This window comes from Pundamilia nyererei, unplaced genomic scaffold, assembly GCF_000239375.1.
Source record: "Pundamilia nyererei isolate P.nyererei 1_Seehausen unplaced genomic scaffold, PunNye1.0 scaffold00010, whole genome shotgun sequence".
Classification (NCBI taxonomy): domain Eukaryota; kingdom Metazoa; phylum Chordata; class Actinopteri; order Cichliformes; family Cichlidae; genus Pundamilia; species Pundamilia nyererei.
In genome coordinates this window covers 575,947-630,664 of record NW_005187411.1, presented here as the reverse complement: position 1 = coordinate 630,664, position 54,718 = coordinate 575,947, and the positions used below count along the sequence as shown (strand labels likewise).

The 54,718-nt window shown below is 40.9% G+C and overlaps 4 protein-coding genes across 5 annotated transcripts; 1 reads left to right on the top strand and 3 right to left on the bottom strand.

The window, feature by feature from the left end:
• Positions 1-11,008: 11,008 nt before the first annotated feature.
• On the bottom strand, positions 11,009-17,107 carry otomp (otolith matrix protein). The gene is made up of 9 exons (XM_005724083.1): positions 17,017-17,107; positions 16,390-16,526; positions 16,056-16,158; positions 15,695-15,880; positions 14,784-14,958; positions 14,119-14,186; positions 11,939-12,123; positions 11,438-11,609; positions 11,009-11,263 (listed from the first exon to the last, which is right to left on the bottom strand). The coding sequence occupies exons 1-9, from the start codon at positions 17,105-17,107 to the stop codon at positions 11,253-11,255; spliced, it is 1,128 nt and encodes a 375-aa protein (XP_005724140.1). The 3' UTR covers positions 11,009-11,252.
• A 3,841-nt stretch (positions 17,108-20,948) lies between these two features.
• acvr1l (activin A receptor, type 1 like) lies at positions 20,949-28,539 on the top strand. Of its 2 annotated transcripts, none has more exons than XM_005723713.1 (10): positions 20,949-21,108; positions 21,776-21,859; positions 22,539-22,793; positions 22,904-23,115; positions 24,110-24,209; positions 25,005-25,151; positions 25,693-25,968; positions 26,190-26,387; positions 26,618-26,748; positions 27,858-28,539. In XM_005723713.1, exons 2-10 carry the CDS (start codon positions 21,787-21,789, stop codon positions 27,987-27,989), a joined length of 1,524 nt encoding a protein of 507 aa, XP_005723770.1. In that variant the 5' UTR covers positions 20,949-21,108; positions 21,776-21,786; the 3' UTR covers positions 27,990-28,539. The 2 variants fall into 2 exon arrangements, with proteins under 2 accessions (XP_005723770.1, XP_005723771.1); XM_005723714.1 differs by having other exon boundaries at positions 20,949-21,112.
• Positions 28,540-29,144: 605 nt separating this feature from the next.
• On the bottom strand, positions 29,145-33,028 carry d2hgdh (D-2-hydroxyglutarate dehydrogenase). The gene is made up of 10 exons (XM_013908409.1): positions 32,886-33,028; positions 32,017-32,383; positions 31,872-31,929; positions 31,654-31,793; positions 31,329-31,522; positions 31,085-31,253; positions 30,812-30,955; positions 30,569-30,711; positions 30,253-30,418; positions 29,145-30,164 (listed from the first exon to the last, which is right to left on the bottom strand). The coding sequence occupies exons 2-10, from the start codon at positions 32,354-32,356 to the stop codon at positions 29,899-29,901; spliced, it is 1,620 nt and encodes a 539-aa protein (XP_013763863.1). The 5' UTR covers positions 32,357-32,383; positions 32,886-33,028; the 3' UTR covers positions 29,145-29,898.
• Positions 33,029-33,557: 529 nt separating this feature from the next.
• On the bottom strand, positions 33,558-43,438 carry LOC102198845 (RNA polymerase II elongation factor ELL-like). Its single transcript, XM_005723712.1, has 12 exons — positions 43,132-43,438; positions 40,765-40,809; positions 40,527-40,648; positions 39,894-40,054; positions 38,742-39,034; positions 38,376-38,500; positions 36,543-37,017; positions 36,368-36,455; positions 36,214-36,280; positions 35,925-36,096; positions 34,762-34,806; positions 33,558-34,654 (listed from the first exon to the last, which is right to left on the bottom strand). Exons 1-12 carry the CDS (start codon positions 43,264-43,266, stop codon positions 34,526-34,528), a joined length of 1,857 nt encoding a protein of 618 aa, XP_005723769.1. The 5' UTR covers positions 43,267-43,438; the 3' UTR covers positions 33,558-34,525.
• Positions 43,439-54,718: the final 11,280 nt, after the last annotated feature.

The window sequence follows — 54,718 nt, the reverse complement described above, 5'->3', positions numbered from 1 at the left end:
AAACAGTTCCTCACAGCTGTGTGATGTTGACAAAATGCATCCAGAAACCAGCCACTCCATCATGTTGTACAAACACACACACACACATACACACAGGCCTTACGCACTCATTCACGCTTACACTCTGTTCCTCCACACCTTCTCTCTCACTCCCCAACACCGGTTTGACAGCTGTGGAGCAGCTTGCCAGCGATGTCACGCAGACAGAAAGCTTTTAACACAGAGAGGTGTGTAATATTCATAAGGAGTGCTCCACTTACTCTGCGATAGATGTTGGCGAGCTTGAGCGTGAGCAACACTGATCTGGTCTTTTGGTGATGTGGTCTAATATAATATTAATGGCAGTTGTGTGAGATAGGATCTACCCTGTTGTTCATTCTGCTCCATTTCTCGCATACAACCAGTTCCCACGTTGCAACACATAAGTTCGATAGGAGCTCGTTTAGCGTAGAAACCCACCACGGGGTGCTGTAATGCTATAGGGGAGAGCAAAGGCTTTTTGGGGGTGTGCTTCTTTTGGGCTCTGTTCCTGCGGAGCTACTTTCTTGTTCTCGCAAACACAATTTTCTGCTGATAGATCGGCCTGGCACCAAAAATAAAGCCCACTTTAGCAGCGGTTATCTGAGGGCAAAAGTTCACTTTTTTAAGGCATAGTCTAAAAAAGTTTGCTTTGTTGCATTCTTTTAATTGGTCCCTTTATGTTCACACTGCCCAATTACAAGTGTAACTGGGCTTGTAAACAGGAGTGACAAAGAGCAGAGCTTTATTGACCTGCTTTGCTAATCTGCCATCCTGCAGGTTTGGACATTTAGGCGATGCAGAAGGTTCAAAATAAAGTTTTAGTGAAATAAAGTTGTTATAATTGACATTTTCAGGTGTTCATACCAGTCAAGTTCACATGAAGAAACAATATGTCACTGATTTTTGTAGTTATGCTACACAAATCAAAGACTGCGCAAGTGCATTTAAATGGTGACTATCTAATGTAGTTGTAATAAATCATAACTTACTTAACTTAACTTACTTAAATCACTTAAGATATGATACATGTTGATAGATTCATACAGGTATGAATTCTTCAGGTTAATTTAATTTTATTTATTTATTTAGGACAGTGCATGTTAATGAACATACATGTAAAAATTACATGAATGTAAACATACCAGATTATAGCCAAGGACTAATTTCCATCTGTTGTCCATCTGTTGTTCTTTTATATTTCAAAGTTTTGACATAATATTTAGATGTATTTGATATTTATGTGTAAAGGTGAGTTTAACTGGGATGTTTGGCCTATTACATTTTTTATTGACAGTGTGGGTTTTATGTATTTCTATTTGTGGCTTGTCTTGCCCAGATCTGCACTGCAGATGGAAATTAGCTAGAGCCAAATCAGGAGCAATGCATCTTTTTTTTCTTAGAGCCTAATGTTTGTTGTACATGGTCTCCAACAAATAAGGAAGAAAAAGAAAAGAAAAGAGTTTAGTTTAACGATTTTGCAAATTAGATTTTGCAAATTACAATCACACGCAGTAGCCTTCACAGCCACAAATCCACCTGAATGCCTGTGGGTGATTTCGAAAAACTCTAGAGGTATAGTGTAGCTGTAAGAGCACAGGAGATGTATTGCTTAGGCGTATTCTTAATTGTAAATTCAGTTGGAAACCTCACGTTAAACAACACAAGAAAAAAATTCTTAGACAATTGCATTACTACACAAAGCCAAAGAACTTGTAAATCCAGATTCTCTCTACATGCTGTACTGCTCCCTCATAGCTTCATATTTGACTGATGGAGGTGGAAGGATGGGAAAATACATACAAATACATATCACCAACTCATATATATTTCTATCACAAACGGAAGTAATATGAATAGTGTGCAGTGCAAATTATTACAGTTCCACTACCCCACCGATCATTCTGTTGAATACATTAAAAATTCATGAATTAAGAGGTTTCAACATTATGCAGATTATGTACAAAATAAAAAACCACCAGTTATCTCCAGGTGTCCAGGATTTGTTCCAGCTGAGAACAACCAATTATGAATTAAGAGGAAACCTGAGATACAAACTAATGTTAAAGAAAAAAAAAACAGTTTTTCTTTGACTGGAGTAAATGAATGCCAGTGATGTATTGACATTACATGGCACTTCTATCAAAGAAACATAAATGAATAAATATATAGATGTTTGATTTCTTTGAAATTATTGTAATTATGAAATACTGTCTTCTGTTGCAGCCTCAGTTTGTGTTTAGCTAAACGTTGTATTACTTATGAGAGATGGGCGCGTATAAGCTGTTACTTCTGCCTACACACTCGTTTCCTTGTTTTTGAAAAATACTGTTTGTTTTGCTTGGAAATTGAATGAATGAATTAAATTAACAGGAACATGACAGGATTACACTACAGGAGAGTTTGAGGTTTTCTTTGGAAGGAAAACTGTCAAAGAGTATGGAGAGTCCAAGAGCAATGGAGAGTGGGCAGGCAGGTGAGTACAGGTGAGAGGAATTGCTTTTAATAACAGGTGAGGACCAGTGGGTGTTTCAGAAGAGTGCTTGCTACCAGTGAGAGGTCGGTTCTTAAATGGGCCGAATCTGAGCAACAACGACGTATGGAGGTCAGATCTATACCCCTGAACCACTGAAGACAATCATTTTCACAACAATTGTTTTTAGTCAGTTGCTATAATGACCTGTGGACTAAAATGGGAGCAGAAATGTCTATATTACTATATAATGTATAACGTACATGTTCATATAGGAGTGCTGGGATTAGTTAGTTCAGTTATGCTGTGTGTGTGGTTTCCAACATTCAAGTGGAGATATGTTTTAAGATTTATAAATATACAATGTACAATCAATTACACAATGTAAAGTAATAGTTTAATGGTGGGAAGTTTAGCTGCCAGTAGTTTTCTGCTATACAAAAGGGAAATTTCTCACAGTGTGGCGCCACTGTAGCACAAGGTCGAGGATTTCTAATGGGTTGTATTAACAAATGTGATGATTTTGTTCTGCTCAAAGTCTAAACTTTAACTTTTAAAGTGCGCACTCAGTCCTGGGCTTTGGGAATCTACTTTATAAAGGTTCCGAGATGAAGAGGAAAAATGACAAAGTAGTAGACCAGCAGAAGACACTGGAGTTCTCATATCAGTCAGAAGTGGAGCTGCACACAACCACACGGGCACGGTTCAACAGTCAAATTTGATTATTTTTCTCACCCGAAACAAAGAGGTGCTCTTCCTCGTGGACAGCCTACACCTGCATCTCATCTCATTGCAGTTGTTTGGTACCGCCTAAGTTTGGTGCTCAATTTTGGCACCTGAATGAATCACTTTAAAGCAACAAACACTTTACGTGCTGAATCCAAACATGTTTGTGAATGCAGGGAAAATCTGTTTTCTGCCTGCTGTTGTCTTTGTTTCACATTCACCCTCATTTTTTCCCTTCCTTCCTTCCTTGCTCCTTGCATCTTCTGTCACATCCTTTTCCACCCCTTTTTCCTTCCTTTCTATTTCCTTCACTCACCCCATCTCTCTGTAATTAATGGTGCTTAAACGCAGCTCCAGCTGTCGTGGCATTGGGACTAAATCACAACAATCATGAGTTATTATCAGCAGCGTGCTGACTGATTGTGCTAATGTCTGCGCTGATCGTATTAATGCTGGGGCTGATTGGAAAACATCCATCATAATATTCCTGGCAATGAAGAGGTAATAACTGGCATTATCCTGATAATGAAAACGACTGTTAGGCTGAAGATTAAAACTTAACAGTGATAACAAGGGACTTCATATTTGGGAGAGCAGGAGGAGAAATTGCTGCTCTGCTGCTCCCTCTCTGCTCCCTCTCTCTCATGATGTCCTTGCCTCTTCTCCTTTACCTTTCATCCCGTTTACTAATCACCAAGTAAATGCTTCATTTTGTTTGCTTCACATCATTTCTTTATCTCTTCTTCTCCATATTCACCATCTTGAGCTTTCTTTGTGAATGCTCCTCCTTTTTCCTCCACATTCTTCTTATCCCAGCCTTTTAGCAGAGATGCCACACAGTTTTTCTCCCTATTTTGTCCTTAATTTATTTATTTATTTATTTTCTTTCCTCGTTAACCCTCCTAATTCCTCCTCTTCAGTCCTTCTATTTCTGTGTCCTTCTTATTTAACATCCCAACAGCTTATCCTCCCTTTTCCGGACTGTTTGTCCTTTCCCCCGTCTGCTCATTCTTCATCCTATTTGTAGAAATCCTCCCTCCTCCTTCCTCATTTTGCCTGCTTATTCTCTGACAATCCACCTGTTTTTCCCCCTTCTTCTCTTTCCTCATTTTCTCTTGTCTGACAGCCCACCTGCTTTTCCTCCTCATCCTCCCAGACTCTCATTGTATGTATGTGTGTGTGTCTGTGTATTTCTCTTTCTCGCTCTATATCCCCACCTCCATAGCAGTAAAGGAGCCCTGTCCATTTATGAGGGAGAGACTGATGGGGAGGTGTGGGAGGGAGTTTCAAGAGTTTTAATGAGTCGGTGCTCACACTTATGACAGGAGGGGTAAGTGATGGAAAATTAATCTGTTTTAGAGAGACAGGAAGTAAGTGTGTGTGTGCGGATGTGCATATGTGAGTTTTGGGGGGGATTTTGCGTGTGTGTCTCTGTGTCTGAGTGCTGTTTTCCTATGAGAATTCACTGGCTCACCAAGCAGAGACATTTTTAACTTGTACAATCAATATGAGTGGGTGCGTGTATATGTAGTGTTTTGTGTGTGTTATTCTGATGAATGGCCAAGCTCTTAATGTTCTCAACCACTCTGTGGACTAACTAGACTATTTAATCACCCTCTCTCTCATCCCCCGCCTGCTCCTCTCTCTTTTTGCCTCTCTGCCAAAGCTCAGTGTACTGCTGAGGTAAGACAACACCTATTGTACAGTATGTTATTCGTGTGCGTGTGTGTGTGTGTGTGGTGGGAGAGGTGGTGAGGGGCGGGAGAGAGGAGTTTGTGAGCATTAGTGCTGCATCAGTCAGTGTCCAGCCTGCTGGCTCGTACACCTGTCGGCTCGTTATGGAGAGCAGGAACAGGAACAGGCATGCGGAACATAAATCTAACACACACTCGCACGTACGGCACGCAAACACACCTTCACACATCCTTGTTATACTTGTGTTTCACTCAAACTCACTCTCTAACTTGCTTTAACTTCTCCTGTCACTGCTAATTGCCTGAGTTCCGCCATTACCTTAACTTTCACGCTTAATGGTGACACTTAAAAAACACTTTTCGTAATGCGGTTTGAGAAAGGGCTGGTCACAAATTAGTCTTTCACCTAGAATTTATAATGTAGTGAATATACTGTAGTGTGCATGCACACACACACACCTTGAAGAACAGACCTGTAAATTTACCTGTAATTGGAGGTGGGTGTTGGCTCCCGAGTCGATCAATTGGCATGTGATTGAGCTTGAAAAGGTGTACGTGCATGCGTGCGACTATGGCAGTAATGAGCACTGAGCCATGGGATGCCCAAAGGCAAGGTTCCTTAGCAGGGTCAGACTCAAGGACGTCTGGCACGGTTCCACACGCCCACCTACAGTACGCACACACATAAAACATACTGGACCAGCAGACTGCAAGCTGATCGAGCACCATTAAACAATGTGAGGAAACAACATGCTTTTTGTGCATTACACTCACCCATTGGCTTTTCTCTCGTTGTCTGTCTTCTCTCTCTCTTTTATGCTCACACACACACACGCACACACGGTGAAACACCCTCTATTCGTCCCCAAACGAACGGGAGATTCACGCTCCACTAGCAAAGACTCTCAAAGTGTAGGTTATTAATGAGAGCATGTCCTAACAACATTACAGAGCTACTGCCCCATGGACGAGAGAGGAGAGTGAAAAAGTGTGTGAGTGGAGAAGAAGAGAAAAAAGGGCAGAGAAGAGGAAGTGCCAGAAAAGAAGAATATATGAAAGAAGAGGAGGAGAAGAAGAAAGGGGGGAAAGGAAGGAGGTGAAACAATTAAAGAAAAAGGGTAAATTAGAAACAGAGGGGGGAAGTGAAAAAACATGACAGAAAAGGAAGGGTGAAGGAGAAAAGAGATGAGAGAGAAGAGACTAAGGTGGAGCAGAGGTAAGCGTGGGAAGGAAATTTGGGGGTGCAGGGAAGATTTAGAAGAAGGGGAGAGAGGAAAGATGGCAAGAAATAGAGGACACAAGACACGAAAACAAAAACTGATGAGTAGAACATCAGAGAGGAGAAAAGAGAAAGGGATTGGACACAGGGAAGAAAAAGGGCGAACAGAAAGGTAGACACAAGGACAGAAGAGAGCAAAAAAACAGAAGTGTAAATGCGAAAGAAAGGAGAAAATGAAAATGAAATGAGAAGAGGAAAGTGAGAGGAAAACTGGAAAAGAGAGGATGCTGAAACACCCTGAGGAGCGTCAGTAATGTGTATGCCCTCTGGCATTATAATGGTTTTATTGGAAAAAGCATTAATGAATACACGAACACTGCTGAGTGGACAGTGCCATCTAGTGTTTTAAATGTAAAACCCTGAGCGTGCGTCTTCTGTCACGCTCTATACACCTATGCACACTACGCTGCATAAACGTCCTCCTCCCCACCACTTCACATTTAAACAATCTGCTGCTTGTGGTCATTTTTCACCCAGTTTTGGCCGTATTATGGATGCAACATGTGTGTGTGCATGTGTGTGTTCATGCTTGCCATGCTTGGCTGTTATTGGGCAAGTGATCTTGGGAGCATTGTGGAAGCAGAACGATAAGCCTGGTGTCACTGGCGTCTAATCATACTCTGTGTTCCTTATCAGCTCTGGGCTCAGGAGACGGAACAGAGGAGAGAGATAGGCGGAAGAGGAGGAGGAGGCGGGGGGTATGGTGGGAACTATGGAATGGAGACGGAGAAGTGAGGAGCAAGAGGGTTAGGTTGAGGGTGAGGTCGATAAAGAGAGGTGAGGGGAGAAAAACGTGAGCGATGAGAGCTGTGAGAAGGGAATAGAGGACATTAGAGAGGAAGAGGTGGAGATTTAAGGGTCTACTGCACTAAAAGCATATAAAGAACTAGTGCCAAGTTCTGTGTCCCGACTCACCTCACCACCCACACAGCACAAACCCACTGTGTGTAAGAGGATCTGCTAACCCATTGCAGCTTCCAACTGCATGCACACACTTGTAGCCTGTGTGTGTGTTTTAGGGTTATCAAGAGTGCTAAGGATGGGTGGTAATTGAATAATGACAGTAACGCCTCTGATGGATTACCTGTCACTCTTCTCCCCTCTCCCCCTCCATCACTGTCATCCCCTTCATCTTTGGCGCTCTCGCCTGGCAACCTCCGGTCAAACCATTCGCGCCATCACCCGTGTCAGCGCAGATGAAGACACCCACAAACACGCAAGATGACACTAAACACAACTTTTGTAGGCATTATTGTATTAAAAACAATAGGAAAATCATCCAGAGGTTTCATTTACGTTAAAAGTTTAAACTGCGAGTATTGTTAGCTAAGGCTAGCAAAATAACATTAGCAACTGAAGTGGTTCTTTTATAAATGGCTCCAAAGTGTTCAGGCTGATTTATAGTTGTGTTACAGCTACAGCCTGTGGCCTGACATACACCTTCACAGAAATCTTACCACTTGCAGCGACAGACCACAACTTTGCTAGTACTTTGAAGTGTAAACACAGTAGTTTGATGAATGTACAGTAACCGAAATTTAATTTATTAAGCTTTCATTTTATCTAGCTTCTTCACAATGTTAATGCAATAGCCAGGATTTTTCCTATGTTAAATGTGCTCTTTACTCATTTTGCCTCTGCAGCATGTTCATGGATAGGAGCTTGTCAGTGTGCTGCATATCACTTATTTAGCGACTTAGAAATACGCAGTAGTGCACACACATTAAAAACTTTACAGTTTTACTACTGTTTGTGTGCACTTCTGCTATCTTGGATCATGAATTTGGGGTTTGGTGGCTCTTCTCTGACTTTCTGTGTTTGTGCTGCACATTTCCCAGTTTCAGTAATTCTCTGAAGTAGCTTGTGAGTGCTTGTTGACAAGTCTTCACGCTCCATGCAAACTACAGGTGATCACATACAATCTGCTGGCAATCAAATCAAGGAGTTTTTTGCCAGACTGTCAGGGAATACACATTTTCCACTTGTGACTCGTGGTTGCCAGTGTGTCACATATTGGTCTCTAGGCCAGTATGACTGGGGCTTTAGCAACTGATTTTCTGGTGACCGCTGTCAACTTCCAGCAATCGCTTGCCAACTGGGGAATACCTCACTTGGTCATTGCCAGATGGTTATGGATTGGCCTGTAAGCATATGTATCTGGTGCCTTGTTTTCTTGATACTTTGTTATCAGGATTAATTATCACAGATTCAAAGTGTTGGACACACAAATGCCACATGGTAAGTGTTAATGTGTCTGCAAACCCTCAATCCAGTCATAATAGACAAACTACATAATACACGTCTTTGTAGTAAAGTGTTAAAAACAATGACATTTGCACACTGGAGCCAATGTTTGTGCTCGCTATGTGTTCTTTTGTGTGTGAACTTTTCGCTTCTTTTCCTGTTCAAGCATCTTTTTATACACATTCATCACTCAGCCCATGCACAACTGCTGTTGACCTTTTTGGGCTACTGCACAAAATAACATCTAAATGCTTAAGATCTCCTGCTATCTGGACCTCTGGTTATACATAAGGCTTCTTGTTAGATAGTCCAATAATCTTATTGGAGGTGTAATGGCCTTTCTAGATGTGCCTCTGTGTAGGTAGAATTCCCATAATCCCTCTCTCTTTATAATCAAAGACATACACAAAGCCAAAGCAAGACAATAAATCCAGCAAAAGTTTCTCTTATGTTAGCAAAGCAATGCAAACACACCAGTACACAAATATAGATGCAAACAGCTATAATATGCTTTGGTATACATGCAAAAAAACTCCATTTCTAAATGACTAATTATCACTTTCCAACACTTGCACTGACACGCTCCCTTCTCTTATATACTCACACTCAAGTTTCAGAGGACTGAATTGAATTAGTTGTTTTTATTTGTGCATCGCAGCAAAATGGGCAGCAAGAGAGCTGAGGATTGAGAATGATTGCAGCACTCTGCTGCAATGCAGTTCAATCTACAGTATCTGCTCACTTCTAAATGATACTGCTCCATCAAAAACATGGGCTTTCTCTAAGCCGCTGGTGTTGTAAATCTGGTAGCTTTGCCAGCAGGAGCATTTAGCCTACCCTGAATGGAGCTCTGTTTGCACATGTAGACCACCTATGAAGATAGTGTGTCTCTGATTCACCTGTCCACCTGGGAGGTGCTTCTCGCTAACCGAGTGAACACCTGAGCCTTTGTGCTTTTCTGCTTCTTTTCATCCTCTTGTGTCCCTCTCCAAATGACTGAGAGGGAGCAAAGTGACTATTTTTGAGTAAATGTGTGTGCAAGAGGCAGCCAGAGAGTGGGTGATGAAGCAAAAGAGCTGATATCAAATCTAATTCATTTCCACACAGATATATAGCTGTTTCGGGATAATTAGAAGCCAGCGTGAAAAGAAGAGAGGATTATTCTCTTTATCATCATTCGTTTAATTGGTTGAAAATAAAGAAGGTTTGCAGCACTACACATTCACGAAGAGACGAGTATTTACATCAAGCCTCTTTTAAGCCTGTTGGACAAAAGTAGCAACAAACAGCACCAAAACCAGAGTTGAAGAAATACAACAGAAATGCACACACAAAAAAATCTGCCGCCAAATTTCTGCAAATTATCTGTTGTACCAGCTGTGGATTCTTCATGCATGACGAGGTCTAAAGACCACAGTTTGATGAGGAGAACTTCATCCGGCTTATCAGTTGATTGCCAAGCTCAGTGATGCGCTATGTGGAATAACATGAGGTGGACATGAGGTGAAAAGCCCACAATTACAGTACACGATTCAGTAGGTCAAGTAAGGTCAAACTGGTTGCGTCTCTTTAATTATAGAGCCTTACAAATGCTTATAGATGCTGTTTTGTTTTTCTTTTTGTCAATTGAAGTTGCAATTTCTTTAGTGATTCCCCAGGACAGTTTTTTAATAAGATTAAATTCAAAACTGACTAATTAAACATCCTGCTGTTAGTAACTCTTACACATTATCATTATCATCATCTCACTACTGGTGGTAATGTTAAATTATAAATGACATATTATAGGAAAAAAACCCACATGTGTATAAAGACAGCAGTGTGGGAGAGGCTGCAAATCTTGAGGAATCTGGGTGACGCAAATGTTGTCACAGATGAGAAAATTATCATTTTTTTTAAGACTCCCTCAAGGGTCATTGAAGGCAACTCAACTTTAAGTCCTCCCCCTTTTCTAATCATAAGGTGTTAAAATACACTGTGAGCTGACACAGCCTGGATCACCATACCGGACGTGAGAAAGCAGTGATCCAAAGGAGTAAGCTATACAAGGCATGGGAAAGCAGGAATGCTATCAACACTAACGCACATATGCACTCACACACATGCACAAACAGTATAGTATGCCAAAGCACCAATTAGGGCATTAATGGCTGTGGGAAACAAAAGTGTATACTCTCTTTCTCTCCCTCTCTCTCCCTCTCTCTCTCTCTCTCTCTCTCTCACACACACACACACACACACACACACACACACACACACATACAGTAACTGAGACTTCTAAGCAAAAAGTTAATAGCACCCAGTTGTTCAGTGCCAGAGACAGACCCTGTGGGAGTGAGGTGGAAGGGTGGTACCGAAGCTTAGTCTAATGAAACAAGCCAAGAAGGCTGCAGTTTCCCAACAAATATACAGGGCAGTAAATGTTAAGAGATTTTTTTTGGTATGTGTTAATCAAACACAAAAGAAAAACCACAACAATCATTAACTTTTTTGTCCTATTCCTTTCTTTTCTACACTTTCCCCCCCAGCGCCCTTTAAAAAACATGTTCAATTTTAGTTATGTTTTAACAGCCAACTAGCCACTCTTTAACCTTGTCATAACCTGCCAGCAAGCATATTAAAAGTCATAAAAGTTTGGAGGAGGGCAAGGATATAATATTAAAGATTGGGTGGTGAAATGCAGGGGGGAAAAACATTAATAAAGCAAAGCTAAAAGAAGAAAATATGGTGAGACGGGGGACACAGATGGCAGGGAGGGAGGATGGAGAAAGCGGGATGGGGTGGAAGATGATGTGCTGGATGTCTTCCTCCTCTTCCATCAGCAGAAGCCTGGTGGTGGGAGAGTGCAATAATGAGAACAGCTGCAGTGGATGCGCTCACAGATACACACACACACAAAGCAAAAAACACTCCTCCAGCCACTTAGCCACCCACTCTTCATCAGCAATTCCACATAAACACATTTTTACACACAGGCAAATAGGCACACGTCATCACTCTTACCCTCACACTCGAAGGCTTGCAGCACAGTGGTATAAGTGGGGCCCAGCCAAGAGGAGTAGCTACCCAGAACTCTCTGCAGGTGGTGGGTGGCATCACTGAACAGCAGATCGGATTGGCCATAGCCTGCTGAGCTGAACAGGCTGAAGCCCTCCGTGGCATTGCCAAACACATTCTGCAGGAGAGAGGAAGTGTGTGACTGCACTTAATGCATGAGGGCATGCATGGATGTGCGTTGGCGTTCTGTGTACATGAGTGTCTTTCAGATTGTAAGTGCAGGCTGGGCGGATCAGCACAGGACGTATCAATCATCCTGGAGTCTCCCACACACTGAGTACGGAGGAAGGGTGACAGTTTAGCAGATACCTGCGTACTAAGATGTGCAGATAAATAGCACAGGCTCCAGAGATCCACACACAGCTCTGTGGAAAAACGTGCATACACACACACACTCTCACACACACACACAAAAGCAAAGCACATGCAGCTTATGTCCACACCCACCTGTAAGCGTTCCAGGTACTTCCAGACACGGCACTTGTCCTCCATACGCACCACCACAGCGTTGGCAGGGACTGCGGCAATGTGGCATCGTTCATACTCCTCCAGACCGGCATCCGTTCCATCAGGACACAGCAGCTTCAGGTCCTCCACCTCCAGATCCAGGGCCCAGGACTCTTGGTTCTTACCTGGGCAAGAGAGGAGATGTATAAACAGGAGATTGGGATTTTGGGAAATGCACATTTGATTTCTTTCACAGCGTTACATAAGACAACTGGAACCAATCTGTCTGTTAAATGTAAAGCTCAGCTACATTAAGACTGCAAACAGTTAGCCTGACTATTAAGGGATTAGGTATCTCTGACTATGACAGAGCAAAGTCCACATGCCAACGCCTCTAAAAGCCAGTAATGAATATGCACTTTCTTTAACATGGTTTTACTGTGGTTTAGAGAAACTAGTGTATTTCTTGGCCAGCTGTAGAGATATCCTGGGTCCTCATCATGATGATAAGATTACAGTAAGTTGTGGGTTGCCAATTTAGCTCAGTGGGTGAGCAGGCGAGCATGTGAAAGAAAGTAGCAGCCTGAGTTCGAGTCTGACCTGCAGCCCTTTGCTGCATGTCTTTCCCTCTCTGTCTGTCTACACTGTCTCTGTCCATCCATCCATCCATCCATTCGCTTCCGCTTATCCTTTTCAGGGTCGCGGGGGGCGCTGGAGCCTATCCCAGCTGTCATAGGGCGAGAGGCGGGGTACACCCTGGACAGGTCGCCAGTCTGTCGCAGGGCCAGCACACAGGGACAAACAACCATTCGCACTCACATTCACTCGCACATTCACACCTAGTGACAATTTGGATTATCCAATTAACCTATCCCCACAAACTGCATGTCTTTGGACGGGCAGCACGGTGGCACGGTGGTTAGCACTGTTGCCGCACAGCAAGAAGGTCCTGAGTTCAATTCCACCATCAGGCCGGGGTCTTTCTGTGTGGAGTTTGCATGTTCTCCCCGTGTTTGCGTGGGTTCTCTCCGGGTACTCCGGCTTCCTCCCACCGTCCAAAGACATGCAGTTTGTGGGGATAGGTTAATTGGATAATCCAAATTGTCTCTGTCCAATAAAGGCTAAAATGCCACGAAAGTAATATTTTAAAAAAGTTTACAGTAAGTATACCAAGACATAGTTGTCCATATAATTGCACGGTCTCCCTCTGAGTTAAGTCTAAGGAAAGTAACATCATATGCATTGACCTCCTTATCTAAAACCATTTGAAAGCTGTAATGTTTAGTATGTGATTATTCCTCATACTCTGAATAAGCTATTTATATTAACTAAGAACTACTTTAGTTTTTTATTTTCTTTTGTGCATTCATTAATTTGTTTATGATGACACATTTATCAAACAGTGCAATCCTGATTTATGACTAATTTACCAATATTTTATATGCTGTTTTTGTCAGATTTGATCGGTCCCCTGAGAATTTTAAAAAGGGAAACGAAACCCCGTTTAACAAAACAAACAACTGTGCGAAAAAAGGGTAAACCACCTTGAAGCCTACAGCGTTCCCAGACAACAGCCCAGACCTTCTGTGTTTTCCTGACCTCTGTTAATCGTTCTGACTCTGGACATTTCTGAACCATATGATAAAACATGCTTCGTTAAGCAGCGACAGCATTTTGTGGAGCTGCCGTCAAACTGCTCCTTCTCGGCTATACCAGCAGAGCCTGTGTAGCGTGACGGCGATAATGATCGCCATTAATTTTGGATGTTGCCCAAAGCAGAGGAGCAGATGCAGCAAACAGAGAATTAGGGCACTTCACTGCTGGACAAAATGTCTGCAACTCTGTGACTATCCTGTGTGTGCGTTTGTGTGTGATATCTGTTTCTTTTTCATTCTCGCTCTTATCTTCTCTTGTTTTCAGATTGCTTACTTTTCTCTCCGCCTCACATTCCCACATATTATCATATGACATCATAATTACAGTGCAATCCAATCACTGTATTCCACTTTCTGTAAAAAGCACAAATGGGTTATGAAACACTGACATCCTATGTCTTGACAGGGAGTTGCACCCTCTGCATATTCCAAGCAATGTAATCACAAATTGAGACATTATAAAAATTATATCACACAACAACGACTATCATAGTCTCTAAAATAAACAATATTTTGCACACTGACCATCCAAATTGTCAAAGACTGTTGCGTGTTTGACAAAAGCCACGTCGCCGAGGTTCTCAGCCACGCACCTGAACGAAAACACACAAACAGCAAGACACATTCAGTCTATAAACAGATTGAAATAGGAATGAAATCAGCACAGTTGCCAGTGTGCTACTGTTAACACACTCTGGAGACCATAAGTAAACTCCCTCTGCCACTTACTGTGGCACTTTAAGAAATCACCCCCTGTAGTTCTTTTGTTCCCCTCTGAAGTACATTCAGTACTGTGCCAAAGACTGTTCTGCACAGACGGCAGTACTGCACAGCACAAACAGTATTATATATTTATATTTTAATACATACATGATTTTCTAAACAAATTATGCGACACAATCACAGGAACTGTTAGATTTATTATTTTCTGTTCTCTTATTTTAATCTGGTTGTGTGTTCCATCTGTTCACTATATATACACACAGTAATTTGTCACTGTATTGTTATTATCTCTACTGCATACCTTCAGATAAGGCATACACTAGAGTTCCACTATTATTTTCTTTATGGAGGCAGCACGCTGGGATGGATATAAATTGAGGGCAGACACAAAGGCAGCAGTCATAACATCTACTTCACCTCTGGGTGCTGTTGTTGTATTATTTCCCATGTTACTAATGTCAGTGTACCTCAGAGCTCCCGATTCTCCGTAATGCCGCTCTCTGTGGTTGTTGGCACAGATGTGTCTGTCGTTCTCGTCTCCTATACAGGCCTCGCAGAGGTTCTTTGGATTGTTGCCTCTGGGATCGTGCTGGGGATCCTTAATGCCCGGCACGCAGCTATAGCCAAAGAAGTTCCCCACCACTAACAATAAAAAGACACAGACACCAAAGAACACTTGAAAAGTCTTCTGCACTTTCATGCTTAAGGTTTTTGTCCTGTTTATAAACTATTGCATGGTCAGCATATGGACTGTACAAGGCTACAGAACGCTCTAAACTCAGTTAGTATGATGTAATTGAGAGGGGATATCCTTATTGTGGTCATCTTAAGCTCACACTACTGTGATCACAGAAGAAATCTCAGACAGGGTGAACTGTGAGTCATGCCCAACTACTCAATTCCAAGAGTTAAGAGAGTCCAAGAATAAAAATATAGTACTGGAAATGACCATAAAGGGTCCCTGTCAAAGTAAATAACTCAGGTCCAATGTATTAAAATGTATTTTAAGACCAGTCTCTACAAGATTTGGATGCTGGATTTTCATAGAAAAAAGACCACACTAAATTCTTGATGGTTGGGAACCATGTGTCCAGAGCACCATAATAATAAACTTTAAGAGACAGCATTTTTCCTGTTTATCCTTCCTTCTGATTTTTTATTGTGTTTCCCCTTTTATCCCCTTATCCACCTCACATTTACAGAAAGAAGCACTGTTGTGTGACTGTCTCCTCTCCTTGCATCTCCAGCCTGCCTCATTTCTTCACCTCTTTGTTCCCCTTCACTGCTTTCCCGATTTCCCCTCCTTGCATTGAACATTTCATACACCTTCCACCAAAACACATCTACACTTATATCACCCCTGTCCCCTCTGACTCACCTCTCGGGAAGTTGCACTGCTCTCCTACACTGATTTGGGATGTGTTGACCAAATAGCCAATGGGAACAGTCCACCCCACTGTGGTTCGAATGCCGGGGTGACAAGAGCTGCGCTCATGCATCTCGAGCAGGGACAGGTCTGAGGAGGAGCGGCGCGCCATTGCCACCACATAGTAGCTGATACCATCTACAGAAGAGACCAAAAATGAAAAATAAATAAAAGGAATCAATTTTAAAATTGGGATTAAGCAGTGGGTGCAAGAAAGTATTTTGTGTGAACAGTATCTGCATTTTGGCATAAGCTGCAGAGACTTCAGTGCCTTCCTGTGTCACCTGCTGCAGACCTTAAACATGTGACTTACCTACACCATTGTAGGACTCTCCTGCAGCAAGCTCCAGGCCATGGCAGAAACCAGCAGCATAGATGTCATCTCCAAACATGGAGGCTGCATCTGCAGTTCCATTCTGAGCAAAATATATATTCATATTTTTATATTTCCCATTTTATGTCTCACAGATACTTTTTATTTTCTTTTGTAGTCACTTTTTAGATATAACAGTTCCTATTAATGTTAAGAAATTTCAACTGCCATGCATCTGACAGAGCTGATATAAAAATGAATAAAATAAAATAAATTAAATGTACGACAGTTTTTGGTAAGAATCTACTTTCCCCATCAGTTGTTTCTTGTGTACCTTGATTTTTTCCATACAGTCCCTGGTGTTTAAGCCACGGACACACTGCAGTGTTCCTTTTACATTTCGGGCTGTAGCATTTCCGGCCAAATCCAGACACTTCTGCTCCTCAGCATCAGACAGCACACACCAGGAGACTTTTCAAACACAGTAGGGACAAGTTGCAAATTACATATGTGCAAACTTTAAACAGTTAGACCTCAAATTCCACAACTCATGCAGTTCTGCCACTAAAGCCTCCTTTTAAATATACAAACAAGCAGGATTTGATCACTGATGTTTTTAGCATTAACCTCCTAGGACCTGGTGTCCACATATGTTGACTACACATTTTGGGTTGTCTAGACCAAAATATCAAATTTTGCTCTACAAGGGCCTGATATCCACTTACGAGAACGTTACACTGCCACTGTTCTATCGAAATTTAATGTGAATGTCCTCATATGTGAATCTCATTTTTCTCAGAAACAAAAATAAGGTAAAAAAAAAAAATCACGTAATTCTTTGTTTTTACATTCATCAGGTCCAAATCAGCCCAAATAGCAAAGAGAAATTAAAAATGCATGCCATGGAAGAGTTCGGGTCTTAGGAGGTTAATCTGACTATCCAACAGTATTAAATTGATACCTGTAGTTTTTTGATTGGAGAGACATCTGACATACAGAAGAGGCAGAAAAAGCAGGAACGCTGAAAGCAGTCTTCTCCCTGGATACTCCATGTCAGCTCTGGATGGAAACCTGCTTGGGACTAACTCGCTAACACAGCTGAGATGAGAAACAGGTGGAATACATTAAGAAAAGTCACTTGTGTGTCCCTTCCCTCGCTTATTATTTGGTCTTAGGAAGAGAGAGGGTGAAAGGTAAGAGAAAGAGATAGGTAGGCTGACTGTAGAAGAAACCATCACATTATTCCTCTTTCCCCGCCTCTTCAGTTGAAAGTCCTAGTAGATAATCCTTCCTCCATCTCATGACAGCAGTATAGCATTTCCCTCTCTAATTATCCACTGAGACTTATCCCTAGTGGAGAGGATAGTGGTAGAAACATGCAGGCTCGGAGCAGTTCAGGTCACCTGGCACAGAGTGTCGACCGGGGGTCTTTAATTAAAGAAAGCTGCGGATAATGTGTCTCTGTGCTGGAACTCTGTTCCTGGAGAATAGATACTGGCTGGGTCTTGCTCTGACTCACTGGAGACCTAAGCCTCAGGTAAGCAGGAACAAACAGCACTGGCCATTGTTCATGGTCAACGGACCCTGTGGAGGGAAAACGTATTGGATACTTGATACAATTCTCCTTTTCGCTCTCTGCTCTGCACACACATAATAACACATCCACACGCGTACACACAAACACACACGCACAGAAACTCACTGCCATTTTTCTTGACATCTACTGTGCCAATCAATAATTGAAGGAGTCTTCAGAGGTGAAAAGTGAAATTAATATATCATTGAGTCCATATTTTAGGTGCAGTATTATGTAATAATAGATCTGCATGAGAGCTCAGGGCACGAAGAGTCCTGTTGGTTTTCATGAAACTTTTCAGGAAGAGGAAAGTTGGGAGATCTGATCTTCTGCACACTTCAGTGAAGGGACAGGGAGCACAGAAGGACTTTTGAAGTCTAGCACTCACATAATACTGGTGATTAAATGTGGAGTTTTGAGAAATTAGTGAGAGAAAATAGGATTTTCCCAAAAGAACCTGTTTAGATGAACTTCTGAAACATTCAGATCTTTATCTTTAATCATTTGGTTCATATCAATAACTGTGCTATTTTTCCTTTTTTCTATTAATTTTTTACCTTGCAAGCAAGCAAGCAATGTATTTATATAGCACTTTCGGAACAACACAGCTGAACACAAAGTGCTGTACACTTGGCATGCCAAAAATGATACATGAATATGTTTTAAAAAAAAGAAAGAAAAAAAAAAGATTTACCCTAAATAAATAAATAAAAACTTAAAATCATAAAATAAGCACAAATAGCACAAAAAAAAGTATAAAATGATAATTAGAATTAAAAACAATAAAATGTACACAATAGATTCAAAACAATAAAATCAATAAAATCAGGGTCATACAGTGTCATATGTAAAAATGGTTTTTAAGACGCGTTTTAAAACCACCATTGACCACCATCACTGTAAATGTTTTATTCCTTGGAGGATGAAGACAGCATGAAAACATAGGCAAAAAGACAGATCAATTCAAAATGCTCTGTAAGGCTAATGCTAGCATAGCAATGGCTCTACTGAGTCAAGTTCAGCCAACAGAAACCTGGCAGATCAGGTGACCTTAACACCTGCTGAAGGCTCAGCCGATGCTTGTGGCAAATCTTATACAGGACATGTTATTTATGTTGCTTCTGCCTGCATAAAGCCTGATAACCTGTTTAGATGGACCTCTGCAATCTGCAAGTCGTTTTGCAACCCACCTCCACACCAGCTGCTCCATTCATACTTAATTTAATGTTTGTTGTCTCTGCTGTTCCAAGAGGGAGTCTTGCTGCTCCTCGTCCCGCTTTTGCCTTTCCACATCAAAGCTGCATTGCCAAAATAATTACTAGAGATGGAATGATATTTGCCTTGCAATTGAGAACAATAGCAATTTTGAGGTCAATATCTTGCTCAGCACATTCAGGAGGAATGTGACCTGCTCTGTACTATATGCAGGAGTTGCAGGAGACAGATGTCTTAAAACTGAAATAGAAATGTGACCCACCTGGATGGATCACTACTGAATCTTAATTAAGAAGCATTTCTTCATCAGTTTTAAAGAGGTACAGAAACAAAAACCCTGACATCCATAAAAAGTGTGTCACAGCAAGAAGTTAGACCTGACCTTATTGCAGTGTATCACTCTGAATAATTAGGCAGCAAATCATTTGATAACTGGTTCATAATTAAAGAGAATCAAACTCATCTAAATGTAGTCATTGCCAACTTTTTCCCAGAAAACAACAGTGTCTTTAGTTGTAATGTGAAGTTCACCAACTTTTATCAAATAAAATAATCAGCAGTTTTTACACAAATTTCTTAACTGGGAAACAAAGATTGCATCATGTCTGAATACTGCTCCTAATGGAAGTCACTGGTTATTTTTAGTCTTGTTTCTAAATGTCTGTGTATAATAGCAGCAATAACAGCTGTAATAATAGCAAGAAAGTCTCCCCCACACAGACCAAAGTATAAGCGAACTGTAAGATTTTTTTTTTTGAACTAAAATTAAAGGTGAGTTCATAACTTCTCCTCTGGGTTGTTGCTGTGAGTCATAGTTTGTATTTGGAAAGCCTGTGCTCTGACACTAGTCCTCTACTAAGTCTAAATTTAGTCTACTCAAGTGAGACAAAAACAGATATTTGCCAGTGTCTTTAACTTGAATATGATGACATGATACATAAATATAGGTTTCGATGGGTTCAGATTTTTTGATTACAATCTGATATAGGTAACAGGAGGTTCAGTGCTTATTTCAATAGTTTAGAGGTTGGTGCTATCCCTAATATGTGATGCTCTGCTCATGTGTCTTTTTCCTGATGTGGGAAGATTGAATAGGTGATGTACAGGGTTGGAGGGGTCAATGATGATGCTTCCAGCCTTCCTGGTGATTCTGGTGCCATAGTGTGAAGCTATGGAAGATAGACCTCAACCAATGACCTTGAGGGCTCTACTTACTACTTTTTCAAGCAATTGTTTGCCCTGATTGATTGTGTTACTATACCAAGTCAGGATGGAGAAATTAATCCATAACAGTTCTATACAAATGAATTATACTTTCCCAACTAACCCTGTATTTCCTTGGTTGGAGGAAATAGAGCCCCAGGTGCGCTTTACTAACAATGTGAAACAGTGTTTAGGTCCCATGATGACGACTTGTATAGGCACATGTAGCCTCTCAACAACTGGCCCGTTGATAGAGAAAGAGATGTTGAAATGCCTTCTTTATAAGGCCAAAAATCAGCTGTCTGGTATCCGGATTTGATCCAGATTTGATATAGATGCATATGTGACCTTTTAAAAATGTATTTATTGAAATTCAGCTTACGTAAATAAGTGATTTAATACAATGCACTCTTTCAGTGTAAAATTATCACTGCTGGATTTCTTTTTTATCAATGTAAGAGGATTTAAGCAGGTTTAATACTGTAGCTGGTCACCGTGGGACCAACTTTAATAGCTCAATGCATCTTTGTGTCATTTAATCTATAACAATACATATATAATATTTTAAACAATGATATGAGAATTAACAAGGGTATGTTGTGAAGTAAAAAGCGAATCTTTCACTATTAGAAACCAGCATAATGCTAAAAAATGCACTTAAATTCAATAAGTGCTTACACAAACGTGTAATGATTGCAGCCTAGGACCCATTGAGCAGCATTTACTGACCACAGAGGTTAACAAACAATAGTCTCTTCTCATTTAATTATCATATAATAATGGCTGACGTTATTAACACTTCAAATACACATTAATATCACTGGCGTTACACTGATTTTAAGTTGGCGGACTTCTCTGCCCCACAATGCAACTTGATGTTAATGTTTTGGTGACGTCAAGTGTAGCTGGAAGCGAAAACAGCCAGTGGGTGGGCTGGGCAGTGGTCCCTTCTTTTAGTGGTTTTACATCGAAAATCACGCCGATACGATTATTTAATGCTCGTGTACGAATGTGCAGGCTTAACAGCATGAGTTAGAAACTGCGCTGCGTGTGCGCCAGGTAGGTGGGTGTTGTTTTAATGCTCTGTTTTGGCTGTCCTCGTTCGGCTGTCAGTCTGCGCTTTGTGCTGTGTGGCTAGCTTAATTTAGCTTAGCTTAGCTTAGTTTACAGGGCAGCAGCACCAGGCATCCTGGCGCCTCCGGGGCGCCTGTGAGCGGCCAATGAGGTCGCCTGTTAATGGCCACAGCAAACAATTAGGTCCCCTATCTTTTTTTTCTTTTTAAAGAAGGATTTGCTGATAGCTTTGGTTGTTTCTGAATGTTAGGTCAAAACCAGAGGCTGACTTTAGTGTATGTTTGTGCATGCTAGCCTGCGGAGGAACAGTTATAGTACATCAAGTCTTATATATAAAGCAATTAGTCTATTAGTCAACCACTTAAGAACAAACCACACGATTATATTATGTTCAGGTGAAGACATTTATACATTTGGAAGTAATTCATGGTGACTGTCTTTTTAAAAAGGCTTCTGTTTAATCCATTGCACTAATGTATACTAAGTAATGGTTTCTAAGACAAACTGAACTCATTCAGCCTTTATAATTTGTTGTTTCATTTCTGTATGGAGCCTTATGAGGCTCGTCAGATAACCTAAAGAGGCTAAATGTAATTATGAGTGTACTCCTCTGAACTCTCTGGCTCATCTTGCATCTTCTCCCCACTCTTAGTGCACTGAAACATGGGTCGTTGCAGTGTCCATGTCCTGCTGCTGCTCTCGCTGCAGACTCTGTCGATATCAGCTGAGGGTCCAGGTATTGTACTCATGTGCTTTTTCATTTATTGTTTGTGAGACTGCTTCTCGCTGCTTTGTGCTCAAGCCTGAATATTAAATTGCTGGAGATTGTTTATTTGTAGTAGAAAAATAATACCCGGAACAGGTATGGTCTTTAATTTTATGTGTGATATACGACAAAAAAATAAATAAATAAATAAAATTTTTACAAGTGATGTACTCTGGATTTGGAAAAAAAAAAAGAAATTAAGATGTAAGCTGATGTGTGGCTGGAGCTAACTGTCACAGACTGATAGCAGACTCACTCTCTTAAGGCAACATTTACTTAAGTGGCAATGTTGTACTCATTTTGTAGCGAGAAAATAAGTGACGTCAGATCATTTTTATCTTATTGAATAAAACGGATATGACAAAGTTTAAATTTGATGACATAATTTGCAGTTAAAAACATTTGAGAAGTTGCAATATATATCACTGTAACACTCAGCAACCCAATAATTAAAAACCCAATAATATATTGTGGGTTTAAAGTAATGTGAAAATATTGTATCACGGGGTGTCTGGTGATGCCCACCTACCTTCTATCTCGAACACACTGAGAGTCCATTACCTATCTTTTATTATGTCTTTTGCTTTATTAGAACCTTTTACCTTTAATTCAAAGTTAATATTGTGAACTTGCATCCTGTTATTTACAGATGGACAGCTGCAGTGTGCATGTGAGGGTCCTAAATGCCTCCACCCCACCCGGTGCCAAGGTACCCAGTGCTTCTCTTCAGTCAAAGTTAGTAAGAGTGGAGTTTTTTTTGAGCGTGGCTGTTTGGACGACGCGGACCAAATCCTTCTCCAGTGCTTCACAGCTACGTCCTACCACCAGGCTATTCAATGCTGCTCCCTGGACAGGTGCAACAGCAATACCACCAGGGAATATCTGATGTCTCTGCTACCATCAGGTGCTTTATGTCTACAAGGAAATTGGACTGTCCTGTAGCTCTTTTCCTTACTATAAATGTTTTTCCCCAATTTCAAACTATACATATCTCTTTTTTACATTTACCCACAGCCCCAGAAGGTGAGCCAGTTCGATATCGTGTGGAGACATTAGCTCTCTTCGTACTTGGCCCAGTGGTCGTTCTGGCTCTGCTGTCTGTAGTATCTGTGCTGGCTTGCAGAAGGCTCCATCATGGACGTCTGCAGAGACTGCAGGAGTTTGACGCTGAGCAGGGAGCCATAGACGGTCTCATCACTTCCAATGTCGGAGACAGCACTTTAGCGGTAAGAGTAACAGAGATAACCATGAAAAGGGATTTGGCCAAAGCAAGAAGAAGGCCCATCTCACGCTTTGTGTTCTCTTCCAGCCTCTGAGTATTGGGATATTTTTCACCTTGAATTAACAGTTTTTGTCAGAAGTGTACATACCCCTATGGGTATTACCTTTATGGTAATCTTGGCTTTTAATGATTCCTTGGAACTGTTCTTTCTCCAGGGTGGAATAATTGTACAACATAGACATTTAATGACTTTAAAGAACAAGAACTAGGTGCACAAGTCTGAACTTATTTTGGGAGTTTCTCTAAACTACACAGTCAAAACTAAAAAAGTGTAGTAAAAGTGAGCCTTTCAAACCTAAAAACACTGTGACAACTGCCCAGCATGGAGCTGTCTTGTTGCCTATAGTATTGGTACATTGCACAAAGTGGATGGAATAATGGAGGACAATGACTACCTGCCAACTGTGCCAGTTCTGCAGAAAAAGTGGTGAGATATATTGCCAGAAACATGTAAATGACTACCAAAAGGTTCTGGTCTAGATGTAACTTGGGGCTTAAATCTGGGGCTCTCCATCATTTGACCCTAGAACTGAAGAAGCTTCTCGGATGAGAGGTGAAACATCTTCAAGCAACTTAAAAAAGTCCAGACCCTTTTCTTTCCAAGCTCCTTAGGCTACGATGACCTGGATGAATGAGAACCTTCACAGATATACTTTTCACCCCATGCGGATTTTAGAAAATCCAATTAAATTGAAACTTGTGAACCCAATTCTTGAAGTCATTAAAAGTCCAAAATTGCCATAAAGTTCATGATTTACATACACTGATGAGTGTATGTAAACTTCTGATCACAACTGTAGCTTTCAGCAAGCATATTAAGCATACACCTGTATATGACTCTACATGCTAGTTACATTTGACATGTAAAGATTTTTGTTATTTTTAAAAAAAAAAAAATCTTTGCAAACGAAGCTAAAATCAAATCTGTCTATCTGCAGGACCTGTTGGATCACTCATGTACGTCCGGAAGTGGTTCAGGTCTTCCCTTCCTTGTTCAAAGAACTGTGGCCCGACAGATTAGTCTGATGGAGTGCGTAGGTAGGTATAACACGTAACATTTCAGATTCATATCTGTTTGACTGGCAGTTCTGATAAGAGTTCTACTGAAAAGCAAATTGTTCAGATGACATGAAAAAAATCCAAAGTCATGACACATAAGTTATTCATCACGAAAATAACAAATTCTTATCATTAATCAGGAGGAAAGGGATATATTCACACATTAGTTAGTTTCCCAGAAGCGAGCATGCTTATAATTAACGCCACAGGCGATCCTGACTACAGTCATGACTGTACATATCCGTGGAATCTGAGTGATGTCAAAGAGACGGGAGGTCAAATCATCTGTGACTTACTTCAAGAAACTGTCAAAACATTTTATCAGTTCCTTTTTTATTTGTGTGAGTTGTTGACCATGTTCAAAACTGTCACCTGTCAGAAGTTAAAGATAAAGATAATGTCACTGTAAAAAGCACTATAAAATCTGACAGATTTTGATGTAGCTTTCAAATAAAAGTATGTAGGTTACTTGTCTTGGGGTCCTTTTTATATACCACAGTATCATGAACTACAGCTTGTAAGAGTTTGGTTTTCAAGTTTGTGGCTTTGTGCACAGTTGAGCTTTTGATGTGGAAACATCAAATCTGGGCCAAAAGAATCTCACTGCTGTAGCAATGGAATAGAGTAAAAATTCACCCCTCAAATTTTAAAAAGTAGACAGTGATTGTCTTTTTAAAATGCATGTATCTGTATTTTTTTCTTTTCTGACTTCCTGTTTCTTGTGTCCTCTCCTCTTGTGTTCTCTTTATTATACATGTATATTTTTTCCGCCAGGCAAAGGACGATATGGAGAGGTGTGGCGAGGACAGTGGCAGGGCGAGAATGTGGCTGTGAAAATCTTTTCCTCGAGAGATGAGAAGTCTTGGTTCAGAGAGACAGAGATCTACAATACAGTGCTGCTGAGGCATGAAAACATACTGGGTGAGTCTGTTACGCTTAATGTTTTGGTCTTGCTGACTGTCCCCAAATTTGGTTAGGCTAACATGTGTGTTTCCTTGCATAGTAATGGCAGCTCCTAATTTTAACCTCAGCTTCCCTGAACTGGAGAATCTCTCAGTTTATTTTAAAGCACTAAGTCACGGAAATCATGATGTCAGCGGGACGGCTCAGGTTAGAGCTACTGGGATAGTGGATATATTAAACAAAGGGATCTTGAATATGGAGCTGCTAGGCTTGAGGAAAAGTGTAAAACCACGAAGATTCATTAATGCAGAAGAGGAGGACATGCAGAGGGTTGGTATGACAGAAAAGGATCCTAGGGACAGAGTGAGATGGAGGTAGAGGAGTCGCTGTGGTGACCCCCTAAAGGGACCAGGAAGTACAAGATGATCTGTGAAAGATAATACAAAAGCATTCAGCAAAATGCAACAGTAATAAGTGTGATTGATGCCAGAGGAACTTGACTTACGTCTGAATCAATAATACACAATTTCATATTACCTTTCACCTTTCTGTCCCTCAGGGTTCATGGCATCTGATATGACTTCTCGAAACTCCAGCACTCAACTGTGGCTCATCACCCATTACCATGAAAATGGTTCGCTTTATGACTACTTGCAGCGAGTCGCAGTGGAGACATCAGAAGGTCTGGCAATGGCTGCATCAATAGCGTGCGGCCTGGTGCACCTGCACACGGAGATCTTTGGCACAGAGGGAAAACCGGCCATCGCACACCGGGACCTGAAGAGTAAAAATATCTTGGTGACCAAGGAGCTGCGGTGCTGCATCGCAGACCTTGGTCAGTCACTTTTCTGCTTTTTGTCTCCTCCGAACTGTTGGGATTTTCACCTATTTCAGGGATTCAGATAAACTGTAGGCATGTGATTCACCAGTGCTACCTGCTCAAAAGAGTAAACATAAATTGATTAGATACTAAAAGTACTAAAAAATCATACGCTCATTTCAGGAGACATCAATTTCAGGTCCTGTTATAACACTGTGTGTAACTGCATGCTACAGGGCTGGCCGTGACCCACTCCCAGGCAGACAATCTGCTGGATGTGGGCAACAATCCAAAGGTTGGCACCAAGCGCTACATGGCACCTGAAGTGTTGGAAGAAACCATTCAGACAGACTGCTTCGATGCTTACAAGCGAGTGGACATATGGGCCTTTGGACTGGTGCTGTGGGAGATAGCGAGACGCACGTACAGCAATGGTGAGTGTCATGCACATAGTGCACTGCTGTGGACGTTACAGAGAGTGGTACGCTAATGTGATCACGATGCACTCCTTCATACATAAAATTCCTGCTGCTTGTAATACAGTCAAATACTATGATGCAGTGCGGTGATCTGTGCCAGGCCCTCTGGTTGTCTCTTCATTCCTTGTTGTTTAACTTGTCCTTAAATTTTCACTAATTTTTCTCATTCAAATTCCACTTTCCAGGCATTGTTGAGGAGTACAAACCTCCGTTTTACGATCAGGTGCCAAACGATCCCAGCTTTGAGGATATGAGGAAAGTAGTGTGTGTGGAACAGCAGAGGCCTTTCATTCCTAATCGATGGTTCTCTGATCCTGTGAGTAAGAATCTTTTTGTGTGTCTGTCTGCAATATTTTGTCTGTGTGTCAACATATTTGTCAATAGGATGAAGGCGTTCAAAAAGGCAGATTTTGGCCATGTGGTAATTATATAGGCCTTCTGTGATGTTTATGACAAATACTGACATGAGACACTTTATTTGCAGTAACATCTACACTTACTGTCCATTTATATCGAATTGGACCCCTTTGAACAGAATTCCCTGAGATCTTTGAAGCACAGATTAATGGCCCAGAGATTTTGGTCCATGTTGAAATGATAGCGCCACACACCATATGTGCTCAGTTGGATTGAGATCTGGTGTCTGTGGAGGCCATTTGAGTTCAGTGAAACGAGTAGAACTGCAGAAATTGAGACTCGTCAGATGAGGCAACCTTTTTCGAGTCTTGATGGTGCGGTCTTCTGCTGTTGTAGCCCATCTGCTGCAAATGTTGATGTGTTCTGACGTGCTCTTCTATATACCTTGGTTTTAACAGCCGGTTATTTGAGTGACTGTTGATATTTGATCTTTTTATGTCATTTTCTTTAAACCATAGAGATGGCTATGCAAGTTGTTGTTACCAGTGCATTTGGTACCAGTAATCATGTTCAGAGTCTCCTAAGTCACCTTTCTTCTAATGCTGATGCTCAGTTTGACCTTCAACATGAAATCTTGAACATGTCTGGATGCACTCAGCTCCTGCCACATGAGTGGCAGATTAGATTGGCAGGTTGCATTAACAAGCAGTTGTACAAAATATCTGACATTTTGTCTACTCTCAGCTTTACTAGACAGACAATTATACTTTGCTTATACTAAATTTCTTCAGTCTTCATTATGTATTATGGGTCTAATAGTTAACTAGAGGCATACAGCTGTGAAACAGTCCATCAAGTATATTGTTGTTGTTTTTTCTGCAATTGCTTAATAGCACCTGTATATGATGACGAACCAACTACTCTTGCTCTTATTTTATCCATGACTCATGAGTGCCTACATATGTGATCATTATCTGGTGATGGGCCAACATCTGAAAGTGCTTGCAGTCACATTGATTCTTTTCAGAATGGATTCATCACTGTTTTTATTCATTCTTTCTCCCTCAGACTCTCTCTGCTCTGGTGAAACTAATGAAGGAATGTTGGTACCAGAACCCCTCTGCCAGGCTTACAGCACTGCGCATCAAGAAGACCCTAGACAAGATTCACAGCTCTCTGGAAAAGGGCAAGGAGTCGTGAGAGGGTGCCATGTTTCAGAGGCAGCTGCCTGGTGTCAGGGATTGGCTTCAACAAGACTCCCAGTGTTTTGTTAAAAAGAGAGAGGGAGATTAGGCAGATGGAAAGAGGACTAGAGGAAAGAGGTGTTCCAAGAGTCATTCAGCCTCATCCTTCTCTCACTTTCTCTGTGGATGCCTTCCACCAACATGTTTGACTTGAAGCCCACACAGACATTTGGACTTGTCGTTTCTGAATAAGCCAGCCTTTGATATGAGGCAAACCAATTGCCAGTGTGTTTCCACCAACTTGAACTATGGACTGTTACTGAGTGTGACTGGCTGGTATATTATAGGAACCCCATCCCAATGCTTTAATGCCCATGCGGGACTACACTGGGTTTTGCCTTCCAGTACAAACACTACAAGACTGAGTGTCTACTCAAATTTCTGATCTCCAGCCTTTTGGCATTCTGCTCAGAGACAATCAGAAATCTATCACCCATTTATTACTATCAGCCATCACCACAGAAACACAATGTTCACTTATAAAAGGAAAAAAGAGCCAATCGAATCAAAATTGTTTTTAAACCTTTTTCTTAAAGAAAAAAAAACACTAGTATGTTATTTATGTATTGAATCACCATTGCTACCACACTACTGAAGATACAGATTAATGTGCGATGGGTGTGTGAAACTGACTGCATACATATATAGGCATTTACTCTACTGGACTTCCTCTACACATCATCATTATTTGGACAGGAAATGATATTTTGAGAAATAGTGGACAAGGGTAGGGAAGAAGATCAAAACACTACAAACATGTTTATTCTGATGGTTTGTGGACTAGAGAAGCAGCAAGTACCTGCCAATAGGAAGTAGTGTGTAACTTGTGATAGGAATAGGAAATGACCTGATCCTCTGTGTGGCATACTTTATAAACTCACTGTGGCTGATTCTGAAAAAGTCTTCTGCTCAGGCAAGGAGGAATCACAAAAGGTTTATTTGTGTTCTAATGTGCATTTTATTTTAGGAGACTGGAGGTGAAATCTAGTTATGTACAAGTTGCCTGAATAATGGAAAAACAAACACTGTCTTCATTTGGAAATGTTTATTGAAGACTTTAAATTTAAAGTTGCAGGTGTATGAAGGATTTTGTTTTCAAATGCTGGCTTTGTTTTTTTTTGGGGGGGAAAGTTGTTTTTGCCTTTTTATATGTAAACATTTACTGCACTCTTGCCTAATGAATGGGCAGTATGTGCTCTGATTTCTACAAACAAAATTGGAAAGCTTTAATCTGCTACTGCATGATTATACATTCAGTACATGTACACAGTCAGCTGCCGACACCTACTATGGCTACATCCAAATCCAGAACATCTGGCTGGCCACCAATTACAAGCTGTGGCATTCACTGCATAAATGTATCAAACATCAGTTTATCCAGACAACATTTTACCCATACTGTTATACCCATACTGTTATACCCACCTGCCCTCTAGTGGCACTCAAACACCATATGAAGGACAGTCATTGTTCATTTGTTTCCTCTGAGAAAGTGGAATTTTTGTCTTTTCAAGCTCTAAAACCTGCTGAATATTCTATAGAATATGGAGTGCATCAGACTAAGGCTACTCTATCAGTGCAACTAACAAGGGTAGTTAAAATATTTAAACTGGAACTTCACTTCCGCAGCTTGCTAAAGAAGATATCTGTCTGAAAGTAATGCTTTGTATAAAATGAAACTACTTTGTCTTTTCTTTTTTGCAAGACTGGGTTTTGTGGCTTGTGTGACAAATAGTGTTTCTTGAGTGAACCGTCAGCTCTGCACCAAATGTGTGAAAAGCACCTTAACTGCACACACACACGCCATATAGGGTTGAGGTTGTACCGGTAACTAAAGTTTAACTCGAGCATGACCTCTGCGTACATCACTGCTTCAGGTTGTCTGGTAAAGTCTTGTACGGGTTGAGGATGCCTTTGGGGTCCAGCATAGCCTTGATGTTACCCATCAGTGCCACAGCCTGGCTCTGTTTACTGTAGTAAATGTAGTTCCTCTTTTTCAGGCCCAGTCCATGCTCTGCACTAATGCTCCCACGACAGCTGGCTGTCCATTCATAAACAAATGGCTCAATGGCAGCCAGGAGAGCAGGGTCTTTAGACGGAGAAGTGACGTTCAGGTGGAGGTTACCATCACCTACAGGATAAGTAAGAGAGAATTGGATGATAGCTGACAGTAGTATGTGTATAGAGTATGTGCAGATCATTTTATCAAGTCGTCTTACCTACGTGTCCGTATCCCACCACACTTTTGGCCCGGTTTCCCAGATGCTTCCTCATGTCTGTCACCAGCTGGTAGATCCGTTCCACTGGAAGGGAGATGTCATACTTGTAGGTGAAGCCATCGTGAGTCAGTGCCTCAGTGACACGTTCACGCAGTGACCACAGAGCCTGAGAAAACGGGAGCAGAAAATGTTTTTATCATTTGGCATTATATTTACCTATGCAGTTACATAAAATGATCTTGGATCAATCTTGGAATACTTAAGTTTCTTCACTGTATGCAACAGAAGCATATTTTTCCCAATCATGTCCACCGACCTTTATTTTTGCTTCCTCAGTTGCTACCGTTCCATCACTGACCAGCGATGATGTCATTGCCTCCTCAAGAAAGTTGTGGAGTTTCTGCGCATCGTGGGTCGGGTCAGATCCCGAAGTTTCAATGACGATGTAGAATGGACAGTCTGCACAGCAAACGGAAAGGGCAGGTCTGCGTGTGCTCACTCGTTTTATAGGATCGTTACAGATGTGTGTGTGTGTGTGTGAGAGAAAACGTGCTTATACCAGATATAGGATTGGGTAGTTTGAGATGCGTATTCAGCAGCCTCATACATTCACTGTCCAGGAACTCGAAGGCGGACAGAATTTCTCCCAGCATGCCTTTGCAGAGCTGAAATGTTTTCAGCAGCTGCTCAAAGGTCTCACAACCTAACAGCAGAGATAGACACATGAGTTTTGTTGCTAATCTCCAAGAAAAGCAACGCATTTAATGGTTTACAAAACTTTCTCTATCATCTTTTACAAAGGTATATCTGAGAAGCAAATAGAAAATCCTACCCAGGAAAACAACATTAACAGATTTGGGTTTCCGTGGACAAAGGATGGACACTGCAGTAATGACTCCTAAAGTGCCTTCTGACCCTATGAAGAGCTGTTTGAGGTCATATCCTGTATTATCTTTCCTCAGGGTGGATAAGCAGTCCAACACCTGCCCGTCTGCCAATACCTACATGTGTTACGGATTTGAAAATAAGCTTTATTTTTTTGGGGGGGGGAAGAGTATCAAAAGTCCAGCACTCACCAATTCCAGACCCAACACAGTCCCGTGTAGGGACCCATACCGCAGCAGCCGGAGACCACCTGCATTGGTTGCTACATTGCCGCCAATTTGGCAACTGCCTTTTGCCCCAAGATCCAGTGGCATTATATAGTCTCTCTCCTCGAGGTAGAAAGACAAGTTCTCCAAGACACAACCTGCCTGACAGGTCAGAACACCTGAGAGGGAAACAAAGTGATCTTTGAGAATTTTCAGCACAAGTAACCATGAATCAAAAACACATTTGTCAGGTATTTGTCAGCCTATGGCAACAAAGTTGAATTCTTTTGAATTCAACTAGTAAACTTACCAGAGATACTGTCAAAGTTAAGGATTTTGTTCATTAGAGAGGTGGAGAGAATTATCTCATCATAAACTGGCACGCTGCCACCAACTAGCCCAGTGTTTCCTCCTTGAGGGTTCACCGCCAGGTTACGACTGTTACAGTAACTATAGGAGAAAAACAAAACATGTGAAAAAGTCTGATGACTAGATAAACACCTTTCTGTTGATTTGGTTACCATCTACCTTAGAATTTGTGATACTTCCTCTGTTGTCTGAGGTCTAAGCAACACTTCACTAGAACCTGCAGGACATATAACAGAAAAATGAGCCATCAACACCAGTAGATTATTATTATGAACTATATTAAGGATTCAATTGTAGCCTTCACCTCTCACAGACTTTAGCCAATCCACATTACTAGGCTCCACCAGATCAGGGTCAACAATGGTTCTGCCTGCTAGGATCTTCCTGAAAAAGGCCAGATCTTCCTCAGTTACTCTGCAGAAAGGCAACCTCTCTGGTGCTGCAGAAGGAGATACTTTAGACCCGTCTGCCCCAGCATGTAGCTTACGAGTGGAGGCCAAAACCTGCTCTGAGCTGCAGGTCAGAAAAGGACTGTGAAAGTCAACAGGTGAAAGAGTGGCTGTAGATCGTGAGAGCATGTTGTAGTCGCACAGACATCTCAGAGCTGTCCTTAGCCTTAGTGCTCTTTTCAAAAGTCCTGCCATGACTGTAGAGACAGGCGGCAACACAAGCTGCAGAAAACAGGTGGGACAACAAGAAGAGTTGGATATTTTTAAAAGCATTTTTATCTTGTAGTGGAGTTGAAAGCTTCTAGTTATTTTGTCTCTAGTCATCTGCAATGTTAGGATTGTTAGCTAGAAGTTAACTGCATTTTCTTTGCTTCAAAGACGCAGAAATAAAAAGCCAACCTTGATTAAACTCTACATTGGTGGCAATTCGTTGCATCTCTTTCTGCATCCATTCATAAACACAAACAGCAATAGGAGATGGAAGATATGAGGTATAAGAGACCTATGAACAGCTTTAGTAAGTGCACCAACTAAAGCTGTCTTTTTACATGTGTTTTGCAGCAAATACGCTTACTTCCCAGCAGCAATGCATCTTATTACCCTCTTTGCATGTTTTCTTCTTGCAAATATCACCACCTGAAGCAGCTGCAACCTCAGTTAGCTTAGCTACTTTGCTTAGCACGCTCCTTTCCGATATTTCCGAATAACGGCTTCATTTACTCACCAGAAGCGTTCATTTAGCAATGTGTGTCTTTTTTTCGCGTCATGAAAGTCACAAAGTTCAAGGGCAGTTCAGTTACATAAACATGGCATATCCTGTGTTTTTAGCTTGCTAGCAAGTGCATGAAGCTGCTTACTGAGGTTGACAGTAAGAAAAAAAGCAGAGAGGAAAACGGACCAATCAGAAGCATGTTTTCAGATTGACGCAATGGATATTAGCCTATGGGTGGGAGCCTTTCTTTATTATTAAACAGAGTGATGACTGAATAATCAAGCTGTGAATCGAGGTTTAGAGAGAAAATAATTAATTACAGACCTTTTTTCATTTGATTAATTTAGAACAGAACCAAATTAATATACTTGTGAATCTAAAACTAATCTATAAAACTCTGGAGCATAACCCCCCCCAAAAAAAAAGAAAAAAAAAAAAAAAACAACCCAGACAACTCAAGGGATGAACCACACATCTTTGTTGCAAGCTTATGGCAAAAGCCCATTTGTTTCCCCCCTTTTTAGTTGATCTGAAAAGATGTCAAAGACAACATTTTACAGGCATAAAGTAGTATTTCTGCATCAAAACGATGATTACAGTGTCCTTTTCATCTTACATCATTCATTACTTTTATTTGGTATTTAGAGTAAAATTACAGTAAATAAGGAGAAGTATCACACAAAATGAGTATAAACAGATTTATTTGAATCTCAGACAAAATCTTGAGTAATGCATCATGCATTCTGTAAAGTACACAGCATGCAACTACGTCTTTTCATATTTCGATTCCTTCCCAGAAACAGTATAATAACGTCCTTCCAGACAATTAAAACCTATTTTAAATGTACACTTTTACTGAAGCTCGTGCGGAACACACATTCCCTGATTACAACTTAAAGTTCACATGACATTCAACATAACAGTCTTCAGTGATCCAGGAAAATCACCTGAAGCACAGTACCAGTGGAATACTATGAATCGAGTCCAGTTGGAGCACAAGGCAAAACTCGGCAGTCACAGCCAACTGGCAAGACTCATAATCTCACCAAACCCGAAGAACAGGACGGATTCTTCTCAGGACACATCTGCGTCCCAGCTGCCATCAGACATTAACCTTCACCTGCCATTTGTATGAGCTGTCTGGGTGGGTACAGCGTGTAGTTTATTATTTTTTCATGTTTATAGTTTAAACCTCAACACTGATGTGTTTGACAGAACATGTTAGTAAATACTCAAATTGATTAAATTCACACAAAAAACCCAAATCAACGACTAAAAGGTGTAATAGGGATGAGAATCTCCAAATGTTTTTAAGGCTTTTCACCTCATTTCCTCATGTGTTTGCATTTTGAGGAGTAAGACCCTAGCTCTAGGTTTTAGAGCAAAACTAATGTTACTCCCGTGTTGCTGCAGTAGCATCACTTTGACCACTTTCAAAGAAAATCCTTCATCTTGCCGTCCGATCACTCCAGCTCCTCACAAAACTTAGACTTAACCTCGCCAACAATCGCAGTAGATCTAATGATACTATATTTAGCCATTAAGACCACAGACCTAAGCATGATGGCACTGAGCTCAGCAGCATGAATCCCCTTTGGCTGGGGATCTTTGTCGTACTCGTGAAGTTCACTCGTCATTCCGAGTTAGGCTCTTCAGTTCAGAGCGGCATGCTCCACATGGAGCTGCTGCTGGTCGTACTCTGATATGAGCTTCTTGATGTGTGCCAGTTTGTTGTGCAAGTATTCACAGCGAGCCTTGTCCTGATTGTAGTTTGGGTTGGACTGTAGTGAGGAAAGGAAAACTTGATTATTTAAAAGCGGTGGTTTTAAAAAATAAAAAAAATAAAAAAATAAATTAAAAAAAGTGGGGAGTTTAAGAAAGTCATTACCTTTTTAATTTTCCGATACTCTTGAAGAATTTGATTTCTAACCGTCTGCCAGGGAAAAATACAGAAATAAAGATTAATTTAAATCAAGTCTGTGAAAAGTTGCAAAATAATCCTTATGTGACTATAAGATCACAGAAAAACTATAATACATCACTGTTTGTCTTCATGGTTTTGTTTATTAGGCTTCAGGAACCCTGACCTAACAATTTCACCCCCCCAAATGCTGGTACAGGGGCCCCATTGTGTGTGAACGTTTGATATAGGAAAAATATGACTGAATTTGCCACATATACACGTCACTGCTCACTTTAATAAGTACACCTGTTCATCTGCTCAGTCTAATGAGCCAAAAATAAATCCTTCACCCATAGTGGCAATTCTGTAGGTGAAAATGTCTTACTGATGTTAGAGTGCTTTGGGGATTCCCAATGACTTTACAGGCCCAACTGCTTCGGGCCAACAAGTATAAAGAAGAGCATTGCTGAATGCACATGTCCAGCCTTGAGGCACATGGATTATAGAAGCAGAAGACCTAACTTGTTGCCACTACAGGAAACTGAGGCTACAATTTGCGTAAGTTTAACAAATTTAGGTGACAGGTCATATTATGGTGTGGGGGATATTTTCTTGATACATTTTGGACGTCCTAGGAACAACTGAGCATCATTTAAACAATACAGCCTATTTGAGTATTGTTACTAACCATGTCCCTCCCTTTATGACCACAGTGTACCATCTTTTGATGGCTGCTTTCTGGAGAATAACACACTGTCACAGAGCTCAAACATTATCAAACTGGTTTCAGTTGTCACTGCACTTAATTCTGCTTCCGGTCACCAGATTTCAATCCAATGAAGCACCTTTGGGATATGGTGGAACGGCAGATTGACATCATGGATGTGCAACCGATAAATCTGCAGTAACCGTGTGATGCAATCCAACACGGACCAAAATCTCTGAAGAATGAAACTATGCCATGAAGAACCAAGGCTGTTCTTAAGACCAAAGGAGATCCAACCTAGTACAAGTAAGTGTACCTAATAAAGTGGACGTATGTGTCTAATGACTAACTACAAACAGCAAAGAAAGATGAGAGGATGTTTATGCAAACTTCCTCCATTTTAAAAAAAGAAAAGAAAAATAAAGACTTTCTGTACATCTACCTTATATTTATGTGATTCATGGTGGAGTTGCTTGAGTTGTGTGTCCAAATCCATGAACTGCTGCGTCACGCTGTCAATGCGAGCGTGTAAATCTCGATACTCATTGTACTCCTTGTTAAAGTCCTGTTTGTAACTTTGTCTCTGCTCGTGGCTACAAATCACTGTGTACTTCCTGTGAAGAGGGCGGGAAAAAAAGAAGAAAAGGAAATTATTGAATAAAAGTGCATTAAGACAAGTAAACAACCCCTTTTGACCATTGCAAATACTTGTTCAAATGAATGATGCTTACAATAAATAGTCTGGTGTGTCACTGTCCACTCGAAGTGCATTAGAGTCAAAAAAAATGTCAGCCGGCTCTGAAAGAAAAACAGAAACATGTCAGCTAAGTGAAAAACTAAACAAGCAGCACATGTGCTGATGAGTCAGCAGCCATTAGGCCTCACCTGTGCAGTCCAGAGAGGCTTTGCTGTTTGGATGCTCTGAGCTGGGTCTTTTTCTTTTCTCCATCCTGTTTCTCTTCTTATCCTTCTCCTTGACAAATGAATACAAATCCAAATTAGCAATGTGTCACGTCAAATGGAATAACTATTAAAAGACAAATAAGGAGCAGTTTCTCACATGGTCTCTGTGTTTGTGTTTGCGCTTCTTCTTTTTTATTGCATGTTTGGTAAGATCTGGCACTGTTAGAAGGGACGGGGGGCGATCTGAGTTATCCTGAGGGTGATCTTGTGGAATTTCGGGTTCTTTCGGGGGAGCGTGAGGTGGTTCTAACCTTTTAGCCACCTTTTCTTCCTGCTGACAGACTGCTGACAAGGAGTCAATAAGTCTCTGAGGATCAAGCGATACTCTTTGCTTGTCATCTGCTGTGATGTCCTCGTGAGCTTGTTTAGAAGGCCTCGTTTTTGACTTGTCACTGGCTGCTTTGCTGGAAAAATGGGAAATCCTGGGCTTCTTGGAGGCCAAAGGGTCAGTGTATTCCTCTGGCAGGGAATGCTTTGGACGGTGTGCTGGCGAAGAGTTGGGCGTGTCTCGCAGTGGGCTGACCTGGGCCTCAGGGACAGCGAGGAGGTTCTGTTGCGGTTGAAACAGTCGCCTGCACAGAAAACACAGGGCATCAGCTTTAATTAGCATTTCCCTGGAATCCATTCTTCTTTCTTGCATGTGCTGTACAGTGCAATGCAACAGCAGAGCCCTCCAGATAAACACATAATAATATGGTAAAAAAAATAAATGATGCAAGTGTTAAATGTTTAAAAAGTCTAAATCAAAAGCACCACAATGCTATGCTTTTAGAAGCTGCCTTTATTTCACTCTGTGATCAAACATATCCCATAATTCCCCTGACTCTCCTTCTTGGTTAAATAGGCTTTACAGAGTCTGGAGGTGTCCAGTGGCTCATTGTCCTGTTATTTAAATAAATAAATGTCCCACTAAACAAACCAGATGGGATGACGTGTTGCTGCCAAATATGTTGTTTAAATGTTGCACTGAATCCTGAATAAGTCGCCAACACCATCACACCTCCTCCTCCATGCTACATAGTGGGACCCACATATGCAAATACCATCCGTTCACCTTCTGCTTCAACCATACAGGCCTAATTCATGCAGTCTCCTCCGAACGGCTGACGGTGACACAGATCAGATAATTAAACTCTAAGATGTGGCCTCTTGCTAACTGAATTTATCCGCAGCACCAGAGCACTCGCTGTGAGAATAAGTTTCATCAGAGTCTTCGATCGCTGTGCAACTGCATTTGAAGAGAATTTCAAACTAAGACTGGTTTATGCAACCTGAGTGCTTCCTTCTGTATTATGAGTAACTATAACAGTTGAATAGGGATGTTTGCTGAATACTAACACCATCTCGGCACAATTCAACCAAGATGATATGAAGCTGGCATCAAGGATGATCATGAATGGCTTGGCACAAAAAAAGGGAACTGATTTATTTTTTTAAATGTCGATCGTTATCATCAGCCAAACTGTTACGGTAAACTTTCATTTTGGTTCAGAATTTCACAATCGCTGCATCTTCTGTCCAAATATGTCATTTCATACTCTCGAATTATCACAGCACCTTAAAAAAAAAAGAAAGAAAAAAAAAACCTACATATGCAGATCTGAACTGTTGCTGCCAGTGTAACGGTTGCTTTACATAAACATGCAAAAAGATTTTTTTGAAACTGACTCTATTTACAGAAACACAAATTTGAGAAATTACATCACTGCAGAAAAGCAACCTGTAACCCTCAAAAACACTTAGACATAATCACTGAACTCTGAAAATTTTGCCACTTTAGTGATTTACAAAGTGATGAAAATGAACTAAAATGCCAGTTATTTCCATTCCTTAAGTTTAACAAATTATAATGAAGAAACGTAGGGCCTGAGAGCTCTGCAGTAGTCATAAAGTATGAAAACAGCAGCAGGCACATCCTTATCGAAGTTACCTGACAAGGATGCGCTTGAGGAGCTGCTGGTCTCCAGAGGTGTAGCCGGGCCAGTCCTTCTGCAGCTCCTTATACAGACTGTCCTTCAGAACATATGTGCTGTCTCTACTATTAAGCTGAGCGACCTGAACACAAGCATGCACAAAAACAGGGGAGAAAAGACTTAAGACAATTGTTTTTGAGGAGTTGACTTAAGAGTTTGATTCCCAAACTGATCCATGTGTGTTCATATTCTTTGCAGATTTGTCAAAGGTTGCAAAAACATAATCTTGATATTAAGGAAACCAAGAGTCACGTGCATAAAGGCAGTTTTAACACAGTCTAATGCTTGCATGTTATGTTTGTATAAAACTGGAACAGAAATACCTCCATTAGTACAGAGTCCAGCATGTTTTTGTCTCCTGCTGTCAGCCCGTCTTTCTGCAGCCTCAGGATCAACTCGGGCCTCCTGTATGGCCTTAGAGCCAGCAGGTGCATTACTCTCTCCCTGAGGGGCTTCTCTTGCAAATCACAACTGCTTCTCCTGTTTGACGCACAGGCATCTTTCTTCGGCTTGGACGCACCGACTCCCTTCTTAATGTTGCTGAGAAGAGACGAGTGTTTTGGCTTGGTGAGTCTGGCCAGAGCAGGGGCTGGGGCTCGCACTGTTACCTTCTTGCCTTCAAAGAAACAGGAAATTTTTTTACATCAATGACATCAGGGGAGCACTTTCTGAGATTTTAATCATCAAAAATAACCTTGTGCTTCATTTCCTAACATGTATTGCTATTTCCAGACAGAGAAGCAAAATCAGATACTGAGGGGGAAAAAGGACTTTCTTCCTGAACTTTCTCCAAAAGCAGAGATGTGGATAAACACAAAGACAAGACCTCATTTCACCTTTCAGAAACCCACATTTAGGTTACGAAGCTGCATGCACACGCATCTCAGCGAGCAAAGCCTGCTGTCTAATTTAAGAAGTAACCACATGGTTGCACAAGCCTGTTGTAAGGAAGTTTTTTTTCTCTTTTTAAGGCTTCCTCTGAAATGACAGAATCAACAAAACCCATCTACATATATACGCGTATATTTATGTGCCCTTTCGGTGAAAGCAGTTGAGACTCAGGCTATAATATATCAGTTCATACGGAAATGGTTTGGTGGTTTGTAAAAAAAAAAAAAAAAAAAAAAGCTAAATCATTGGTTTCATCATGCACATTCATGTTTGAGGAACATGTGCAGAACGCAGTTTCTGTATGTGCATGGAGACCATGTATTCTTTAAAACCACTGTATCACATATAGAAAGTTTACAGATAGCTACACAAAAGGACAAAACATGCAGGAGAAAACAAGACAGGCCGTTACTATGTCACTGGTTACTACACATGTTGCCAAGGCAACCAATGCAATATGGCTGTCTGTGCTTATAAGCACAGAACAAATTTTTCTTCAGGCCAATCTTCTCGCTTAGCTGGAGTTATCTGTTGTATAACAGAGTACGCTCTGTGGACGTGCAAGTGTTTTCTATACTTCATACCCTGGTAGCGGCTTCCGTGTTTGATGACAATGGCCCCTCGGCTGCGCGTCTCCTCCTCAGCTTGGGCCATGCTCTGACGAGCTTTATCGTACGACTCATCTGTGGCTTTGACTGTCATCTTCTTCTGAATCACCCCGAGACATGACAGCTCCTCGGCGGCACTGAGAGGAGGAGAGAAGACAGCGTGTACAGACAGCGACCTGACAGTGCTTTAACGACTCCTTGCAAAGGTTATCCGTGTCAAATAAAAGATTGTTTCTCAGGACGCAGTTGCTTTAGGTAGTGTTCAGTTAGATGCATGCTGGACTACTTGTCTGCCTCGCCAATACATGACATTTAAATCCACTTCAGTGCATTTCTATGCTTATGCAGTCAGGAACCCTGAGTTTTCTCTGGCATTTAAAGGCAGAGAAACGTTAGCAGCAGGGTAACTTTCACACAGCAGCAGGGGGCAGAGACATTTGAAAAGATTAATACTCATTGAGGCAGTCAGTTATTTCTACATCTATAATACTAAGTAAACATATAATCATATAACCACCTCAGACAAAACAATACAGTTAAAGCCTTCCAACTCTATTTTAATCTGAAAACCCTTCCTATATCGAAACTGATGCTTTTTGCTGCCTTTACCTGGTGCTGAGCTGTTTGATGCAGTCAAAGCTTCCGTGGGGATTATCACGGGCAACATTAGTTACACCAAAGGTGAAATTCCTGACTTCATCTCTATTTTCCGAACAAGGGATGGTGATTCTCTGTATTATGAATAGGGAAAGAAGAAAAAGAGCAAATTGAGATTGAAAGATTGAGATTTATCAGCTTTAAAATGTGTTAGGATCGCTTTGTGTCAGCAGTAAGACGTCCTTCTTACCCCGTCGTTTCCACTAAAACAGATGGTGGGTTGGGCCGACCAGCCCTGTGGTGGGGGGGAAAAAAAAGAAAGAAAGAGAGAAAACGTTAGATGTGTGCATCTTTAAAACCCCACAAGCATTAACATACTGACTCGTTTTCTCACAACCCCCTTTGTATGAGTGCTTCATTTGCTAACGTTGACAACGTCAAACAAATGCTTAACCTTAAACTTGTGGAGTCCAGTTATAATAGTTTCCACAAGGTTAGCAGATGCCACAAGTATAGTAAAACAAGCCCACACATATACATATAGAGCAGGGCAGCAGAGGATGTTTTGTGGTCTGCACTATTCATCTGAATGCTTCTGGTGGTTTTCTGGCTGCTAGTAGCCCATTTTCATTTTGTTTTGTGTACTGTTATTCTTCGTAATTGTGAACAGCATTTCAGAGAATTTTCCAACATCTTTTTTTCTTCACAACCCCACACCAGCTTGCAAGTGAAGGTAGTATCCCTTCTTTTGCAGCGGCCCAGTAAGGGTCTGATTACAGGTCTCAAGTGCTACAGTTGGAAGATTATTTATGTATTCATTTATTTATTTATTTTTGAACAGGGTTATCGATTTAGAAAGATGTGAGCTTTCCTAATTAGCTCTTAACCTGCATAGTGCACACCAACTGTATATAAGATATAAGACAATGCTGTTGTGACATCATCCATTGGTTAGTGAGGCCCATCCCTCTCTTGCTGTCTATAAACAGCGAGGGATATGATGGAAAAACAAGGGAGATATGCCACTTTACTGTCCCTCTGGACACTTATTGAATCGTGCTGTATTGAATAAGCTGTGAAACTAGTAATTGAAACCATAAAGTTATCAGACAACCATATAATAAGGGTACAGATCAAGTGAGCAGCAGGGTCATTTTCCAATAGACTTCTAGAACTGGACTTCTTCCTGAAACTAGAAAAGTCACCTCCTGCTGGCCATTAAAATGAATGCATGTTAAGTCACTGTTAAGCTCTGTACTTGCTTCACTTTCACCACCCAGAAGCTACTTCCCCCTCCTACTTAGGAATCCGAAAGAGAAAAAGAAACCCTACACCCATTGCGTTCATATCAAGAACAAACCCAGTCCTATTAATAAACTCAGGATATTAAACAAGCATGTCAGGTATTATTTGAGTGCTCAGTTCCCATTTAAACAGATGGGTACATGCACCATTGTCTGCTCCAGGTCCTGCTGCTCCTCCATCCCCTTGCACTGGCTAAGGTCAATAAGCAGCTCCACAGATAAAAATATGATGAAACACAGTATCATCTCTCACAGGGAGCGAACTAGCCAAAGTGACACGTTTGCAGCAGGGATGGAAAGTATGTGATGACTCGATTCTGACCTTTGCATAAGTCCACCTGTTGATGAGTGCAGAGAAAGTGAGGTGGCTGCTAGTACAGAGTAAGGTGTGGAGGTGTTTTTTGGGTTTTTCTTTTTTGGTATCTGTGATCCAGCCAAGTAGGATTTGAATAGACATGCTTAAAGCTAAATAAAGAACCTAAATGCATGCTCAGAAACACTGATATATGCATATTACAGCCTGCTCCTCATCAGGTGCTTTCCCCCCTCGATCTCATCACAGCTGTATTACGCTGAAAGCGAGGACATGACATAAGCAGCGTGGTTTCCACCTTTCATCAGAAAAGCTTGTAGCTGTCATTTCTTCACTGAGGAGTTTCCTATCTGTATTAGGAGGAATTAGTGCATTGAGGAAGTGTACATGACTGTTCTCTGCTTTACACTTCCTGCAGCGTCTGATTCATTTATGATTAACTGGGTCAAATGTTTGCCTGAGTTCGTCCATCTGTCTTCTGATCTTTATGATATTCAGCAAATTAAAAAAAGAAAAATAAATCACACAAGTACTCCATGTCTTTAAATCCAATTCAGAATATCCTCCCACAACTAACCTCCCTTCCTCCCCCCTACACACACAGCCTGTCCTCCTTTTTCCTTTCTCCTCTCCTCGACCCCAGCACTGATTAGCATTCCTAGTACTTTGCCAGCAGCTTGTGAGCAGTGGGCCAGCAGCTCGTTACAAACATCAGCACACAGGGAAACGCTTCTGCGTTGTATTATGCAACATGTATTTCCATTTCATAGCTTGAAAAGGGGGGAGCTTGTAGGAGTCAACAACCGGGGAAGGTAGTGGTGAACTTCGGCCGAAATTTAAAGCACACACAAAAAACAAACCCGCGTTTAGTATCACTTCGTCTTTTCCTTTGTTAAAAAACCCAAAAATTGTTCCTTTGACAAAGTGGTACGTTAAATTTAAATGTCAGTGTACTTAACTGTAATTATTTGAAGAGAAAATACTTTAGAAAATGACCCACCTTGCCGTTTTGGAAGGTATTAATGGCTGTTGCCGCGCTGTCAGTGAGTTTTACGTGAAAAACGGAGATGTTACCGCCACGGCTCAGTTTGCCGCTGGACAGCCCGTAACACTGGTTCTCCTTTAACGCCGACATGCCGCCGCAAATCCCGCCCTGCCAGCCTTATTCCGGACCGCACGAATCCGACATAAATAAACAAACATTGGCCAGACGGTCCGGAGAGAGAAAGAGCTGAACTGCACCGTGTGGCTGCTCCTCCGCCGCGCGCTATTCTGGAGTAGATCGCATTACGTCATGACGGCTGAAGTCAGAGCACATTTTATTGGCCCACCGACATAAATAAACCATTACGTAGGGCTTTACGTAACCACCTCTACTGTTTTTTTCTACTTCCCCTCTCACTATGCTAATTCTCTTTCTTTGGCATGATGAGGGTACTTTGCACAGTGAGTGCGAGGACACAGGTGATTTTGTTTCAGCGATTTATAAACGGCTGGATGGAGATTTATCTGAGCGAAATACTGATACAAGTATTATTAATTTACGCTGATTTTTTGGGTACTTTTTTATATGTCAAGAATAAAAGGGTGTGAGCAAGACAAACCTAATATTTTAAGCAATGATTGCTATCCATATAGAATAAACAACGTGTTTAGAAATGAGGAAGTTAGGATGTCTGGTTAGCACGTTTGTGCACAGCTATAGAGAGGAAGTAGGTTTTCTCTAACCACCTTTTCTTTTAAACTACATTACAATTTGAGTACAATTTGACTAACTGACAACTACTCTGTTGTAAAAGCGGACTACACATTAAAGTTCCAGTATATTAAAACAAATCTAATCACAACATTCAACTTAGATTAAACAAAAATGGGATGCAAAATGGTCACAAGCCATTACATGATATTCCTAATATATTACAACATTAAAAATATCATGTGTTTATGGCGACCATTAACAAAACGTGTGCTTTGCCTGTGTTGTGCATGTAAAAGTTAATCTTAAATCTACATCCACCTGTGGAATCAGACAGACTAAGAGATCTGTGATGTATACTCAGGTTAGTGGCGACAGCAGTACAAGTGTTGAGACATCTCTCATTTCTTAATAGTCTGCGTCCAAGGAGCCAGACTTTCTTGTAATTTAAAAAAAAAAAATTGGCTTGAGCAATATTTCATCAGGGTCTCTGTAGGTCTTTTAAATGTTTTCATCAGACATTGGCTGCTTTTTCACTGATTTTCAGTCCATTCCTTGCACCTGATCATTTTCTGATGAATGTTTGTGTTTGTTCTTGTTTGTTAAGCTGCTTAACACTGACCTGTGAATCATTCAAGTATAAAAAAAAAAGGCACTTAATTCAAGGGACGGACTGCTGTTGTGACGACACGTAACAGACATCTTAGCAAAGAACCAATTTTACATTATATCTTTAGACACGTGTCTCTAGCCGCCTGTTGCAAAACGGAATTTGTGCAATTTTTTTGGGCTGAATCACCGCTACAATGCTCACAATTACAACTCTAAGTGATGCATTTAAATTTTTTGACTAGTAACATCAAGATATAAATGTGGCACCATGTGACAGTTCAACACGTGCTGAAATATAATGCAGAGTGGCTCTGAGGGAATCTACATTCTCAGCTTTTCTTGGTGGATTTTGTTGCTGCTGAGTCACACATATAGAGATAATTTAGTCTTCTGTGTTTGTCTTTTTCCAGCTGTGAGAGACCCAGTGAAACAATTCCAGAAACCAAATGCTTCCCAGCAAATTTTAACAAGATAATGTTGTATTTTTAGGTGTTAATAATTACAATCTTAATGATTTAATTTTGCCTATTTTAGTTAGATGTGGTGGACATGTATCACTGGAATTTCCCTTGAAGGGCTTATTTAGGAGGTGGTTGTCATTTCACATTGGTGTAACCATGACAAAATGATGTTACTAGGTACTCATTCAAAATGTGCCTCTTCAGAATGCTGCAGCATGAGTGAGTGTTGAAGTCATTCCCAGCAGGAGGAATGGGGTGTGTCAGGCGATGCAATGACTCAATAACACTGCATTTTGGACTGCAATCCATATATATGTATCTAAATGGATATTAAATGCTCAAGCTGATATTTCACATTGTTTTGCACACAGCTTGTCACACACACAGATGAAGTTTTCATTTAACATATGCACCTTTGGGAAAGTGAGCCAGCTGACATTTACTATAGATAGCACCCCAAAAAACTTTGACAGATAATACGTTTGCATACAGTTCAAAACAAGCCTTTTGCTCTATTACATCTCTGTAGATAGAAGACAAGATCTTTAAGGATTTTGCATGCTGAGATAACCTTTTCAAAAAGGGAGATGATTGCTGCTTTTTGAGGCACTACTGTGTAGTAAAGCTTTTAGCCCTCAATACTAAAAATAATGTAAATACCGTACCATAAGACACAGTGCTGCTTTTTTCACACTGCCTTATAAACATGTTATACATGCTGCTTTTGCTCCGGGCTAAATCTGTTTGCTTGACCTAATTGTGGTTTGGCCCAAGTACACAACCGGTGTGCAATTTTCTGAAATGTTTATCTACTGTCTCTTCCTCCTTCTTTCTCTCATTCAAATCAAAAGTATGTACACAAAAATGAAAGTACACACACTTTCATTCATAACATTTTATGTGTCGGGACATAAAAATACAATTTTACCTTCGGCAGGTCGGATCAACATAACACAACAAGTAATTATATATTTCACAAAAATTCAGCCACTTTGCAGGAGCAGTATACAAAAACTAAATGTAAACACCAGCCAGGTGCTGCTAATCAAATTCACTCGATTATCCAATCATCAGTAAGTGTGAGCACCTCTATTATATCCAGATTCTTTCTGATTTATAGTCTTAGCTCTCACCAGTTACAGTATATTTGACACAGTTTGATTAACTGAATTCATTTGTATTTCAATCAAAAGTTCAGTATTGGAAGCAGTATTACACTCATCTGCATTTTCATACACTCTCCTTCATATTTGAGGTTTTATATATCAACATATCTTAAAATGAGCTAAATACAATCTCGTATGAACAACAAATTACATTTTATTTTACATGTAAAATATAAAAATATAGTACAACTTTACTGCTTCTACAGGAATTAAGAGGGTAGGTTGTGAGCGTCTCTATAAAAAAAAAAGCAGAAGTCATTGCTTTGAAGAAGCAGTTGTTGCTGCCTGTCAGTCTGGGAAAGGTTACAAAGTTTTAAATTTGAAAGATTATTCACAAAATATTCAAGATAACTGTATCACCCTGAGAGGGAATGTCCCGACCTGACCGAATTGACCTTGAGGACAGATTGTGTAATACTCAAAGAAACTGCAAAAATACAAAGAACTACATCTCAGACTCTACAGGCCTCAGTTAGCATCTTAAATATTGAAGTTCACGACAGCACAGTTAGAAAAAAGACTGAAAAGGTATGATTTGTTTAGAAGAAGCAAAAGCCTCTTTTCTGTAAAAAAGAACATGGCTGCACGGCTTAGGTTTGAAAAACGGTCCTCCACCAGGATGATTCACTTAATTGTTCACTGGTGTAACCATTAAGTAGGTCAATGACCTACTTAATGGTCATTGTAGTAGGTCTGAATAATGTCACATTATATTCTAATGTGTTGTTCTTTTGAGGTCATATTTACCAAATTTATCCCGATAAGAACTGTATAGGTGTACTTCTTTTTACCATGACTGTATATTAACAGCCGCTTAGTGCTCTGAAAGAACAAAAGATTAAAATACAAACAACAGAAGTGCGTCAAAAATGTTCAGATACAAATGAGCTGCCATGAGTTTAATGTGTGAGCCTGCTTAGCCTTAGTTCGGTTTCTCATCTATGTCTCCCTGCCAGTGTTTGAACACAGATGGTCTCAAAGCAGATGAGAACTGTTCAAAGCTGACTCATATCAAAGGCCCTCTGGGTCTTTTGAAGTGTAGTGTTTGCAACAGGTGACATTTTGGGCTTAAAACCATTTATGACTTTGAACAGTAGCCGTGGGCTGAACCTCCCTTTGACCCAGCAGGTAAGGAGAGGACAGATCAGGACGGAGGGAGACAGAGACCGAGGGAGTACATGAAAGTTAGTATCCTATCACTTCATGTTCGGCTGATTGCTGCAGGCCAGCGACACGAGGACGCTTCATGCAGAAAACCAAGCTAGTAAAGAATCAGGATAAAATTCGGAGCAGGGGAGTAGGTTTTTTTTTTGCATCGTATCTAGATAACTTGAAGATGACTGCTGTCTTTGTGTTTTGTTGAAGAAGACAGACTGAACAGAAAAATTAAGGTAAGAATGATGTTGAATGTAGGTACTTTGTAGATACTCTGCTCATCCATTAAAAATTTCACTGATATTAGAAGAAAATTTTAAAATGACATAAGGAAGAAAATCGAAAATCTTTCCCCAGTCTTCTTTAAATTTACTTTTTATAAGTATCTCTGTTGCTTGCACAACTCTGATGTAGAATTTCTGCACATCTGAATGAGCGACAGGTGCATGAGAGGACGACTGCTGACACAGACACTAAATAGCCAAAAGCATTCACTCATCTGCCTTCATGCACATATGATAGCCCATCCTTATCCAAGGATTTAATATGATGTCGGCCCACTTTGTAGCTAAAGTAGCTTCAACTCTTCTGGGTAGGCTTTCCACAAGGTTTAGGAGTGTTTATGGGAATTTGTGATAATTCTTGCAGAAGCATATTTGTGAGGTCAGACACTGATGTTGGATGAGAAGGCCTGGCTCGCAGTCTCTGCTCTAATTTATCTCAAATGTGTTCTGTCTGGTTGAAGTCAGGACTCTGTGCAGACCAGTCTAGTTCTTCCACACCAAACTCACTCATCCGTGTCTTTATGTTACCTGGTTAGTGCACTGGTGCACAGACATGTGGGAACAGGAAGGGGTCATCACTAGAAAAACATTCTCTATGCATGCTTCTTGAACTAATCAGGTGAACATATGAAGTTTGCAGGTCTGTAGAGATTGACTCTGCAGAAAGTTGAGGACTTAATTTTAAACACCTGTGGCCATGGAAGTTATTGGAACACCTGAATTCAATTATTTGGATGTATGAGTGAATACTTTTGGCAATATAGTGCATGTGCATGTCATAGTAATCCAATTAGTGCTCTGATTACAGGATTGAGGCATTTCTGCATCTATATATATATGATATGATATTTCCTAGTATCAGAATGATAAATGACTGAATGCCCTACAGCGGCGATGTTGGACCCTCTGTCAGACTGTAGCCCGCTCATCAGTGCAGCATCCTCTGGGAAGCTCCGTCTGGTCCGTCTGCTGGTAGACGGTGGAGCAGAGGTAAATGGGCGCAACCCTAAAGGAGAGACAGCTCTGCTGGCTGCCTGCAAGGCCCTGAGAGGGGAGCCTGCTGGGCCTGAGACAATTAAGCTCCTCACATACCTCCTCCAGAACAAGGTCAGTCCTCAGTGACAAATAGTCACCATTAAATACAGACACTTGAATGTAAACATGTGCATACAAGTTCAGCAGTTTATTGACTTAGGTGTATTTTTAATGCATAAAAAACTGTACTTGCTCTAAGAGAGGAGAACTTTTAATGCATAGTAAACAGGCTTGTGATCTATCCAGCTCTGCTTGTGTACCCCATCCAACTAAAAGGGTGTTCCTGAACATGCTGGCACCGGAGAACAGGATATAACACACTGTGAGTCACAGTTGAGAGCCACAACACAAAAGCAACAGTGCCAGATCAGTTCTAATTAAGAGAGCATTAGCCAAATTGCACAGAGTTCTGCTAAATTTGGTTTCTATAAAATATACACTTGAGCTTTCCGAGTGACTCCTAACACCGGACCATGTCCCTTCTGGGATAACCATTTATCACTGAATTAATCACTCAATTGGATCTTTTGCACCGATCAGGCAGATCCTAATGCACAAGACCGGGCGGGGCGTACTGCGCTGATGTACGCCTGTATGGAGCGTGCGGGAGCTCAGGTCGCAGCCACACTCCTTGCTGCAGGAGCCGACCCAAGCATGGAGGATTACTCTGGAGCCTCAGCTTTGGTCTACGCCATCAACGCGCAGCATCAGCCTACTCTGAAGGTTAGTAAGGAGCAAAGAAAAAATGAAATGAAGTGTGAATCAATACATTTAAAGGATGGAAGAGGATATTATGAGGTTTTGCATTGTTTATAAGTTAGGGTTTTAACCCTATATCATCCTAAGATGGAGTTCATTTCAGTTAATTGATATAATTTAGTTCATTTTAAATGATTATCATTAAAACTACCAGGATGTAATAGAACTCCAAAAGAAGGAGATTTCAACACCTCCACAAGACCTGTAAAGTTACTTTACCAGCATTCTTGTACTTCAGGTATTGATGGATGCATGTCAGGTCAGAGGTCGTGACATCATCATCATTGCCACGGAGGTGGGTGTGCATGGAGGCCCTGTGACCAGACGCTATCTGAATGTTCTCCCATCCCCAAACACCTCACCGGTGTCCTGCATGTCCCCATCTGACATAGTCCTGAAGACAGGCTCGCCAAACTCACCCGAGGGCGAAAACATCTTCAACTTCAGAGCAACAAGTGAGTAATGAGCTTTGTTTACAGGAAAATGCCTTGGTTTAATTGAATTATGGTGTATCCCACACCAGCAGGCTGTACACTGAAATGGCTGTACACCTTCAATGTCTTAAATAAAAAGAACTGGGTGCATACATTTGAATTTATTTTGGAATTTCTCTAATCCCCAAGTTATTAAGACATATCTGAATAACTTGTACTTACATACAACCGTTTGAACTGATGATATTGGAATATGCAGTTGTTTAGAAATGGCTCAGAGAGACATTACCAGTTTGTTTGAATCTTCAGTTCTATTTCTTAGATCTTCAGTGAGTTCCTTGTATACTTGAAAAAACTTGTGCATCCAATTCTTGTTTTTTAAAGTCAATAAAGATGTCTGCTGTATAATCATTCCACCCTGGAAAAAGCAGAATTCAAAGGAAATCATTAAAAGCCGAAAATGATCTTGACAGCCATGCCCGTGATGACTCCATGTAAACTTCTGACCACAACTGTATTTAAAGACACTGACACGACTGTTGGTTTTAGTTAAACTTCCAACAAAGCTGCACTTCTGACCACACCAAACCAGTCAGAACTGCTACTGCAGCCCTCACGGCATTTTCCATCTGAACAGAAACATTTCATCACAGGATGAGTTCTGATTTTCAGAGACGCTTCTCTTTAAAGGATTAGCGGACCCGATCCATGTCAACAAAACACTCCCCCCACAGCATAACGGATTCCCTAACCGGCTCTGAATAATATTATCAGAGTTGTCTGGCTATACCGCCTTAAAACAGATCAATACTGCAATCTCTATATGCAGACACTTGCCTCTCCTGGATAATAGCAGATCAGCACTGAACAAAAACAAGTCTAGACAGATGAGAATAAATGCCTTGTGGTTGAAATCATTAGCTGCACGCTCATTCCCGAGGAGAGAAAATGAACATGTGTTGCCAGGGTGAGTGAAGCTTGTAATGAAGGAAGCTACAGGTCCCGTCTATGAACTCGATTTGTACCATAGAAGCAGAGTGAATAAAGACAGATGGTTGTTATGGGAAAGATGTGTCATGTGAGGGTAAGTGATGAACTGGGGAAAACCTGGCTGAATATTTTTAGAATTTATAGCACACGCTATGCACAACATATTTATATGAATGTGTAGCTTTGCCTCGCTTTATTCTGGACTGAAATAGGATGGATTGCCATGGCTTCCTGCGTGGCACTGTGAGAGGTGTTTAAAGTGGGCAGATGTAAATCACATGGACAGAGATATCACAATGTGACGACTGCTGCAGCTTATATCTTCTAAACAAGACATTATCAGTGACTTTTATCATAGATGTTCACCTTTTTTAAGACACTATATTGGTAGATTAGAAGCCTTGTATGTATCCAACAGGGAGCCAGCTTTATGACAAATATGAAGAAACATTACAGCAACAGAGAAAGGATGCCTCTTCTCAACAGCTTCTACACCTATGATTTTTAACCCCTAAAACTGACTTCTTTTCTTCCACCAGGCCAACGAGGAAGTAGCAGCAGCATTAGCAGCAGACGTCCCTCCTGTGAACCACTGAGCCGGTGCAGCTCTCCCCCTCTCAGACAGAGAATATCATCTGAACCCTGGCTAGCGATTCACAACCTGGCCTGTCTGAACAGAGCTTATGAGGAGGGCAGGAGGGAGAGGAGCCCACAGGAGGAGAGAGACAGAGAGGATTTGAGAGGGGAGAGAGGAAGGAGTAAGGGTGAGGAAAAGGAGGAAGAAGAAAAGGAGTCCCATTTTGATCAGTCCAGAGTGGAAGAGAGGAGAAGAGGCAAGGTTCAAAGGAGAGATAACGGATATGGAGGAGAGAATTACAGCCGCAGCCATGAGGATTTCTCTTTGAAGGCTTCTCATTTTGTCGTCTCGCTCACTGAGATGAGCTCGACTCATGCAACGCCCGTGGTCCTCAAACGATGTGTCACTCCTGCAGGGTCACTCTCAGACAAAAAGCTCCCCACCGGCCTGCCCCCTCACTCCCAGCTCCGCAGGAATACCCTCCCCTCTGTCACAGTCGACCCTCCTCTACTTCACCTCCCTCCTTTGGGAAGCCAATCCACATCTCACCTCCAGGTTCCAACCCAGGTTTCACCAGCCAAAAGCAGAACCATGGTGTTTCTGCCTCACCCACCCAGCTCCTCTCCTCCCTCTAGAGCATCAGTGAGGCCAGCTCTACTCCCTCCACTGCCCTCAGCTTCCTCCGTCACCTCACTGGTTCCTCCTTCTGCCTCCTGCTACAACGAGAGAAACAGGAGGTCACTGCGTCGTCACTCGGTGCAGCTTGAACAGCTAAAAGGAGGAACACGGATGAACTATTTAGACATGTGAGACCATATTATATTTGAAGGATAATGGTCCCAGCGTCATTTTTACAAGTTAGGTTCGCCAGTACTTGGACTAGTTTTAGCCTCTACTGTATAATCATGGGAAGAGAAAAGTTTGGAGAAGGAACAGAACAGAGGATTTGAAGCATACTGCATGATGATAAGAAAAGGAAATACTTACGATCTATCTTAAGCAGCGCACATCATCCATCAAACATGGTCAAGGCAATGGTATAGACACATATGTCTGCCAGTGGAACAAGGAGTTTTTATTGATGGTGTGACTTTTGATAGAAGTCACAGGATAAATTCTGAAGTGTGCAGGGCTACAACACTTGGATAATGAAAGTAAATGGGATATTCTTCAATCGCCAACTCAGTTACCTGATCGTAACCCAATAAGACATGTTTTAAGTGCTTTAATTGTCTTCAGATACTCCAGCTTCCACCCCACAATCCAGATATGCATGTTGTCTAGTGGTGACTCTAAATGTATGTTGTAGGTGTGAATGTTAGCATGAATAGTGGTTTGGTCTCTGTGTTAAGCCTTTAACAAACTGTCCAGGGTGTATGACAGCTGGGACAGGCTCCACCTCCCCTCAAAACTTTCAGTTGGATACAGACACAGCCTCTGAAAAATCCCTAAACAATTAATGAAACACTTTTGTTAGACCCCATGACTCAAAGCTGAAAAACAGCAATTGAGTTGCATTTTGATTGTTTGATTTAACACTGTGGTGTTGTTCGGCGGGTTGTTAGGAGGAAAAAAAAATTGTACTGCTGCCCAAAAGCTTACAGAGCTTACTGTATACTCAGACTTGTGATTCTGAGATGGAGTACGGTTTATTAACTAATTTAACTTTAGAGGATACCTGCTTAAATTCTCATTCAACATGAGCAAGCAATCAACTCAAAGCTTTCTGTGGAAACCATTCACAAATATCTGGGTTCAAACACTAGTGTTTTGTCAGAGAAGTACAACGTGAACCAGCAGAACATAAAGAAATGCAATGAAAAAGATATGATAAGAATAGTCAGTCAACAAATAACTCAAACACACTAACAATGGGAAAGTGGATTATTCTTAGAATTAAGTAACTTAAGGTTTCTGCTTTTAATTTATGCAAAACTGTAAATAATGAATTATAAATTAATCCCTGGTTGCAGCTCTCTTGTTGATTCTGTATTGAACACAATGGAGATATAAATTGTATGAAACAAATATTTAGAAAGAAAAAACTCACACAAACCTTTTGAAAACTGACTCCTGTTCATCAACTTTTGCGTTTATGTTGGAGGCAAAAATTTATATTCGTGGCAAAAGGAGTGAAGTCATTTTATTTATTTTTAATATGTATCTACAACAAGGGGGACACAGGCAAAAAACGACTGACAACTTGATGAAAATTAAACAAAACAAAACAAAACAAAAAATACATTATCAATGCAGATTCCCACCTTTTTTCCAATAAGTAATATTTTTTTTCGTCTAAAGAAACTTTACAATATAAAGAAACATACGAAGGAACCTCTTATTTTACTACACAAGACATTTAGGATCTGAAACTACCCTAACATGAGATACAAAGCAACTCCCCAAGGACAGACTGCCTCATATTCAATACTGCTTTGTCATCAAGAGGAAAAATGAGGAACTGAACAGGAAAAAACAAAAAACAAACAAACAAACAAAAAAAATCTTTACTCCCCACCCCCTCCCCCAAAAGTCCTCTCTTAACCCTCCCCACCCCTGAATGTTACAGTATTATACATCAGCACAATAGAAATACAGAAATGATCAACGTTGTGACGGCTTTACTTACAGGACAGAAAGAAGTCGGACTGCATTTTATACAACAGCATTTCAAAGTACAGGGGAGGAAAACGCCTCTTCCTGCACCGCTTCTTAGCAACAAATCTGTCCCACGTGTTATTGTTTTTCCCATTTTTACTTTTCTCAAACATTTCTCTTGCCTCATTTTTAAATAGATTAAAAAAATTCCTTCATAGTAAAGCACGAACTCTGGTCCCTGGTGCTTTGGATTGAGAGCCAGTGTCCTTTGTACCCCTCCTTTGCGATTCAGTTGTGTCAAGAGACCACAAGTTTAATTATAAAAATGTCCCAATTTATTGGGGGGGGGGGAAACAACCTACCTCTGTTTTTGACCATGAATTTGCAAAAACAGAGGTAGGTTGTTCGCCCCCAATAAATTTCCAATAAAAGAGGCAGAGGAAGAAGACTTATATCTCATCTGAAGCTGAGTTTTTCAGGTACATGTGTGTGACAGTGAATTAGCTCGACTACAAAAGGTTTTTCCTCCCTTGTCCCGCTGGACCGCTTGACACAACAGCGCCGATGCACAGTAAAAGCCCCACGTTTGTCTGTGATGAGGTGAAATAGCATAATAGTCTTTAGCAGCTCCAGTTTCCGTTTCTCTCGTCATTCATATTATTTCTGAGTAAAAGACAGGCCTTCTCTGAACAAATACACAGTTGCCCAAATCAGCTCGTTTCTGATCAACTGTTAAAGTCGTGATTTGAAATATCAAAACATGTCAATGATATCAAAATGCATTTTACAGTATTTACAAAAAAAATTAAAATTAAAACAT

Excerpts from the sequence above, each read along its gene's own strand:
- otomp (XM_005724083.1), bottom strand. The coding sequence starts at position 17,107 with ATGGAGTATCCAGGGAGAAGACTGCTTTCAGCGTTCCTGCTTTTTCTG. Across the intron at positions 16,527-17,016 it reads CTCCAATCAAAAAACTACAG|TCTCCTGGTGTGTGCTGTCT; the intron begins GTATCAATTTAA and ends GTGTTTGAAAAG. Across the intron at positions 14,187-14,783 it reads GGAGAATCGGGAGCTCTGAG|GTGCGTGGCTGAGAACCTCG; the intron begins GTACACTGACAT and ends GTTTTCGTTCAG.
- acvr1l (XM_005723713.1), top strand. The coding sequence starts at position 21,787 with ATGGGTCGTTGCAGTGTCCATGTCCTGCTGCTGCTCTCGCTGCAGACT. Across the intron at positions 25,969-26,189 it reads GTGCTGCATCGCAGACCTTG|GGCTGGCCGTGACCCACTCC; the intron begins GTCAGTCACTTT and ends TGCATGCTACAG. Across the intron at positions 26,388-26,617 it reads GAGACGCACGTACAGCAATG|GCATTGTTGAGGAGTACAAA; the intron begins GTGAGTGTCATG and ends TCCACTTTCCAG.
- d2hgdh (XM_013908409.1), bottom strand. The coding sequence starts at position 32,356 with ATGGCAGGACTTTTGAAAAGAGCACTAAGGCTAAGGACAGCTCTGAGA. Across the intron at positions 31,930-32,016 it reads TTGGCTAAAGTCTGTGAGAG|GTTCTAGTGAAGTGTTGCTT; the intron begins GTGAAGGCTACA and ends TATGTCCTGCAG. Across the intron at positions 30,712-30,811 it reads ACTACCCAATCCTATATCTG|ACTGTCCATTCTACATCGTC; the intron begins GTATAAGCACGT and ends TTTGCTGTGCAG.
- LOC102198845 (XM_005723712.1), bottom strand. The coding sequence starts at position 43,266 with ATGTCGGCGTTAAAGGAGAACCAGTGTTACGGGCTGTCCAGCGGCAAA. Across the intron at positions 36,097-36,213 it reads GACACACCAGACTATTTATT|GAAGTACACAGTGATTTGTA; the intron begins GTAAGCATCATT and ends CCCTCTTCACAG. Across the intron at positions 34,807-35,924 it reads ATGAATCACATAAATATAAG|ACGGTTAGAAATCAAATTCT; the intron begins GTAGATGTACAG and ends TTTCCCTGGCAG.